Source organism: Prosopis cineraria, unplaced genomic scaffold (genome assembly GCF_029017545.1).
Source record: "Prosopis cineraria cultivar Desert tree isolate PC_DT_omini unplaced genomic scaffold, ASM2901754v1 PC8, whole genome shotgun sequence".
Classification (NCBI taxonomy): domain Eukaryota; kingdom Viridiplantae; phylum Streptophyta; class Magnoliopsida; order Fabales; family Fabaceae; genus Prosopis; species Prosopis cineraria.
The window spans coordinates 10,884,741-10,956,829 of NW_026555339.1; the positions used below are offsets into that span (position 1 = coordinate 10,884,741).

General features: G+C 32.5%; 4 protein-coding genes, 1 long non-coding RNA gene and 1 pseudogene across 9 annotated transcripts; 3 read left to right on the top strand and 3 right to left on the bottom strand.

Annotated features, from left to right (window-relative positions):
- The first annotated feature begins 3,886 nt into the window (after positions 1 to 3,886).
- On the top strand, positions 3,887 to 12,513 carry LOC129318158 (protein CLT1, chloroplastic-like). Its single transcript, XM_054962772.1, has 10 exons — positions 3,887 to 4,550; positions 5,311 to 5,456; positions 6,168 to 6,205; positions 6,989 to 7,104; positions 7,754 to 7,853; positions 7,945 to 7,980; positions 8,388 to 8,438; positions 8,544 to 8,667; positions 9,242 to 9,367; positions 11,981 to 12,513. The coding sequence occupies exons 1-10, from the start codon at positions 4,078 to 4,080 to the stop codon at positions 12,148 to 12,150; spliced, it is 1,380 nt and encodes a 459-aa protein (XP_054818747.1). The 5' UTR covers positions 3,887 to 4,077; the 3' UTR covers positions 12,151 to 12,513.
- Positions 12,514 to 16,252: 3,739 nt separating this feature from the next.
- Positions 16,253 to 20,707, top strand: LOC129318642 (rhodanese-like/PpiC domain-containing protein 12, chloroplastic). The gene is made up of 8 exons (XM_054963525.1): positions 16,253 to 16,572; positions 17,079 to 17,198; positions 17,398 to 17,489; positions 17,856 to 17,956; positions 18,077 to 18,187; positions 18,598 to 18,706; positions 19,465 to 19,515; positions 20,412 to 20,707. Exons 1-8 carry the CDS (start codon positions 16,332 to 16,334, stop codon positions 20,490 to 20,492), a joined length of 906 nt encoding a protein of 301 aa, XP_054819500.1. The 5' UTR covers positions 16,253 to 16,331; the 3' UTR covers positions 20,493 to 20,707.
- Positions 20,708 to 23,365: 2,658 nt separating this feature from the next.
- On the top strand, positions 23,366 to 27,360 carry LOC129318567 (calcium-dependent protein kinase 2-like). The gene is made up of 8 exons (XM_054963410.1): positions 23,366 to 24,112; positions 24,669 to 24,812; positions 25,033 to 25,185; positions 25,269 to 25,384; positions 25,475 to 25,642; positions 26,170 to 26,297; positions 26,442 to 26,541; positions 27,087 to 27,360. The coding sequence occupies exons 1-8, from the start codon at positions 23,380 to 23,382 to the stop codon at positions 27,177 to 27,179; spliced, it is 1,635 nt and encodes a 544-aa protein (XP_054819385.1). The 5' UTR covers positions 23,366 to 23,379; the 3' UTR covers positions 27,180 to 27,360.
- Positions 27,361 to 30,214: 2,854 nt separating this feature from the next.
- LOC129318815 (flavonoid 3',5'-hydroxylase 2-like) lies at positions 30,215 to 42,194 on the bottom strand (annotated as a pseudogene).
- Positions 42,195 to 43,137: 943 nt separating this feature from the next.
- Positions 43,138 to 46,584, bottom strand: LOC129318750 (flavonoid 3',5'-hydroxylase 2-like). Its single transcript, XM_054963685.1, has 3 exons — positions 46,296 to 46,584; positions 45,153 to 45,458; positions 43,138 to 44,281 (listed from the first exon to the last, which is right to left on the bottom strand). The coding sequence occupies exons 1-3, from the start codon at positions 46,581 to 46,583 to the stop codon at positions 43,646 to 43,648; spliced, it is 1,230 nt and encodes a 409-aa protein (XP_054819660.1). The 5' UTR covers position 46,584; the 3' UTR covers positions 43,138 to 43,645.
- Positions 46,585 to 65,812: 19,228 nt separating this feature from the next.
- Positions 65,813 to 68,265, bottom strand: LOC129319011 (uncharacterized). 5 transcript variants are annotated; one of them, XR_008595394.1, is made up of 6 exons: positions 67,779 to 68,265; positions 66,803 to 66,889; positions 66,460 to 66,554; positions 66,345 to 66,393; positions 66,184 to 66,258; positions 65,813 to 66,111 (listed from the first exon to the last, which is right to left on the bottom strand). It is a non-coding gene; the product is annotated as an uncharacterized LOC129319011 (long non-coding RNA). The 5 variants fall into 5 exon arrangements; XR_008595395.1 differs by having other exon boundaries at positions 66,184 to 66,393; positions 66,460 to 66,522; XR_008595392.1 differs by having other exon boundaries at positions 66,184 to 66,393.
- Between the last annotated feature and the right edge of the window lie 3,824 nt (positions 68,266 to 72,089).

Genomic DNA, 72,089 nt, shown 5'->3' on the forward strand with positions numbered 1-72,089 from the left:
ATTTAATTGGCTTTAAACTAATTAAAGGAAAATATTTATGAAGCTTTAACCATTCAGTTATCCACACTTTATCTATGATGAGTAACTACGATAGAAGAAGTGGTTTCTAAATTCAAGAAAACTGGTAATTATGAGACTTTGACACCAAGTTATAATCATTTATAAATAGAGGAGCTTTCTCTCAACAATCATTATTAGCATCAACAAACTATCAGTCTCAAATTTCGCGTTTGCTACTTTATTTTATTTTATTTTTTATCATGTAATTTTAATATTTGTTTTTCTATTGTACAGTTGGCATAGCCTTACAACTTTTTTCTTTAATTAATATACATCTACTTTTTTATATCTATATTAATTTTCTTCACTCCACATTCTCATATTCAGGTGAATTGTAGTAAGGGAGCCCGAATTTTTCATGTTTGATTAGAAATTAGATTTTTTTATTTTTTTGAAATCCCGTGTCTCTAGCACATGTTGCGACCTTGTTTTTATTTTTGCCAAACAACTACTAAAATTAGATCTAAATGACATCTATGATATATGCACACGGTCCATTAAATCCATTTAACACAAACTCCATTATCAAATATCAAACACAATATATTTAATCAAAATATCAAACCAATTGTCAAAAAAAAAAACCCAAACACTGTTAAATCATGAGGAAATTAAGTTGTCTTAGTGATAGAGTTACCTTTCTTACTTGAAAGAGATTGTTGGTACGTCTCTTTTCAATGAGAAATGGGTAGATTTAATGTAATTTTTTTTTCTGGCAAAAAAAATGTAATTTTATTTTTTAAAGAAGAGCATATTAATATTTAAAATTATAAAATTCTTTTTAAGTTTCAAATAATTTTAAGTTGAGTTGAGTTCATTGCATTTCACTGCTAAAACATAACTGCGAAGCATCTTTTTAAATAGACTCGAGATTGTTTAATTTTTGATCTAAAATGCTATTTCACCCCCTCCCCCTTTCTTTAAGCATCTTTAATGTTTATAACTGAAATGTTATTGCTATTTTATACCATATTTTCTCTAAATTCTCTGTTTTAAACAATTCACATTTTTTTAAAAAAAAAGAAACATACAAACATGTTACTAATTCACATTTCGCAAGAATAAAGCAATAATCCTCTCTAAAATAAAATAAAAAGAGGACTTGAATTTGATTTCAAGTAGAATCAACGCTGTCTAGTTTTGACTCCATTCAGTGAATTTTGGTTAATTTAATTAAGAGGACAACTTCAAGTTGGAATCATATCCCTCTTTTAAAACTCTTATGAATTTTTATAATTTTTTAAAAAACGATTTTTTGGAAATTTAGATAATTTTGAATTATTGTAATTTTTAAAAATAAATATTAAATTGTAAAATTTAATCAAATAGTAAATTCATAAAATTACAATATTAATTTCTTCGGCTACGCATTTGTAAAAGAAAATTAAAATCTGTTAGACCCTAAATCATTTAAAATTTTCGCAAATGTTTTTTTTTTTTGGGGTTAAAGCTGAGTTAGGTCGTGTTTTTTTTTTTTCCCTCAATGATATCTAACTCTTTTTCATTTTTGTTTTTTTTTATTTTGGAGTTAGAGGGGTAGCCACTAATGACATGAGCGTTTAGCCCCTCAACAAGGTCATTGACGCTAACTCTTCTTCATAAATTAAGATACTGAAAATCAAACAAGTCAACGCACTAGTTTAAATTATATTAATATAATGGTCAAAATTATTGTTTAATAGTGGTCAAATTAATTCTAAATAAAGTATTTGATTAAATTAATTAAAATACTGGTTTAACAGTTTACTCATTTAACCAGATATGTTGATCCTGATTTATGTATTACGTTCACAGAAAGCGATCCCTCACATATGATGCTCCACACACTGAGTTAAAAAAAAAAACAATGGCCAATAAATTAATAAAGCATTGCATCTACTCCCTTTGTTAAAAAAAATATAAGATATTTTTTAAAAAGTTAGATATTAAAAAATATAAAAAAATTTTAATCTTTCGAGGTGTAATCATTTTTTTAAAAGTGCCCATATTGATGAATGACTTTATATTTATTGTAAGGTATTTAATAGATATAAATATAAAAAAATAGGATTAATTTAAAAGTATGTAACTACTTTATTAAAGTAAATTTTAATTAAAAATATTTTATATTTTTAAACAAAAGGAGTAACATTTATTTATTTTTTCTTTTAGTTGGTAGTTGATTCTTCTCCTCTTTCCCAACTCTTTTGTCTAATCCTCTAATAGTTGATTTTCACAATAATAATGCAACAAGAAGGATATAGTTAATATTAAAAATAATATCATATAACCAACAAGTGTTGGGTTTGGGGTATATTAAAGAGGCTAATCCTATATAATGTGATGAATAAAAATTTAAATTTTTATTAAAAGAAATACTTATATTTAGTACCTGCACTAGTTTTGAACAATATTTTCTTTAATAGAAAGATACCTATTAACAATAAAAAAATAATAATATTATATAATACTGTACATCTTTTTGCAATATAATATATAGTACATGTGTATGTTTTTAGTATTGCTTATTTCATTTCAATTTATAAAACACTTATAAAAAATTTTATATATTAATAAATTTTATTAAATATTCTTTATAACTTTATTTTTAAAAAAATATAAATTTTTAAAAACATCTTTTTTTAATACTTCATTTATAAAAAAATTAAAAAGAGATAATATATAAAAAGGTTAATATTAACAAAGCTATTAAAGAGAAATAATATCGAAAAGGATAATCCTAAAAAAATATTATTAATAAAATTTTATTTTTAATAAAATATTTTATATTTTAAAATGCTGAAATTTTTTAAAAATATTTTATAAATTGAAATAAAGAAAGTAATATTTAATAGGTTAAAATGCATAAAACCCTCGTGAACTTTAAGACAGTTACATATAATTTATCTCACATTTAAAAAGTTTAATATTAACCTCCTCACCTTTAATTTTGGATTGCAAAATTCTCTATTATTAATTATGTTATTTTTTTATGAGAATTAAAACGTCATTCAACTAAAAAATATTGTTAAACAAAAATATTATATTATATAACTATTTATAATAAGTTTTTTATATTTTTTAAATAGTTGAGGCATCGGTAACAAAAAAAAATGTTATTATCATTGTATAAAATTTTAAATATTTACTTTTGTGTCATTTTTTTATATTTTTTGTTATCAATTATGTAGTTTTCTAGTATTAAAAGATAAATTAATCTAAAATAATAATATTTAAAATTTTAAATATTTTAACCATATACATTACATTAATCTAACATAAAAATATAAATAAAAAATTATCTTTTAAAACAATAAAATTATGCATATGAATAAAATTAATATAAATATAAATATTTAAAATTTTATATAATAACAATAATATTTTTTTTTATTATCGATATTTCAACTATTTAAAAAGTATAAAAAATTTAGTATAAGTAATTATATAATATAATATTTTTATTTAATAATATTTTAATCTTTATAAAAAAGTAATATAATTAATAATAAGAGGTTTTAAAAAATAAAATTAAAAAATAATTTTAAATTTTTAAATATAAAAAAAATTATATGTAATTGTTTTAAAATTTATAAAAATTTTATACATCTTAATCTATTTAATGCTTCAAAACATCAAACATGATATGGCAATAATTAATAACAACAACTTGAAGAAAAATTCAACGTGTCACCTCTAACAAAAGTCTAGATGCAAAGGGCAATTTTGATTTGTCGTTTCTTCATGTTTGTGCTGTGCCGAAATGTTATAATTTTAATAGTATTATAATTATAATATAATAATACAATATAATATAATTTATTACAGTCGTTAGAGCCCCTTCCAAAACGGAAGTGGCTATGTAGAGTCGCCTTGGCTCACATAACATTCATGTTCTGAACTTCGTCGGAGGCTCCAAGTAATCTCACGGTGAAGTCTTTCATGTGAGCTCAATCTCCGTCGTCGCTCCTCTCCTCCATAATCGCTATCGTGTATTCCGCCATTCCTGTGCGCACCGTCGCCGGCGAAATTGAAGTTATGGCGTCATTTGCCGGGCGGATGGCTGCCGTCGCCGGCGGTGCTGCCTCATCGAGCGGTCATGTGCAGCTTCTGCAGATGATGAGGGCCGCCGGGGGATGTGAGGTCCATTTCAGTTATGCAGTTCAGCGTTCAGGCATCGTGTTGCGATCTTCGAGGAGGCGTTCGAGAATTTGGATGGTGGAGGTGTCGGGGCCAGCTGGCGCGTGGGAGAGATCCGACGACGTCGGGGAGCGTGAGAAGGTGAGACCCTGCGGGTACGCGATTGGGGATGTCGCGGCGGAGGGCGGGAGTGACGGTGATGGGATTGTGGCGGTAGTGAGTGATCGGAGAAGGGCGAATCGGACTGCGGAAGTGGCGTTCGCCGCCCTAATGACGGTGGTGATGGGCGTCGGAAACAGGGTGCTGTATAAGCTCGCTTTGGTACCCCTCAAACACTATCCTTTCTTCCTCGCTCAGCTGGCTACGGTCGGGTACTTGCTGCCCTCCCCCACTATTTGATTATGAACAATTATTGTTGTGATTGTGATTATTTTTCGAAGTTTGTAATTCCATACGCTTAATTTGTGTGGAATTATATACTTCCAATATATATATATATAGATATGTATATTATTATAAGAGAATAACTTAAATTAACAAAAATATTTTTTGGCCGGAACAAACACCTATATTGAGTTATAATTTTTTGAATAACAAACGTATATAAAAATATAAATAAGGATTAATGCGTAATTGGTCATTTATTTACTCTGCATTATTCATTGAATTTTGGGATGAAAAAAAATAAAAATAAAAACGTCAGTTTTTATAATGATTTTTCCACAAGTGGGTCCAAGCGGTGGATTGTTTCCTGGTCCTATTTCCGATGGGTCCGACGCGAGCAGTATCTACTTTTAACTTTGTCTTCATTGTTTCACCTCTTGGTTCGCTAGATTGAACAGTAACTTAACATATACCGAAAGGGAAACACTGTACCCAATAATGTCATCGTAATGGGGGAGCCTTTGGATGGATTTAGAAAGTATACTTCATGATAATCTTACCACATTTTGTTGCTTTTTCTGCTATGCCTTCTTCAACTTGTATAAAAGTAAAACTATCCTCTTACTTCGGAGAATAAGCTGCTTGCATTCCCCCCCCCCCCCCCGGTTTCTGAGCGTCATGGCATAAAATGCAGACGCCTGCAAAGAGTTAATATAACCAAATCTAATCAGATATTCTTTGTTTCAGATACCTAGCTGTATACTTCTCTATTTTGCTTGTACGATACCGTGCAGGCATCGTTACTGATGAAATGCTATCTACGCCAAAAGCACCATTTATTGCTGTTGGTCTCCTGGAGGCTCTAGGTGCTGCCGCAGGAATGGCAGCAGGAAGTAATATTCTTATCCCAATCCAAATTTTGGAAAGTTTATTCTATTGTAATTATTTGTTTTTTTAGAAGTCTGCTTTGATTATGGTCTATCTGATGTATAATGCTAGTTTCTGTCATCACTCATGATCTCCACATGCAGATAATTTCTTTATAAGTTTTGTTTTCTGGGTGTGGTTAGTCAGTCTTGTCTGCATGAGTTGATCAAACTTGTTTGTCAACTTAGAATTATTCATGGCACATCCATATGTTTTGAGTAAATAAATTCAAACTGTAACTCCCTGTATTAGAAAAATACTAGTTCGTTAGTATAATTATCTTCCAATAGCTTAAGAATTGCATTAGCAGATAATGTACATCATAAAACATTGAAGCATACGACTCTGACCCATCTTTTTAATGTTTTTATGGCCTTTGATTGAGCTAATTTCAACTTTCCTGAATCAATTAAACTTAATTGTGAATATAGAAAATTGTGGTTCATTTAATGATTTGTCTTGAGTTCAATTTGCTTTTGCGTTTTCCTTTAACTCTAATTTAAGATGCATTTGTTGGCCGAAAAAAATTTGGTGTGTATCATAGATAGTCATTCCTTTCTTTTCTGATAGAGACTTAGATACTAATATCAATGGGCTGTACGGTTTTTGGCTTTCCTCAGAAAAAATTTAATGTCTGAATTTCATATAATTATGTGTTCTTCTCTCTGTTGTGTCAGCAATTCTCTCTGGAGCTTCAATTCCAATTTTATCTCAGGTAAGAAGCATTGGTTAGCGTTTACTATTGATCCAAATTACTGCTGCAATAGCATCATTATGGTAGAATAAGGAGAGCCATGTTTTTGTCAACTTATTAAACAAATAGGTTTCTGTATCTGACACTCTTGTTATTTATTTTCCAGATTTTGTATATGAGTGAAAACTACATAAAATTGTTGTTAATGACGATGCTGAATATTTGGCAGATGTTTATTTTATTATCTGCGTCATAATTAAAGTTATGATATAATTATCCAAAATAAAAACTAGATATCTTGCAATTGCAAGATACCATTTGAAAAGGGGAAAAATCAGAATTAGTTGCTCAAGATATTACTTGTCTTTATAGTAATAAAATATAATTCGTGCTTAAAATGTGTATTTGCTTATGCTTTTGTCAATATTTACACTTTTTGAAATGAGAAGAGGAAAGATCAACTGTTTAGGTACCTAATAGTTAAAGTCGCATTGTGCGGGGACATGTAACCTGCTTGATGACTGGTCAAGTTGTTCTATCATCTATGTTTCAAAGGATTGACCCTGTAAAAATTGCGACAGAAAGGATGTATAGTGATCCAATCCAGGATCTATCTCTGTTGGCCAAAAGTTGAAACTTTGACACATAAACTTAATTGTTTTCATGCAAAGAAAAAATGTTTAACACTTCCATTTTGACCAAAACCTGGGTCTTTGCATCTACTATTTCATCTTTACATGACAGGCTTAAATTTAATGTAGAAGTTAAAGCGTGTATAATTATTTTAACTAACTTCCCTTGCAGAGTTTTCTTGTGTGGCAAATTCTTCTGTCAATTATTTTTCTTGGAAGAAGATATAGAGTCAACCAACTACTTGGATGCTTTCTTGTAGCTGTTGGTGTAATTATTTCTGTAGCAAGGTCAGGGAATGTGAATATGTCGGATTATGTTGGCTCAGTTTTTGTGTATAAAGAGGGATAAAGCACTGTTGAATTATGTATTTGCAAGGAAAATGATAATGTCTACAATCATGTAAACAAACTAATTCTGAATAAGTGTCTTGAACATTTTTATTTGTGGTTTTAGTATTTTAGAGATTATTTTGATTTTTGGTCAGATTGCTTTGATGATATAAAGTTGTTTTCTTTTATATGTCATTTTAAAGAAACTTGATTCTGAAACTCCTGATAGCTCCCAAATTTTACTGTTGAATTTCATGCTGAACGACAAAGCATTCCTTTTTTTTTTTTTTGGTGACGCGTTATGCTTTTAAATCCTCTTAGTGACTCCAACTAGTAATTGACATTGTTCCTTGGTCTTCATCAAAATGAAGTCTGAAATGCTATGGTACAGAGTCTAAGACTGGTATAATTTTATTCCAAGGTGTAGTGAAAGACTCACGAAATTGTTTTAGATTACATCAACAATAACAGCTTATAAGTTTCTGTTTCGTCAACTGTTAAATCTGAACTATATTCCAGAGGTTGATGGCATGAAAAATGTGACTTTCTTAGTTTCTTGTAGATTATTTCTATGACTTGATCTTTTGCCTTTGTTTACTTATTTTAGTGGACCTGGTGCTGGAAATTCATTGAAGGAAGGTGGTTTATTCTGGAGTGCTTTGATGATACTTTCGTTTCTATTCCAAGCAGCAGATACTGTCCTGAAGGTTGATGTCTTCGTTGATGGCTGTTGGTTTTTGCATTTACTTTCAAACTTTGTTTCTCTATGGTAACAAAGGGCATCTTCATTATTTCTAGGAAGTCATCTTTCGAGACGCAACCCAGAAACTGAAGGTGTGTATAGCAGATAAGTATTTTGATCCTTATATTTTATGCAAATTATGATTTTCAAATGCCATAACATATGGCATTTGACTGCTTGAATCGGGCGATATCAATTCTGGTGCACTACTTACTGGATGTAAAATTTTAAAGTTAGTGATCAGAGATGATTGAATGCATATTGAAGCTTTGAAGAAGTTTCCATCTGCTCTTAAGTTCATTTCAGTTGTCCATTTAATCAGTAGATCTTTTATTCCGAGACTCCAGCTGGCTAGCCATGCTTTTCATGTTGATATGTTATTTCTATATATAAAATTGCTAACTATTTCATATTTTTCTATTTTCTAAAGAGATGGTGACTTACGTTTTCTGGTTAGAAGACGGTCATATATTAAATAATATTTTATATTGTCTAACAGGGAGGTTCCTTGGACCTGTTTGTTGTCAGTGCTTTTGGATCTGCATTCCAAGTACGTATCCTACAATATGCCGTACATTAATTTGGTATGCATCTTTGAAATTTCTCATATGTACGCTATTGGATCCCTAACTGTATGAACCTATATTTAATGCAGACATTGTTTATATGCCTTCTCCTGCCCTTCTTGTCAAAATTATGGGGTGTTCCCTTCAATCAACTACCAAACTACCTTAAAGATGGTGCAGCCTGCTTTCTGAATGTTGGTACATTATCGAAAGGTAAGCTCTTTTTCCCTTTTTATATCATCATTTTTCTTTGATGGTGGTCGTCATAATTGTCTTTGTGCATAGGAAATTTTGGTTGTCTCACTTGGTATCAACTGCATATAATTCACAATCTTTTGATCTTGCCATTATATGCCCTCCAGTGACAGGGGTGTGATTACTTCACATGTGAAGCTGTGCAAAAAATCAAAGTGTGAGAACTAAATTGTTTAGTTTCATAACCAAAACCCAACCAGGGAGTGTTAAAATCTTTCTGATGGAAACTATTGTTAGTCTAGTTAATATTTATGGCATCAGTTATTGAACATGTGAGTTTTTTTATGTTGGTTATAGGACATTCGGGATGACATTTAAGGTTTCATGGTTTAAAAACTTAGGTTCTTATTGTTAGTAATAGCTTATGAAATTCCAGTTTCAGTGGTAAAACTTCTAGAAAGAAATTTCATATTAGCTCCTAGACTAGATGCCCTGGAATTCTGTTTTTCTTTTCTCAAGTATGTGATTCTTATGATGGAAAAGTTGCGGATTTATGAATTTTGCACGCTGAACTCACACTATCTGGTTTCAGGATGTGACGGTGCTCCATTGCTTCCCTTGCTGTTCATTATTGCTAACATTGGTTTCAATATCTCATTGCTTCATCTTCTCAAGATTTCTTCAGCTTTGGTATCTTGTCTTGCTGCCACCCTTTGCGGTATGTGATTTATTTTGGTGAGGTATATCTTTTGAAGAATTTAGTGATGAGACCTGCTTAGATTGGTGGCCTTTTTTCTTTTTCCCCTTTGAGATCTATAATTGGTATTTGGTGGATACTTTGTTTTAATATTTTGGTGCATTGATGATTAATCTTATTGCAATGGGTGGCTATTAGTAAGGATATAGGCTGCTGATATTGCAGTTGGTAGGGAATTCACCTTGTCTTTTCCTAAAAACACATAATAGTTCTAGGAAGTAATGGCAATTTGCTTTTCTCTGGAGATTCTTGTTGGCAAGAAGTGCTATTTAGAGTTTTAAGGAGGTGGAGGAAGAGTCAGTGGGTTCTTGTGTGAAAGTCAAAAGCAACTCATTAAGGAATAGAAGAGCAGCATTAACTTGAAAATTTGCACAAGAAAAAATAGCAAGATTCTAGAAGAAAAATTAGCAAGATTCTATGCAATTATGGCCAGTCAGGTGGTTCATATGATCAATGAGACACACTACGTGGTGAAAATGATATCGTTAACCATAAACTAAATCATGATTTATACATGATATATTGTGGTAATTTTTTTATTCTAAAAAAGCATTTACCTCTTTTTTCCCCTGTTGGGGAATGTGCTTTAGCTAAAAGAGGAAGTGGTAATAAATATTTACTATGGTTGGATAATCAGCACCTTGAGTATTCATGTTAAAATTCCGTTCCTCATGGTACATGAATGAATTCTTTTACGTGTGAATTGTGTGAGAAAATGAAGATCCTATTCTATTATTGCAGTGGCAACATAAACAAACTACAAAAAGGGAAGCTTTTAATACTTTTTCTTTATCCAAGTGCTTGAAAGCATAAATAAGGTTGGTAAAATTTGATGGTGGGTGGGTTTCGGTTTTAAGATGATGTGATGATATGATGAAACTTAATCTGATTCAGTTCAATTTAAACTCAATGTTGATGAAATTGCTTAGAAATGACTCAAAATGTCCTACTCCAACGGGCCTAATAACTTGATGAAAGGGTCCAACCTAAATAAATCATCCACAATGATTAATCTACATTTCTTAGAGCTAATAATTTATTTTGCAAGCGACAATCTTCTGATTTTTGCTTGGATTGTCGTACTGAGTCTGTTTAGAGTATGGACATCAGGGTAGTCTATGTGAGCCAGTTTTCTTGTCCTGTCTGAGTTAGATAAAACTAGATAATTTGAATGATGGTGCTTTTCTGAATTCAGTAACTTGTGCCTGAAATAAAAATTGCTAATCTTTCTGCATCAGGACTCTTGTGTAAGATCCATGATTTAGTTTTATATACTTTCATTATATCTTTCGGTTAATTTTTTTAAAGAAAGTACTTGATCCAGTCATATGCAAGTAGTAACAAATTTTCTAGTATATGACCCTCTGAAATGTTGGAAAAATCAATATTGTGTGACAAACTGATTGAGAACATATGTCCTTAGTAGGTGAGCTATTTTCCATGCTCTTGAATTGATAGGCCACAAGCTTCTTCGTCAAAGCTTTCATTATAAATACCCATAGCAGTTGGTTCTGGTGGTCTGGCACTGATTTCTTAAGTAAGGTCTTGGCTTAAGTCTTTTTAATGGAGAAAATTAATGCAGTAGAGCTTTATGCCCATATGATCCAACCGCACTTGACATAGATTAGTCAAGATTTAATATAACTTCCAAAAACTTATAAGGCACAATGCCTAATGGTCATATGGCCAAGTTGTTAGGCTGATTGGTAACTAAACTATTCTTTGTTCTTTATCCGAGGTTATCTAAAGTACTTTGGGAAAGAAGGACGAATATATGAAAAGTGGATAGACTGTTTGTTAGGAATATATGCAGGACAAAAAAAAAACGACTTTTTAACAGGTGCCATGAATTTTTCTTGGTGTACTGTCTTAGTTATATTCTGTTTCCACTTTCTTTGGCTAGAATACATTAGTGATCTCTACCATCTAATTTGCCCTCCACATATGTGGCAATTTCACTAAATAATTTAAGCTTTCAAGTTAAAGTGATCATAAACATGGTATTAGATCCTCTGTGACTGAATAGTCAAAAGTTTGATCCTGTCACATATCTTGGAAAAAGGCATGTTAAAGATTAATATGAATTACTCTATCTAGTTTTTATTATAAGGCACCTCTGACTACTTTATTGGAATCAAGAAGAGATGGTTAAATTATTAACTTTATCTTAAAATAAAATAAACTTCCAAATTGTACCCTTGTTTAAATGCAGATTTTTTAAATTTGCATTATATTCTCTCTTATAGTTAATGGATTTAAATAGGGGTAATATTAAAAAGATGTAATTAATATTTCATCAAGTGCCTTATATTAAAGAGCAAAGAATCCTCCTAAAAGGCATTCTATAATAGGAATTGGAGGGAGTACAAGATATTGGTAAAATACTATACATGGATATCTTTACAATTCAAACTATCTCATCCAATCTTGATGCAAAACATAGGAATTGCACATCAATCAACTTCTCATTGAGTCTTAACTTGAATTGGCCATAGGCTTCACCATTTTTTTCCTTGTTCATATGCAAGATTCATGAGTCAGACCTAACTGATGCAATTTGATTATGTGTGGCAGTTCCAATATCTATCTACATCTTCACTCTGCCATTGCCATACCTTGGAGTTGCCTCCTCTCTTCCAACAGGCTTTGTTGTAGGTGCTGTCATTCTGGTTTTGGGCATGCTGGTTTATGCTTGGACTCCATCTAATGGTTCCTCTTCTCCCAACGTATCAGCTTCCACTTAGAGCCCAAGATGATCATGGTGCAGCAATCAAAATGATTCAGCTCTGCTTTTCTGAATGATCATTTGATTGAGGTGGAAAACAGAAAATATTCGTGCTTGTGATTTTTGATTCAGTAACTTTCTATCTGCATGCCTTATGCACAGAGAGAGAGAGAGAGAGAGAGAGAGAGAGAGAGAGAGAGAGAGAGAGAGAAGGCTCATTGCCTAATCCTACTTGACTCAAAATCAGAATGAGGTGGAACTTGGTTAGAGAAAGTCCTACCTCAATTTTGTGTAAATCGGCAAAAGGCATTAGGATTCTCTTAATTTGCTAAGTAAATTGATAGAGTTAATATACGATAAAAAAAGAGTTGGGTGAGATCTATTTCAATGGCTTTCATACTTTTATATGTACTTATCCCCTATTGGTTTCTCTTTATATGATGATCTATCGTCTTGATCCAAAAGAAGATAAGGAAATTGGGGTAGTTATCGCCTATTTCTTGCGTTCAGCATCAACACAATTATTATTATTATTATTATTATTATTATTATTACTATGTAGTTTACAGCAATAATTATTTCATCATAGTTGAATCACTGATAATTAAACGCACTAAAATAAAGCAGATTATATAGAATTAGTTTTTAGACAAAATTAATTTTTTTCCTAATTTCACATAAAATTTGCTGCAAAGAAAGCAGCTTTATAACTGTCTTTACTATGACAAGCACATTGGCCAATTTCTCGAGTTTGAATGCATGTTTTGCCTTTAACCTTTGGAAGAAAGCTTGAGTGTTAACTGAGTTCAATAAGTCTCGGTCCTCACAGTCAAGTGGAAAGGTTTATTTTTAGAGAACATGATATTTAAGGACCTTCTCTATTTTATATAAATATATTTATTGTTATTTTAACTTGTACAATAAGGCTTAGTGCCTGTTTGGGTACTGAGTTAGAATCAATTATATGAACAAAACCATGATTTTGCTTAAAAAAAAATCAAAACACCTTCATTTCCTGATAATCGATTATTAGAAGCCAAACTTTGTTTTCTTTTAATCTGCAGCTTATCAATTTCGATTATACTATTACTTTGATTTATTATTTGTCAGAAATATGAGCTGTCCAAAGATACCCCTGCGGCCTGCCCTTGCATGTACCAGCGTCTCGCTTTTGTTGTTTATATTCTTCAATTTTATACTCTTCTCTAGCTCATTTGTTAACAGTTAATCTTTGAACCTTTTTAGTCTATGAATTAAACTTTTGAGTCGCTTTTATTTTTCTACTGTTAAATTATTACTTAGAAAAAAAAAAACTCCCATGACATTGCAATTAAAATAAATTAGAATGACACGTTTGTTAATTAACTCCCATAACATTTCCCATAAATTAAGCATCATAAATTTAAGAATTATATCTTTCTCTTTTATTAAATTTATTTGAATTTGCATATATTAATTTATTTTTTTACATACATTAAATTATACAACTTTATTAACATCTTCATTTTCAAAAGTAATGTCCTTTGTAGTAATTTGTACATTTAAAATAGATTCTAATTAAATCTTTCAAACATATTCAACTATGTCAAAATCAATTTTTTTAAAAAAATTCAAATACGATCACGTTATAATATAATCAATTATAATCAAAATTAATCATATTAATTAATTTTTTTATAATCAATTATACTCAACTGATATTTAAATGAGCCCTTAATTGAGATTATGGCCTCACATTGAGATGGACTTGGGTTAATTTTCTTGAAAATCTGTTATCCTATAATGAAAATTAACCAATCATGTCATTTTAAAAAAAATAAAATAGTATATTTTTCCTGAAAAATCAAAATTAGGTGCACCAAGCTCTCGAGTTAATTCCCCCCCCCTAAAACCTTCTTATCCTATTTTAAAAATTAACCATTTATGTAAATTTTTTCGAAACAAAATGGTATATTCTTTTTGAAAAACCAAAGTCAAGTGTATCAAATTCTCGGGTTAATTACTTTTTTCCACTTGTTATCTTATTATGAAAATTAACTAAGCATGTAAAATTTTATGATAAAATATTAAATTTTTCCTGAAAAATCTAAGCGACCTTCAAATCCTAACCTCAACCTCCTATCCTGAAGGACAATTTAGTCTCTTTGTTTAAATGCATACTCCCTCGCATCATTAATATGGGGTGCTTTTAACTAATTTACTTGAACCAAGTAATGATAATTAAGTCATTAAATATGTTTTAAAATGAATTTTTTTAACTTTATCTTTATTAAAAATAAGAAGACAAAGATAAACAATATAGGGTGAGTCATAAAATTAAATTTACAACAATGATAAAATTAAAAAATGACAATAAATGATCCCATGTATCCTTTATTAAACATGAGATGGATTATTTTTTGGAAAAAATGATAGAAAAATTCATTTAAATTATGTAAATGATAGATTGATCGAATGAAATAGCATAATTTTCTTGGAATATCATGAGATTTTTCTATCAGAGAATTAAAGGAAATGACCAAATTGCTCTCAAATAAAATAAAAATCTCATGGCTTAATGTACAGTCATTCTTGTGCGTTCTTACCTCTGCTTCGTCTTCTTGTTCTTTTGCCCTTCTCTTCTTTGTGCCCTTCTTTTGATTCGTCTCTTTCTCCTTCTCCATCTCCTCCTTCTCCTTCTCATTCTCCTTCTCCTCCTTCTTGTTTGTTTTATTTCTTTTTGAGTTTCTGTATATGGGTTCCTCTACTAGCTGTGCTGTATATGGGTAAGTTTCTTCTTCTTGAAAATTTTCCTCTCATATGTGATAGTTGAAGTTGATATGTGTTAATGTGCATAAATGATTGATATCTTCATTTTCTCTTTATGATTGATATCTTCATTTTCTCTTTATGATTGATATCTTCATTTTCTTTGTTATATGTGGGTATGACTGTTTACTCATGAATAAATGATAAATGATATATTATTTTCAGTTGTGTTGTAAATGCATAAACTAAACTTGTAAATGATCAATACAGAGTTGTGAATATATATAAGAAGAATAGTTGTTGTTGGATAAAACATAACATATATATAATTATGATATTTAAAAAATAGATATGTTGATGAATGACTATTTTATTATTTCAGGTTGGCATGAGAGATGATTGACATGTTAGGATGACACTAGAAGATTCAATCCTTCATATATTTTTGTCAAAAGGATTGTAGAATATTTTAATGTAAGTTATAGATTATGTAATTGATAACAAAACCTTAAATAGTTGTTACTTTTTAAGGTTTTCTTATCATTTAAATTAATAAAAGTTGTTATTTATTAGATTAGAGTGATAATTCATTTTTACCGATTTAGTCAATTTACAAAGGGTGCTAATAAATTACAATTCCTTGTTGCATTATTGTGAATCAAGGGAAAAAGTTGTGAATGAAAACATGAGAATTTTAAACACTTGATGCATATTAGAATTTGCATATGTGAAGTTGCAAATAACTATTGAATTGTTATGAATTTAAAAACAAAAGTTGTTAATATACGAATAAAAGTTGTGGATAGAAAGTTATAAATTTTTGACGCCTGATGTATATTAGAACTTGCAGATGCGGAGTTTCAAAATACTATTGAGTTGTTGCGAATTTAAAAATAAAAATTGTTAATATATAAACAAAAGTTATGAATAGAAAATTATAAATTTTCAACACTGATGCATGTTAGGACCTATAGATTAAGACTTATGAACAATTATTAAATTATTGTGAATTTAAAAATAAAAATTATTAATATATGAATAAAAGTTGTAAATGAAAAATTATAAATTTTTTTAATTTGAATAAAAGGCAAAGTGTCATTTTCTATAATTTTCTAATGATAGAAATATCTATTGGGACTGTAAGAGAATTATACCATTTCATAAGATTAATATACATTTAGATAATTTAAAGATATTTTATTGTCATTTTTTTCATTTTCTTTTTAAAATCATGGTTTCTTATAAGATTTAATTAAAACCTTGGGACCTTTGCCTAGATATTAACGCTTCCTAATTTTGCCAAGGTTAGGGGGGCATGCTGTATATTTATATTGACACTGAATTTAATTGTTTGATTATCTGACTTAATTTGTGTTAAGATCCGCGAAATTCAATCAAACGACCTTTTGTGTGGTGCCCCCATTCGCCGCTTTGATTCAATTCAGTGAAGCCATGCTTAGAGTTAGAGCTTCGCATTTTCCAATGATAGCGTCTCCAGCTCTCAGTGCCCTGAGGCTATCTCTCATCCCCAATCTCTCCCTCTCTTCTCCTTCCAATCTTCGCGCCTTCTTCACTTGCTCCACATCTCGCAGGGTTTTCTCCCACGGATTTCTGACTTCTTCGCATCCTCTTGCTTCCTTCAATTTCAAGCAACTACTTCCTACAATGGGGTTGTCGCGCCGCCAAGTCAGAGGTATTAATCCTTCCAAAAACTCTCTAACTACTTCATGATTTCGTTTCCTACTAGTGGTAGATTTTGCACCTTGGTATCTTCTTGTTTTTGTTATTTCCCCCCTCCATGTCCTGCTTGTCGGAACTTTCCAATTTGACTCTGAGCGTATGATTTTGGAGGTCATGTTAGATTTCGCTGAGTAACGTGAAAATTGAAGCTGTTTGTCTTCTGCGAAGTTTTTATAGTCATTACGGTGATACAATTTTTTAACTGGTAGTTGGGAATCATATGCTGCGGGAGGGTAAACTGAGCGTGACTGTGAAGTGCTTAAGGTTTCTCTTTGATATTTTCATGGAGTGGTGTAGACTATGTTGGCCGTTGGCGGCAGTTGTAATATTGTAATTGGCTGCCAGTAAAATTGTATTCTATAGTCATATGTTCAAAACTATTTGGGATTGATGTTGGGATAACATTGACATGATATTCATACTTTCTAATGATGAATTTCCAAATCTACTCTCTGTCAGCCTTGTGTAGCAGCAGTAGCCGTAGTGCTGAAGGTTCTAGGGAGATTCTGGTGCAACATTTGCTAGTTAAAGAAGATGACCAGAAGCTACTATTGGATCTTCAGCAGAGAATCTCATCAGGTTAGAACAGCTAAATCTTTGGATTTTTCAGAAGGAGCACGTGAAAAGTTGACACATGGTTGTTTATAAGAAACAAAATTGTGAACTTTTTGGTCAATCTATGCACTTTATAGATTATAAATTTAGCAGTTATCGTTTGGAAGATAGTTTTCTGCTGTTTAACTTTCTAATTTTTGCTTCTATATCCATACATCTTCAGGTGAAGACTTGAGTGATCTTGCCGTGGAACACTCAATTTGCCCATCCAAAGAAGAAGGAGGAATGCTTGGGTGGGTGAGAAAGGGGGAAATGGTAAATTAAACCAATAGCAATTTATTTTATGTATTTAGTTTTTGGAAGTTTAAATGCAATGTCTTTGCATAACTATTTATTATGTTGGTGCTACTTTGTGTGGGGCTACGGGATGGTAATTACACCCTTTTGTGAATGTTCTTATTTGGCTTCTGGCTATAAAAGTTCATCAAACTTGGAGTTATATGGTCTGAAATGTTTGCTACTTAGATCATTTTACTAGAACTAAGTATGTACAAATTAAAAGAAACTGCATTGTTCATCCTGTACTGAAATAAAAAACTGAAAATTCTCCTTCATCATAGAAGTCAACTATCTCTTTTATCATTGAGATTGAGCATACATCTGATGGTGATATTGTGATAGGTTCCTGAATTTGAGGAAGCTGCATTTAATGCACCTTTAAACAAAGTTGTAAGGTGCAAAACAAAATTTGGATGGCACCTTCTTCAAGTTTTGTCCGAAAGGTATATTCAACATGAAGCCTAAATTTCTATATTGGATATACAACTGGTGAATAAGTTCAAGATGTTGTCTCAGTAAATGTCATATATTTATGCCTTGAATATTCGCTAATTGTCCTGTAGGGAAGAAACCATTCTTCAAGACATTCAACCTAATGAGCTTCATGCAAAAATTCAGGATCCCAACTTCATGGAGGAGGCACAGTTGATTGATGTTCGAGAGCCAGAGGAAGTGTATGCTCTCATTCAACTCTAACTGGTGTTGGGAATCATTAAAATATATGCTTGATGATTTCATTTATTTAATATTTGTAAACAATTAAGTTGAGTGAATGAGTGGCGAATGGTCATACTAAAGTGATAAGATGGAGGCAGTAACTTGCTTGAATAAAGAAACTGAGAAGTTGATGTGCTCTTTAAGTGAAAGTATTGAGAGCATTTCAGCATTAACACTATTATTTAAGCATACTGTGGAAAACGGGGTGGTAGGTCTGTGTGATATTCATGTAGAGGCTCTTCCACTGTGTTCTGTCTATTTTTCTCCTTCTTTAGTTTTCTCGATGTCCTCCTGTCAGGCTGTTCCATTTACATTAATAGCTTATGTCTGCTTTTCTACCACTTCTTGATACATTCCTTTTATACAGGGAGAAAGCATCTCTGCCAGGTTTTAAGGTTCTTCCCCTCCGACAATTTGGAAATTGGGGACCTGATATCACTACCACATTTGATCCTAACAAGGATACATATGTTTTGGTGAGTACAACTTATCTATCTTAACATGATGTTTTTCCCAAGAGGTAGCTGGAAAACCAGCCTTGCAGTACTTTTTCTTGTTCTTTAAATTGAATTTCCAATTTGAATTTGAATTAATATTGTTGTGTTCTTTAAATTAAATATTATTATCCTAATAGCCACCTGAGACTAGCTCAGGTGGTAAAGTTGGGGTGGGGTATGGGTAGAGGTTTCTTGTATCCAAAAAGGTAAACCAAAAAAAAAAAAAAAAATTATCCTAAAAGTTTTGAGGAAACAATATTGAGTTGACTTTGAGTTACCTGAACTTTAGGTTTCATTATTTATTTAGTACCTTTACCCTATATTCTGGAAATATTAATGTAACCCATGCCTGTTTACCTGCACCTGTACTAATGCTTGTGCCTATGTTACTTGGGCACTGAATTGTCTTTTACGTGTTGTCTAAAGTATTGGTTAGAATATGAATTTCTACAGGTTTTTCTCCACTTATTTATCGCAAGCCCAGGTTGACCATTTTCCATGTCGACTGCCAGTTGATGATTCCTCATCTTATTACTGTGTATATTCATTTATATCGTGTTCGATTGGCTTCAAACTGAATTTATAGACTTTTGTTGAATGCTTTGATATTTTGACTAAAAGGAATGCTTAGCAATAGCATCCTGCAATCCAATGTTTTGGCAGTTTCTAACAAGTCTGTGTTTCGTTGTGCAATTCTATTTGTCAAAGTATTCAGTAACTAAACTTTGGAAATGCAGTGTCATCATGGCATGCGGTCCTTGCAAGTTGCCAAGTGGCTGCAGTCACAGGTACAAATTACAATTTACAATGGCTTCTCTTGTAGCCCAGCTTTAAACAGTTTCTCCCTTATGTTTTGGTTTCTTAATTTCTTTCAAGGTCGTTCATTTACATCAGGATCTAACTACAGAGTCCTGAGTCACTCGTATAATTGTTGATTTTCTTCTATGATTTAGTGCAGGAAAAATTCTTCTGTTCTCAAGGCAGAGAATGTGATCTACAAATATTTAAAAAAAAAAAATGGTTCTTGCTTGATGAAAGGAAGTCCCTGAATGATTTTCAATATCTACTATTCAATGGAGATACACCAAAAATCTCCTAATCAAACTTCCTATCATATAGAGCTCATTTGGCACACAATGAAAAAGAAATGAAAGGGAAAAACATTTTTTTTTTGTTTAGAAAATTATTATGACGACGTTATTTTCAAATGTAATGAACAACATAAACAATCTTGAATAATAATAACGAGGATATGAGAAATATTTAAAAAAAAAAATTACTTCTACACGTCCTTTCCTTACCAAACAAGGCTACAGTGTTTTCTGTGAATTATCAATTTTCTTTTACTTTTCATTATTACTGTTGGTAATGTGAACTTTTAATGCATCAATCTTTGAGAGATTCTTGCACGGACTAGGTGCACCACATCATTCATGCTTTATCCAATAAAAATATGTCATGTGAGATGGTTGTAAATATAAATTGATTTTGCCAATGATGGCTATTATCATTAATGGCAGAATCAATTCATATTTGCAGCCATATGACATGATATATTTTTATTGGATAGGGTATGGATGACGTTGTACACCTAGTCTTTGCAAGAATTTCTCCAATCTTTGAAAGGCACTACTGGACTGAGACTCCGCTTCTCTTTCTGACTGTTTTGATGTTTGTGTTTTAGGGATTTAGAAGAGTATACAATATATCAGGGGGAATCCATGCATATGCTGTGAAGGTTGATCCATCAGTCCCTACTTACTAATTTATTTTTTTGGTCCCCTTCCCAGAATATTTTCATACAATAGATTACTGCCTGCATGATATTCCATGTTTGTATACTTGATGGCAAGATTTTGTTGGGAGAAAAGGTCATTAGTGTAGATTATTTTTGGGATTTCAAACAATAATTTGAGGCAAGTAGTGAAACTTTGGAATATGAGGCTGTAATTTTCATATATTCTACATTGTTTATTCTCATTTACTGGCCATGCTGAGTTCTGATGCATTTCAAGTCCAGACATTTTATAGTACATATAACGCGAAATCCATTTTTGTACTTTATTTTTGTTTTGCTATTTAATTTAATTCAGTCAATTCTCATCCTTTCTATTAATCAAACAGCCTCACGTAGATGTGGCTAATTATGGTAGGAGTGGGAATAGGACAAGTTAGGCTTTCATCAAACAAGCTTGAGCCTGTAATACAAGCCTCAAGTTTTACCCAAGCTTAAGGCTGTATGCATGCTTTTTCATAGACGTAACCTTGAGTTCGTAGTAGGCTTGGGAAGGCCTACTTTATATGTAGGCATTTAAAAAGATTTTTAAATTTAAGTCTCAAAGTCTTTAAGTAAATCTCAAACCTACCAAAACTTGTATTTTTATGTAAGCTTCAAAGTCTACATGTTTCGGATTTTGAATAGGCTTAAAGGCTTAAAGCCTATTTAAAGCCTATATATAATCAAAATGAATAAAACTTATAATAAATCTGAATAAAATATATTTTAAAGAGTTACATGTTGCAAAATTACAAAAATTAAAATTTAGGGTGGAAGAAAATGAAATTAATTATTCCTGGATAAAAAATTAATTACAGGATAAAATTTAAATATATAAAATAAAATATAATTTAAGTATGTAAAATGTATAAATATACCTAAACAGGCTAGGCTAGGTTTTAAAAATTCAAGTCTGGCTTGTTTAAGTGTTTATAAACAAGTTTTAGACGTGACCTGGTTGATGGAGGCTTAACTTCCTCTCAACTTTAATTTCGTCCACAATTCACTCAAGAAAATTGATTCTGTTCATTTTTTAATGTGTTAGACTACTACTCTGATTTTATGGCTTCATAAGAAGTAATAAATCAAATCGGATTAACAACATTACTGAGTGTGCGATCTTGTTGAGAAAAATTTTCTACCAACTCTTTCTATAATTATTTTCAACATGGTTATTTGAAAAGGAAAAGTCCTGTGACGCTAAAAGATTATTCTATTTTTGGTAACAAAGAGATTTAAGGTAGGGTCTATAGCAATAGGAAATTCTCAACATAAATTTTCTTATAAAAATGTAATTTTTAATCCTTTACATTTGCATGAATTATTAATGTGATCCTTTAAATTTAATTTTTATCATTTTAATTCTTAACGTTTTATATATTTATTTAAAAAGTCCTTAATGTTATGTGAGAAATTAACACGGTTAAATTTTTCTGACATGGCTAACGAAATGATGATGTGACAGCTATATAGATTAATATTGTAAGAAATAGGAATGCTGATGTGGATAAAACAATAAGAAAAGCAACATATTCAGCCTTTCAAAAATTACAAAACCAAACACTGCATCACCTATCTCCATCAAGGTCTACTGGGGCACGAAGAAAAAGAAGGAAGAAGAGCATTTGCGCACAAATATCTCATCGTCATCTCACTTTGACAATTTAGTGTTCACCATTGCACACCTTAATTTGCTGCTATTGTTAATCCCAAATAACGTATAACTTACAATTTAGAAAATAGGAAATAAAAAATCAATACACATTAGCAATAATCAGTAATTGAAAATTTATCTTATATGTATTAATTTATCCACGTGTATATTCCATATCAACAACTTGATTTACATATCAGCTTATTTTGACGGCTAATTTGTTCTATAAAATTTTGAGAACTAACTTGAAGATTGATGTAAACATTAAGGACTGAAACAATATAAATTAAACTTGAGATACCAAATTGATAACTCATACAAATGTAAATGACTGAAAGTTGTATTACCCCATTTTCTTATTTACAAGACTTCAACTAGAGATTTTATTTAAAGGATGTTTGAGAGATTCTTATCACTCAACCATCTTCTGTTAAGAAAAAAATATTTGTGCAAGAGATCAATTTTTGTACCCGAATAAGTGCATGCAACAACACAAGCTTGTAGAGTAAGATTGCACGCAATTTTATTTAAAACATAATTAAACACGAAATGTGAATATCTCTTTTAATAAGGATTTGAATTTTAATTTGTTATATTATAAGAAATTAGTTTTTTTTATTATTATTAGACTTACGACCCACCCCTAGTTGGTTGAGTAAGAATCTCTTTATTCTTACTAGAAGAAAATCAATACTTGTGTTACGAGTACGGACTTGATTAATCTGTTGTTATTTTCACGAATGATAGATAACCTTGTGATATCCAACCGTGTTTTATTTAATCATTTTCTCTTATCCGAAAAATCCTCTTCACCTTTGTCTGAATAAAGCCCTAAAAGACACGACAAAGACTCTTTCAATGACCATCCTCTAATATAAGCCTCCTAAAATCTCACCTCACTATTATTAGCCCATTGTCTTTCCTAATTCCACAAACACCCCAAGAAGTACACACTCATTTTTCAAAACTGTTTTTTTTAATCCAATTTTAATTTATTATATATAAAAATTATTTTATTTTCCTTACCCTTTTTTTTTGGGGTTTGGTTTTGTTTGTTTGTTTGTACAATTGTCCAATCACACACATACACTGTCTTCACCAACCCCTTGTAGCCTCAATAATATTTGCCAAACCTTATGACCATTTCTTTTTCCACCCTATATTACTTCTCTTCCTCTCTCTCGTCATCCTGCCTCTCTCTCATCTCTCCCTCCCCCCACCATGGGCAACTGTTGCTCTCAGAGCAACGACACCGATGCCCCGGCCGAAGCCACCGGCTCAGCGGCCGATGTTGCCAAGGGAGGATCCATGAACAACTCCCAAGGAGGCAGCAACAATAACAACAGCGGGGGAGGAGAAGGAGGAGGAGGTGGTGGCAGTAACTCCGCGAAATCATCCCCGGCACCGAATCCTCCTCCGTCCAAGGCCGGTAAGCCTGGGCCGATGGGCCCAGTCCTCCAGCGTCCGATGGAGGACGTGAAGGCCACGTACACGATCGGAAAAGAGCTAGGAAGAGGACAATTCGGAGTGACGCATCTTTGCACGCACAAGGCCACCGGACAACAGTACGCGTGCAAGACGATCGCGAAGAGGAAGCTCGCGAACAAAGAAGATATCGAGGACGTGAGGAGGGAGGTTCAGATAATGCATCATTTGGCGGGACAGCCGAACGTGGTGGAGCTTAAAGGAGCGTTTGAGGATAAGCATTCGGTGCATCTGGTGATGGAGTTGTGCGCCGGCGGTGAACTGTTCGATCGGATAATCGAGAAAGGTCATTATACAGAGCGAGCGGCAGCGTCGTTGATGAGGACGATAGTGCAGATCGTTCATACTTGTCATTCCATGGGAGTGATTCATAGAGATCTGAAGCCCGAGAATTTCTTGCTCTTGAACAAGAACGAAGATTCCCCTCTCAAGGCCACCGATTTCGGTTTATCCGTTTTCTTCAAAGAAGGTTTCTCTCTCTCTCTCTCTCTCTCTCTCTCTCTGGGCTTTTGTATCGTCTGTGTTCTTTTTTCTAGTTTCATGATCATGAGATATTTTGTTTTTAGGTTTTAATTACAAGAAAAGTGGGGGAAAACTATATCTTGATTCATGCATGAAAGAAAAATAATGCAAGGAATACGTAACGATTGTTTCTACGATGGAAAAGAGTGACCTAAATTTTCTGGATAGCTAGGTTTAATACAGCTTCATTCTTCAAAATTGTTCAAAACTAACTATGGGCTCAAACTTAAGGTTAGAGTGGAAGCTGATTTTTTTTTTGGGCTTTTGAATTTTTGTGCTTATTATCGATTTATTTTAATTTTTTTAGAATTTACAAATAAATAATGATTCTTAATTATATTAATCAAACAAGTTTTATTTTGTTAAACTTACTTTTTAATACAATAATTGACTTTTACCTTAACTTTAGTTTATGAAAACTTTATTCTTGCAAATTTTAATTATTTAAATTTACAAGAGCAAGAAGAACTATTGAATAACATTCTTTTAAATTGATTATACAGGGGAGACATTTAAAGATATTGTTGGGAGTGCATATTATATAGCTCCTGAAGTATTGAAGAGGAAATATGGGCCAGAAGTTGATATATGGAGTATTGGTGTCATGCTCTACATTCTTCTTTGTGGTGTTCCTCCATTTTGGGCAGGTTTATACTCTTGATTATTCTTTCTTAATTAGTTCTTAACTATATATATGCTCTTAATTACTTTAAAACTTAATTAACATAAAATATCATTTATCCTTTTATTATTAATTAAGTTTTTTTAATGTGAAAAGCGCAACATCATAAAGATTTTATATTTTATGTCAATCGATAACATTAATTCCCCCCCCCCCCCAAAAACGGGATGTGTTATATATGACAGAATCTGAGCATGGCATCTTCAATGCAATCTTAAGAGGACATGTAGATTTCTCAGCCGATCCATGGCCGTCCATATCACCATCAGCAAAAGATCTTGTCAAGAAAATGTTGAATTCTGATCCCAAGGCCAGGCTCACAGCCTACCAAGTTCTAAGTGAGTTTAAATATAATTAATATATATATATATATGATTAGCTTTCAATTAGGGTTTGATTGAACTGGTTTTAATTTGAACAGATCATCCATGGATTAAGGAGGATGGAGAAGCACCTGATACTCCTCTTGACAATGCTGTGCTCAACAGACTCAAACAGTTCAGAGCAATGAACCAATTCAAAAAAGCTGCTTTGAGGGTATACATATATTTTTTATATATATATATTTATATTACTATTCTTAATTATCTTGTTTTCCCTAATGAATTAATTAAATAATCTGAGCAGGTGATTGCTGGGTGCCTATCAGAGGAAGAAATAATGGGATTGAAGGAAATGTTCAAGAACATGGACACAGATGGAAGTGGAACCATTACAGTAGAAGAGCTCAAGCAAGGCCTTGCTAAACAAGGAACCAAGCTCTCTGAACAAGAAGTTAAACAACTGATGGAAGCTGTAAGTTAACTCTTTTTTCTTCTTATATTTTCTTCACAATTTCTTTTTTGTTTTAAAGCAAAATGAATTCTCTTTTAAATTTTAACCCTAGCTAGCCTCCTAAATTTTTTGAGGTAAATGAAAATTTTGTCAAATTTATCACCATTTTCATTGATTTGTTACTTTCATATCCTTATTTACAATCTTAAAACATGAATTTGGACAAAAGATTTGTTAGTTTGTAAAAGAAAATGATTTCTAAGTAATGGTGTGTGTGTGTGTTTAACAAGTTTAATTTTTCTTTATAAACTAGCCAACCTCATTTGCAAATTTTTGTTTTGAGATAGAAAATCTTTTAGTCTTCTAATGTCATTCTTTTTTTTTTTTAAAGAGCTTTGTGCATACTTTAAAAATAAAAGATGTATGTGTAATTTTAGAAAAATATAGCTAATATATGTATTAATTTTAAGAAAATGCAGCTTCTTTTCTCTCTCGTTTTTTTATTTTGAATAATATCCTTTTGATCTACAAAATATATACAATTGCAGGCTGATGCAGATGGCAATGGAACCATAGATTATGACGAGTTCATCACAGCAACAATGCAGATGAACCGAATGAACAAAGAAGAACATCTCTACACTGCCTTCCAATACTTTGATAAAGATAACAGCGGGTAAAATTCCCAATGCCATAGAGTCCAATAATAAATCACACTATTTATAACTTGTGAACAATAATTTCGTTATATATATATATATATAGATAGATAGATATATAGGTTGTATTACAAACTCTACTTATTGGTGTACAAAATCAGGTACATTACCATTGAAGAATTAGAACAAGCTCTCAAGGAATTTAACATGCATGACGGCAGGGATATCAAAGAAATCATCTCAGAAATTGACTCAGATCATGTAAGTCGTCCTTCATTTAATTAATAATCACTCAATTAATCACACAGTGACACGCACAAAATTTTGCAGCTTGACTGTTATTTTTGATCCAAAGCTATAACTTGCATTTTAGTATTTTGTAGTACTGATGTTGTTCTTTCAATCCTCTTTAACTTTAGTTATAACTTGAATGATTCTGTAAAAAAAAATAAAAATTAAACAAGTCAAGTCAATATTATATGTAGATGTTATCTGAAATCTTTTGACATATCCCTGTAAGATTGTGAAACTACTCTGTGGCTCATAAATTTTACGAAGGAAAGACATAATTTTTAATCCATGAACTTGTTTTTAATTATCATTTCATTCTTTATATTTTCTTGATTCGAAACAACCTAGTTCTTATAAATTTTTAACTTTGTACAACCCAATTCCTATAATTTTTGAACTTGTATAAACTATGAGGACTAAACAGTATCAAGTTAAAATTCAAGAAATAAATTGACAATTGAGATAAAGTTTAAGGATTACAAGTTTATAAATGAATTTACTGTACGTGTGCACAGGACGGAAGGATAAACTATGAAGAGTTTGTAGCAATGATGAGAAAAGGAAACCCAGAAGCCATAACCAAGAAAAGGCGTGATTCATATGTTTGATCTCTATCATCATCACTACATATACTTTTCTTATATATAAGGTTTTAGTTGGGGAGAGACTTCCATTGATGAGGAAAAGCAATATAAATGGCAAGAAAGGGTAATCTTCAATTCACCACCATCATCTGGCAAGTGTTTCATCATTGAAACAATTCTCTTAAAGTGAGAATTTCGTGCAGTTTCTTGACATTGTTATTATTTTCCACTGTTACATACGTTGGACTTGAAGAGGACATACGGTCTGATCACATGATTGAGACAAAAGATAACTGCAAAATTTGGATCCTCTAAGAAAGCATGAAAACTAGACTAGTTATCGATTCAAGGGTTAATGGTCAAAACCGTAGTTGAATCATATAATCAAACCAATCAAGAACAAATCATTTTATTGAACTAGTCAAGACTCAAGATAATTGTTTAACCGATTATCGGTTCAGCTAGTAGCCAAGTTGACTTAGTTCTTACTATTATGATTGAGAGAGATATAATAACTCACAGAAGTATCTCTCTCTACTTCATCCCATGAAATACTTTAGGGGATCCAACTTTGTATAGTCAATCACGTGGCACGATCAGTATCGTCTAAGCAATCCAACAGTCAAATATTAATACTTTAATTATAACTTTACTTATATATTTCTTGCTTTAATTAGGGATTCTGATTGAAACTGGCACGCGTGAAAGAAGGATCTTTGATAATCATTCATATATTATGTATCTCTCTTGGTGTTTAGAGTAAGAGAGATATGTGGGAAGAAGCTTGTGAAGATGATGAGAAGAAAAAGCAAGTATCTCTTTCTACATGCATGGCTCGAAGGATTGAGAAATTTTTCTACAATGATGTTTGTTTGTTTGTTTGCATTTTTCTTTTCTGTGAATTATTGTAATAAGTCCCATGTTGTTATTTGTTGTTTCTCCCGTAGGAGTGAAAGTGTTAGCGAAATTCTTGAGCAAATCCGATCTACAGTTCAAATAGGTAAATCAATTCCATTGTTGTAAATGAGTATTAAAAATGTCAGAAAAATGAGTCAAATTACCCAAAAAAAAAACATGTATGAGAAACATGTACTTATACTTTATATTATTATTGGTTTTAATTTAATTATTTATCTCTAGCATGAATGAGTTGAACATAACAAAAATTTTCATTTGTTTATATATAATTTAAATTCCCGGCCCTTTTCATTTGTTGACCATGTAACATTTGAGCAATATTCAAATAAATACAATTGATGAACATAAACTGGATCTATCCAGATGAAATCAAACCTATTGGAATGTAAAACATAATTAACAAGATTTATTTACTTTTTAAATCGACTGATTCAATTCAATTCAATTTTAGTTTTAATTAAATTTAACCAAAGAGGACATATTTAACAATTTGATTAAAAATATTACTTCGTTTATTTACTGTCAAATATGCAGCGCCAAGAAAAGTATACAAGAACTTATTTTATAAACCTAGTAGTACCACTAGACTATAAAATTTCATGTGCATTGTATTAGGAATATTCAATTTTCATTTTTAAAAATAAAATATGTGGTTTGGGAGAGCGCTGAACTCTTTAAACTTGAAAATATCACTTCAATGAATAATAATTAAACTGTGGTAATACGATAGCAAGAATAACTTTGCTTTTAGATTACATGTGTGTGTGTGTATAGCTATTTTAAAAATGTCATTGCTAATTAATAGGAATTGAATAGTGATAAAAGATTGATTTTAGATTTTATATAACTAGCTTTTACCTCATGCATTGCACTGCTTATTACCTTGAGGATTGGCTTAAGAATAAAAATAAGTGACTCATCGATCTGACGACTCCTTAAACTAAATCCCAGGATATATATATATATATATATATATAAAAGGATAATGTATTGTGATATTTTAAGGGAGAAAGGAGTAGTTAATGGAAGGATCATAACAAATACAATAAACATTAAGAGCCTGACCACCGAAGCATTTTCATTACTTTCCACAGAAGAGAGCATCAACAAAGTTCAATACACAAACAAAAACGATTAGTAGTATGTAAGTCTCTTCAAGAGTGAGCTTGCGTTGCCGTTCCACTCTATTTAGGTAAACACCATATCCCTCTATTCGGCTTAGGCGTATCGATCCGTCTCTCCATTTCGTCTTTTTGCCTCCGGTCATCTGCAGGACTTACTACCGAACTGATTATTTATCAAATTTAACTTAGAATCTCTTTTTATTATTTAGAATAAAGATTATATATATGTCCAATCTCTAGTGGTTGGTTCCACCACCAACTTTCTTTATGTGAGTGATTTTGACCCTACAAAAACTTCTTTAGCCACTCTTTTAATGTAATTGGCCATCTTATACCACATCACAGAGGTTTCCTCCTAGAAATTCCAATTCCCTTCCTCTCAGATTCCTTCACTTAGAGTAGTGAGTCTAGTGAGAGCCGAAGACTAAGAAGAAGGTTAACTGGATGCGCCGACAGCTTCGGGTTCCTCCTCGGAACTACTTTCCTCATCCTCGTGAATGTAGGAAAAACTTATTACAGGGATCCCACAGTAGAGAAACCCCAAAGAGATGAGAAAAGGGATGGCTTCACTGAGACAATCCAAAAGAAAAAGGGGCAACTTTCGTGTAGTTTGTGATTGGATGTAAGTGTTAAGATTTTCTCTCAGATAAATCTTTCTCTTAATAGATCTCTTCTCGTTCCTCAATCTTCGGAGAATGCGGCGTTGTTTTTGTAAGTTCTCTGTTCCGAACATTTCCTGAAAGTAGACGAGAAGTTTTAAATCTCAATACAGTCATGACCTCTATCGTTGAGTAAACTGTAAAAATATACTAAAAATTAGTATAGTATATATATATATATATATATTTCATTTTTAAATTTCAATTAAGGGAGAATGCCACTTTAATTGTTGTGTAGTGCCACTGCAATTATCTGAGGTTTTTCTCTTCCTGTAGCAACTTCACTCGAAACTCGTTCTTAGCTCACTTACTGAACGAGCCTTAGCTCGAAGAGCAGAGCAAGCGTGGTAAAGTGGATTTGGGGTGTCTAATGTCCTCCTTGATATCCAAAATCTCAGCCGTTCATTTGGATCAATGGTCAAAGAAATTTCTTCTAATTTCTTTAAATGAAGGACTGAGATTTTGGACATTAAAGTAGACAGAGGAGAGGACAACTAACACTCCAAATCCATCCAGAACTCTGCGCTAATATCTAATGGTGGATTTGATCCCACCTCTAGACGCAGCATAAAATAATATCCTTTATTATAATTCTACAATAATTTATATGTGTATGCTTAATACCACTTCTCCACTGCTTTCTTCTAAAGACGCTGTCTTGAATGGATTTGAGAAGTCTAATGCCCTCTCTAATATCTAAAATCTTAGCCGTTCATTAGGGCCAATGATGAAAGAAATTTCATCTAATTCCTTCAAATGATGAAGACATCGGATGAGATTTTGGGCATTATAAGAGGCCGAAGAGAAGACAGCAGACACCTTGAATCCATCCAGAACTCCATGTCAGCGTCTAACTTGAGGCAATGCTATAAAGTATAAACCCTAGGGGACAACCTAGGGCTAACCATAGCTGTGAGAGGAACTTTCTTCTGCAAGGCAAGTCCAAAGGTCTCTTCCATATTCAGCTCCGAAACTCCTTCTGGAAGCTTCCAATCAAACGAATGCACCAAAGTCCCCAATATGAATTGAACCATCAAAATCCCTAATCTCGTCCCTGCACATATCCTCCTTCCAGCTCCAAAAGGAATCAACTCAAAGTCATTCCCACCAGGATCCATTTTCTTGTTCTTCTCATCACTCACAAATCTCTCTGGCTTGAACTCCAATGCCTTCTCCCACCCGTCAGGATCTCGTCCTATGGCCCATATGTTGACACTCAGCCTCGTGTCCTTCGGGATGAAGTAGCCGGCGATTTCACACGGCTCGGCCGCCACCCTGGGGAGGTTGAGAGGGGTGGAAGGATGTAGCCGGAAGGTCTCGTTGCAGATTGCTCGAAGATAAGGGAGGTTTGAGACGTCAGATTCTTGGAGACGACGTTCATGGCCGATGATTTGGTCCATTTCTTGTTGTGCTTTGTTCATGATGCTAGGGTTTTTTAGCATCTCTGCAAGTGCCCATTCTATGACGCTTGAGGATGTGTCTGTGCCTGCTGCGAATAGGTTCTGCAATAACATGAAAGTATGAGAAATTTGAATGCATATAAATTTGTGATCCTTCAATGTTATTTCTTTGTAGTTTTGTACTAATTAATTTCGTCTTAATTTTTTTAAACAACTAATACAGTTGAATATAAGAGAACTTTGAAAAATTTGTTTTAATCCAAATTATAAGGAAAAAACAGAGCTTTTGCCTTGGCGCATTAGTGTATAAGTGCAAGACTTAGGTACTTAATCTTATATACTTAATGTATTTTTATTCAATCAAATAAAAAACAAATAGGTTTTAATTAATGTATTAATAATATTTGTAAATAATTTATTATAGAATAAATAACATACACATGTCTTTATTTAATTAAAAACAAATATTTTAAGTATGTAGGTCAAATATATAAGTTTCTCCCATTATATTAGTTGTTAGGACATTGTGTTATTCAGTTATGCCTTTTATTGGTATGGAGAGAAAACTTTCAATTCTTAAATTTTTGACTTGAAATATTATTTCAGTCCTTATAATTTCTTAATTCGAAACAACTAAGCTCTTATTTTTTTTTTACTTGGTACAACTTAATTAGTCCCTACAATTTTATACTTTGATAAACTATTAGGAATTAAGTTATATTAAGTCAAAGTTGGAGGATATTAAATCAATAACCAAGACATTACGAAATCAAAGCATAGGGACCTACTGGTTATTATATTTTTTCATGATATTTTTAATCTAAAGATTCCAAGTGATCCTGTCCGCTAAAGCAGTAAAACATTAAAACTTACCTACTCAAACACTGTATAGGGCATGCAAAAAAAAAAAAAAAAGAATTCCTTACCCACCATGCACATGCAGAGAAAGACCAATAGAGTTAACGAGACGTACCAGAAGAGCCGTAACGTTGGTGAGTGTAAAGTTATGGTCTGCATCAGAGTGATCGCCTCCACCATAAGCCATGATAGCGTCTAAGAAATCAGGTTTACTCTTGCGCCTATCATTGGACGCCACGTGTTCATTGATCATCCTTGTCAGCAAGGCGTCGAACCTCTTGTGCAGGTGTTTCATGCCTCGCTAAATGCCCTGAAGGTCGAGCCAGCCCAGAAAGCGGATCAAGTCGCCGACGTTAAAATAGCCGCCGGTGGTCATCAGCTCCACCACCATGTCCTTGAATTCGTTGGATTCCCTCCCCTTCGTATCGAACAGACGACGGCTCAGGATCACTTGCCCTAACATGTTCCCTATGGCGTATGTTAGCATCTCCGGCACCACCACCAGTTCCCCCACAAGACTCGACCGGTGCATTGCCGGAACCGTTTGGTCCAATTCTTCCGCTCGCACCTGTTAAACGGCGCGCGCGCGCACACAATAACGCCAACTCATTTTCGGCTTTGAAGTTTCTCGTATTAAATTTTCATTCTTTCATGATATACGGAAGATGAATGGATGACTCACATGAATGGATCTGATTAAATTTTCCCTTTTCGCATCTTTCTCATTTCTGTACTGATTTTTTTATTTCAACGAGAGAAATTTTAAAATTTATTTGATTTCGTTTCTATTTTTATCTTTTAAAAATTAATTTTCAAAAGAAAACAAATAATCTATTTAATTATTACTTTGGATGATAGTGGTCTATCACTAGTCAAAATATAGAATTTATGGGATACTTTTTATATCGGTTGGAAGGCAAACGGTGTAAAAAATAAAGGTGGTAGCATTATTGTAATTATATTGAATTATGTGACGCTTTTTACACCAGGTGTCCAGGAACCTCGCACCGGGTGGGGGAACCCGGTTGTAAAAACTAGTTTTTACACCGTGTACCCCATCCCAGTGTAAAAAACTATACTTTTTACACCTGGTGTTGGTTGTCTAGTATTTTTACACCGGGTTCTTGGACCACCGGTGTAAAAAGTATAGTTTTACACCGGGTGGGGCACCCGAAGTAAAAAGTATAGTTTTTACACGAGTGCCTGGACACCCGGTTGTAAAAAGTGTTTTAAATTCATTTCTTCCTTCCCTCATTCATTAGTTCCCTCTCCTCCTTCTCACGCCCTCCCTCTCGTCTCCCCTCGTCCGCCCAACTCCCTCCCCCTCCTCGTTTTCTCCTCACGGCCCCCCTCCCTCCCCCCCCCCCATCCGCCCCCCCAGCAGCCCTCCCCCCTCGTCCGTCGAGCCGACCCCCCCCCCCTCCCCATCCTCCCCTCGCCGCCCTTCCTCCTCCCCCCCGGTCCGCCCAGCCCCCTCTCCCTCATCCCGAACTCCCCCCTCCCCTCGCCGCCCCCTCCCCCTCCCCCTAGGTCCACCCAACCCCCTTCCCTCTCCCCACTCGGTCCAAGCCGCCCCCCTCCCCCCTTCCCACTCTCCCCCTCCGTCTCGCCGCCCCTCCCGCCCCCCCCCCCCCCCCTCCCTCCCCCTCGACCGCCCCTCCCCCCTCCCCCACTCCTCCTTCCTCGGCTGTCCCCTCCTCCCTCGTCCCTCCGCCCACTCCCCCTCCCCCTCTCCCTTCTCCGCCCCTCCCCCTCCCCCTCTCCCTTCTCCCGCCCCCTGCCCCTCTCCCTCCCTCTTGCCCCCCTCCACCACTCCTTCTCTCCTCCCTCTCAGTGTTGAGCCGTTGCTGCAGCTTCCACCACCTAGGTATGTGTTTGAATATAAATTTTAAATTTTATAATGTTTAAATTTATTTTTATGAATTGATTGTTGCTGTTGGAGTTGTGTTAGTGGCTTCATAAGCCTCAGGTTGTTGCATGTGATTCATTTATTTAGTTTAAAATTATTAATTTTCTCGTGTAATATTTTCTAAAACTTTGGGGAAGTCCAATTTTTGGGGAGACTCAGTCAAAATTTTTTGAATTTATTCTTTCCTCTAATTTCTTTAAATTTAATTTTTAATGATATTGATTGTTGCTGGGAGTGCTGTTAGTGGCTTCTTCATAAGCCTTAAGTTGTTGTATGTGATCATTTATTTGGTTTAAAATTGTCAATTTTCTCTTGTAAATTTTTTTTAAAAGTCTTGGGAGATTCAATTTTTAGGGGAGATTCTGCCGAATTTTTTTTCAATCTTAATTTAATTAGGAACTTAGTTTCTTAAAATAGTTTGAAGATAATAACATTAGTTATATTCTTTAGGAGGTGAAATATGAATCGTAGTTGGATAAATGCTAGACGAACGAGTGACGAGTATGATAATGGAGTGAAAGAATTTTTGGAATTTGCTAAGAAAAATGCTGTTAACAATAGTGAAAGGTTCTATTGTCCTTGTGTTAATTGTTTGAATGAGAGGAGACTAGGTGTTGCCGAAATAAGAGAGCACTTAGTTTGTGATGGGATTTGCAAAAATTATATAATATGGATTTTGGCATGGTGAACGATTGGAAAATTATAGTAACACATCTCAATGTGTGGGAGTTGATAATCTTGATGATAAAGTAGAAATGAATGAAGATCGATTAGAGGACATGATCCGTGATGTTGGGGAAGAGGCTTTTGAACGAGCACATGTGTATGATAACTTGTGCACTGACACAGAGAAGCCTCTATACCCGGGGTGCACTGATTTTAGTTTATTATCTGGGGTGTTAAAACTAGTTACCTTAAAGGCAAGAGCTGGGTAGAGTGACTAAAGTTTCACATGGTTGTTAGAGTTACTTCAAATAATGTTTCTGAAAGGCAATGTACTACCAAATCGTTATTATGATGCCAAGAAGATCTTGTGTCCAATGGGTATGAAGTATAAAAAAATACACACATGTCCTAATGATTGTGTGTTGTACAGAAAAGAGCTTGAAGGGGAGGAGAAGTGTCCAAAATATGAGGCACCCACGGTACAAAGAGAAGGGGGCTCCTACAAAGTCTTATGGTATCTTCCAATTATACCAAGGTTCAAGCGTTTGTTTGCAAATACTAATGATGCAAAGAACTTGATGTGGCATGTAAATGAGAGGATATCTGATAGAAAATTTCGACATCCAGCCGATTCTCCTCAATGAAAGAAAATTGATCAATTGTTTCCCGAATTTGGCAATGAGCCAAGGAACTTGAGGCTGGACTTTCTACCGATGGAATGAATCCTTATGGTAGTCTTAGTAGTATACATAGTTCATGGCCTGTTCTTTTGGTGATTTACAATCTATCACCTAGGTTGTGCATGAAACGGAAGTACATGATGCTATCCATGTTGATTTCGGGACCAAAACAACTAGGAAATGATATTGATATTTACCTAAGACTTCTGATTGAAGATTTGAAAGTGTTGTAGGAGGTAGGTGTGGAAGTGTTTGATGCAAATCAGAAGGAGAATTTTAAGTTACGTGCTATGATCTTTTGTACTATAAATGATTTTCCTGCATATGAAAATTTGTCTGGTTATAGCGTGAAAGGTCATAAAGCTTGTCCAATTTGTGAAGAAAGCACAAACTACCATCAACTTCAACATAAAAGGAAGACAGTCTACCTTGGCCATCGGAGGTTTCTTAGACGAGATCACCCATATCGTAGATTGAAGAAAGCTTTTCATGGTCACCAAGAACACAATGATGCTCCGGATGCTTTGACTGGGGATCAAGTATATGAACGTGTGAAAAACATTAATATGTCTTCGGTAAGACTAAAAAGAATACTGGTGCAAAAAGCATATGGAAAAAAAGGTCTATCTTTTTTGACCTCCCATATTGGCGCAATCTTGAAGTAAGGCATTGTATTGATGTTATGCATGTGGAGAAAAACTTGTGTGATAGTATTATTGGAACGCTTCTGAACATACCAGGTAAGACTAAGGATGGTGTGAATGCAAGATTGGATTTGAAAGAAATGAGAATACGGGAAGACTTACACCTAAGACCAGAAGGTAAACAAACTTATTGTCCCCCAGCCTCTCATACATTGTGCAAATTTGAGAAAACAAGTTTTTGTGAGTGTTTACATGGAATCAAAGTTCCTTCCGGGTATTCTTTAAATATTATGAAGCTTGTATCTGTAAAAGAGTTGAAATTGGTAGGCTTAAAATCTCATGATTGCCATGTCTTGATGCAACAGCTATTACCTTTGGCTATTCGAGGCATATTGAAAGAAGATTTAAGACTTACAATAACAAGACTTTGTTTCTTTTTCAATGCTATATGCAGTAAAGTTATTGATCCCCGTAAACTGGAAGAGTTAGAACAAGAAGCTTGTACTATCTTGTGTCAACTTGAGATGCACTTTCTTTTTACATTTTTTGACATTATGGTTCACTTAATAGTGCATCTAGTAAGGGAGGTAAAATTGTGTGGCCCTGTTTATTTACGATGGATGTACCCAGTTGAGAGATACATGAAAATACTGAAAGGGTATATCAGAAATCCATTTCGACCCGAAGCATCGATAGTTGAGAAATATGTTGCTGAAGAAGCTATGGAGTTTTGTTCTGATTACTTGTCAAGTACAGAATCAATTGGACTTCCTAAATCTCGTCATGAGAAAAGGCAATATGGTCAAGGCACACGTGGAGTATCAATGAAGAGCATGAATCATGATAAATTACAAGAAGCACATTTATATATCTTGAATAATATTAATGAAGTTAAAGATTACATATCTTCTCATAAAGAACTTTTAAAGGCAAAAAATTATCGAATGAGAATGACAGAACAAAAGTTGTTGAAAGAGCATAATAGGACTTTTGTGAATTGGTTCAAGCAAAAAATTTTGAATGAAAGTGGTGTTTCTGAAACAGTTAAATGGTTGGCTAGAGGTCCTAACTTTGATGTTATATGTTGGAGTGTCTATGATATTAATGGGTATTCTTTTTATACAAAATTCTTGGATAAGAAGAGTACGGTGCAAAATAGTGGAGTTATGATAATGGCTGAAGCCGTACACTTTCTAGTTCAAAAGATATGAAACCTAAACTAGTATCCAGGACTTACTTTGGGGTTATTGAAGAGATTTGGGAGGTTGATTATACAAAATTTAGAGTTCCTGTTTTCAAATACAAGTGGGTTGACATCAATAGTATTCGTGATGATAAGTTTGGATTTACAATGGTTGATCTTAAAAAACTAACTTTTGGAGATGAGCCATTTATTATGGCAGACCAAGCTAAACAAGTTTTCTATGTCACGGATCCAACAAATAAAAATTGGTCAATAGCACTTAAAGGAAAAAGGATGATTGATAGTAATGACGATCATGAATTAATTTTGATATTTCTGAAACTCCTAACTTCTCAAGTGGGCTACCAATTTTGGATGTGGTAGATGAAGTAGATGATGAACATGCCATAAAAAGTGATCACCATGAAGGGATATGGGAGAATATCCCTATATGAGTTTAGTTTTGAAATTAAAGTATATTAATTTAGTTCAATTAAATTTATATTGTGGGATTATTTTCTTAATTATCTTATCTTTGATTATTTTTTTAATTAATTTCATTTATTTGAATTAATAGGAATATGGAGAATCAAGGTGATGACACTCAGAGCTAATCAATTAGTGATGTTGCTCCTAATGGGGAGGTAAGTCAAGGAACCCCTAGTGAGGAGCCGAGTCAGAGCTAACCTGTGAGGAGGGGGAGACGTGGCACACGATTAAGAGATCTGACATTAAGTAGGAGCGCTGGGCATAGGTTACCAATTCAATTTGACCAGAGATAGAATCCGATAGGGCCACATAAAGCCAAGTTTGTTAGTTTTCTTGGCCTCCTATCGTGTACCAAGCCTCCTATTGTGTTTGAGGACTGGCCTGATGTGCCAGAACGTGTGAAGGAACAGATTTGGGAAAGTATTCAGGTAAATAATTAAAAATTAAATTTTTTTATAGTTATATATTATTGGGCAATTATTGATTATTATCTTATGTCTTCATTGTAGCTCACATACGATGTTCCATCTAATTAAGATTGTCGACACAAGTTGATTTCTTACTGTGGAACACGTTGGAGAAATTTTAAGACTGATCTTGCTAGAAGATATATTTTTATCGAGGTGCCAGTGGGTCAGGCTCGTCCCAATCCTCTTGATACATACCAATTCCTTGATGAAGATACTTGGGAAGAATTTGTTAGGATTTGGACTTTTGAAAAGGCTATGGTTTGTTAACTTTTAATTTATTTAAGTTTATATAGATTTACTTCAATTATAAATCTAAAATTCAATTTATTAACAGGAAAAACGAGCTAAAGGGCGAGAAGTTGCTCGGCAGAATCAATGCCCCCACACCCTATCTCGTGGAGGTTATGCTAGAGCTGATGATATACTAATGGCAGAGAAACAAAAGAAGAGAGAAGAAGAAGCCAAGTCTGATCCTTCCATACTCCTTTCTCCACCATCACCTATCTCTCGAGAGGAGAAATAGAGATATGGACATCAGTACAAGAAAAGAGGCTATACAAGTGAAACAGCACGGGAGATTGCCGAGAGGATTGTAAGTAAAATTATTATTCCTTGTCCTTTTAAATTTCTATACAATTGTATATATTATTAATTACTATTGTTATTTTTATATTATAGGATACTCTTAAGGAGCAACAAGCCCAAGGAAGCTTCATTCCAGAGGGCAGAAATGATATCTTAACAATTACTACAGGCAAGTCAGAGCATCCGGGTCGTGTGAGGGGCGTTGGATATGGTGTGGGCATTAAGGACTACTTTAGAGCATCTGCATGTCCCAATTTAGAAGGTGTAGTGACTAGAGAAGAGCTTGATACATTGATATCCACTATGAGGCAGCAGACTAAGGATGAGTTTGAAGCTTCATTTACAGCTCGGCTTCTACAAATGAAAGAGAAAATGAAGGAGGAGATGATGAGCATGATGAGCTCACAACAGGAGACAACTGCTAAACCAGTTCATATATCTCCTGCATTTCATAGTACAAAAGGGAGTAATATTCTTGAGCGTGTGTTAAAGGGTCCTTCTGGTGACAACATTGGTGAACCATGTGAGATATTTCTAGAAGATCCTGATAAACACTTGGTTACTCTTGGTAGCATCTATAGCTTGGGGTCAAATATCTACTATAAGCAAATTCAAGATGATCAAGTAAGAGTGGCGGTTGTAGATCCAAAAGTGCCAGATGCTTTGGTTCCATTCCCTACTGATGAGGTGAAGACTGTGGTTGAAGCTGTTGGCAATTTTATCCTATGGCCCAAGAGACTTGTGAATCTGGTTCAAGTTGTGGTATGAAATTTCATGAATTTTTATTATGTAGCAACTTCCTAATATATATTTTTATTAATTATTTCTTGTCTTTTTATTATGTCGAAGCTTTCCTCGCCGAATCTCCCAAAGCTTCCAAAACCCTCGTTGACTCCGCATCAGCGAATGATTTTAATGGCATATGATTTATCATTCGAGTTCAAGAGTTTAGAAATGGATCTAGACGTTGTGGGCAAGAAAGACATGATAGTGACAATTGAACGGGAAGATTTGGTTCGACTTCTATCAAATAATCAGCTTACACACCACACATTAAACTATTTATGATGTAAGTATTTTTCTTTAATATAATTGCATTGTTGTAAGTAAACTTAATCATCAAGTTTAGTAAACTCATATAATTGCATTGTTGTAGGTATCTTCATCATTTGTGCATTACATCGGGCAAAGGTGATAGTTTGGATTCCTTTGCCCTCATCACATGACAGAGAAAGGTAATACTGCAGAGTTAAGGGCCGCGTACCTCCAACAGAGAATATGTGAAGTCAAAAAGGATGTTTTTATGGCTCCATATATGCACTCGTAAGGATCAATTTATAATTAATAGTTTTTTAATATGAATTTACTTTAACTTGTATCATATTTAGCAGGTACCATTGGCAATTATTTGTTCTTTCAATGAAGAGCAACACTGTCGTCTTTTTATGCTTCCTCCATTACAAACTTAAGAAAGAAATGAAGAAGACGATAGAATTGTAAGAATACTTTTACTAAACTATTTAATTTAATTTTTTTAAATATTTTTTAACTTGATAATCTTGATCATAGGGCAATGAGAACATATCAAAATGTAGTCTTACAAAAGCATGGACATGAGCTCAAGGATCCCACATAGATTGAGCCAAAGGTGATGCTATACTTTATTAATATGTTCAACTATTAAGATTTCTTATTAATTTTTTTATGATTTGTTTTTATATAGAGTCATAGATAACCGGTGAGGACGAACTTGTGCGGTCTATATGTCATGAGGCACATGCTCAATATTATCACATTAGGCATGACCGAATTTACAAAAGAGGTAAATATATATATTTTTAAAAATTTTATTTTATGATGTTATTTGAGATTGATTAATATGCCTACTTTATGAATTAAATTTTAGATGTTCGACAATTCGGATGCATTTTCTGAAGCTGAAATTGAAGACATCTGCATACATTGGGCAACCTATTTTGTGAAGAACTTGTGAGATTTTTGTTACTTTTAGACATGTTTTAATTTTGATAGTTGACACTATTTAGATAATTATTAGTTTTCTTAATAGTTAAATAGTTTTGTATAGTTGATAAATACTTGATAAACAATTGTAAATGAATTGAGCTGTCTGATTTGGCAATTTTTATGCACAGGAATGGCAATTTTGACAATTTAGACAATTATTAGTTTTTTTAATAGTTAAATAGCTTTGTATAGTTGATAAATACTTGATAAACAATTGTAAATTAATTGGGCTGTCTGATTTGGCAATTTCTATGCACAGGAATGGGTAAAATCGATAAAATAAATATAGTAAAAAAAATAAAATACTTTTTACACTGGTTATTACCACAACCGTTGTAGAATATAATTTTTTTTACACCGGTTATGGTAATAACCGGTGTAAAAAGTGTACCTTTTACACCGGTTTCGATCCCAACCGGTGTAAAAAGTTAAAGTAAATTTTTTTTAATTTTTTTGTATATAATTTTCAACATCAGCTCTATAACCGATGTAAAAAATTTAATTTTTACATCGGGTTTATAATCGATGTAAAAAGAGATACTTTCTACATCCTCTAGAACAACATCGTCTCTTTAACCACTGTAAAAAGTAATTTTTAACCACTGTAAAAAGTTATTTTTGTACTAGTGATGTATAGTAATTGTTGGGCATATGGTTGGCATTGTTGCTAGCCAAGTTATCCGATGATAACCCATGCATGGTGAAGACAATCAATGGGATTTTTTGCGACAATAATTTTTCAATAACTAAATGTAATGTGTTTTAAAAATAAAAAATAATAATTTCATGATATTTTCATTTTCTTTAATTTTTTGCAAAATAAAAAATAAAAATAATAGTGAAACTTATTTATAAAATGAAAAACACTTATCTAACCTTTTTTTAAAAAAATTAACCATGTTATTAGATTCTAAAAATCATGCCATATAAAAAAATATACATCCGAACAAGGCTAAAATAATAATAATAATAACCTGTGCCCAGTTCTCAATAGCCTTTCCACCAAGCAAGTGAAGATTACAGAGCTTTCTCATGAGCCTCCACTTAGGTCCATACTTAGCAAACACCATATCCTGAGAATTATAAGCCACATGGGTGGCGCGGGCGTTGGACGGCCGGTTCGCAAAGTTATGGCCGGCATCTTTGAGAAAGGCTCGCGCCGCAGCGGGATTTGAAGCCACGACCATTTTTATAGTTCCCATCTTAAGGAACATGATGGGTCCATATTTGTTAGCCATTTTTGTGAGGGTAACATGAGGCATATCCCCCATTAATGGAAGTCAACCCACAAGAGGCCATCCTCTTGGCCCTGGCGGCAGCTTTCTCTGAAACTGAAGATTTCTGAGCGATGAAATGTTGAAGACGAAGAAGAAGAAAAAGATCATAACAGAAGAAGAAATAATAATAATGTGTTCATGAAGTAGGAGGAACAGCTCTTGGAAAGCCATTAATAATTATTGAAGCAATAATAAGAGAAGGGATGAGTCTTGTATTTATATATATATATATATATATATATATCCCACAACACATACAATAATAAATTATTTTTTACGTGGTGTACTGTTAGGTGCGAACCAAGAATTATAATTTAATTTCTGATGCTTTTTGAAATATTCAATATTACTTTACTTCTTATATGCTCTTCCTTCGTTTTTAATTACGTGACGTGCAAAAATTTGGAGGTGCAATGTTACTAGTAATTAATATTTTTTAAGAAAATAATGAGAATTAATTAAGGGAAAAGTAAAAAATATAGGTGAGTTGAGTTTTGAGAGCTCACCAGTATCTGCGCATGGCTTTGAGCTCAAAGAATATTTATAGAGATATTTACAGATCACTCATTAATAAGATCTTCACATCAGCAACAACATCTAAACTCATGATTTTATAAATTATAGATTAAATTCTTATTAATTGCATTAATATTTGTTGACAGACCATTACCTTTTAAGTCACGAAATGAATGATTATTTCTTGGGTAAAAGTATATATACATGTTGTTAACTCGTTTTCTATAATTATTTCTTTTATAATTACACAATAAGAAAAATTGGTTATAAAAAATGATTATTTCTTGGGTAAAAATGTAAAATAGATTTAATCTTTTAAATCTCAATACAGTCATGACCTCTATCGTTGAGTAAACTGTAAAAATATACTAAAAATTAGTATAGTTATATATATATATATATATATATTTCATTTTTAAATTTCAATTAAGGGAGAATGCCACTTTAATTGTTGTGTAGTGCCACTGCAATTATCTGAGGTTTTTCTCTTCCTGTAGCAACTTCACTCGAAACTCGTTCTTAGCTCACTTACTGAACGAGCCTTAGCTCGAAGAGCAGAGCAAGCGTGGTAAAGTGGATTTGGGGTGTCTAATGTCCTCCTTGATATCCAAAATCTCAGCCGTTCATTTGGATCAATGGTCAAAGAAATTTCTTCTAATTTCTTTAAATGAAGGACTGAGATTTTGGACATTAAAGTAGACAGAGGAGAGGACAACTAACACTCCAAATCCATCCAGAACTCTGCGCTAATATCTAATGGTGGATTTGATCCCACCTCTAGACGCAGCATAAAATAATATCCTTTATTATAATTCTACAATAATTTATATGTGTATGCTTAATACCACTTCTCCACTGCTTTCTTCTAAAGACGCTGTCTTGAATGGATTTGAGAAGTCTAATGCCCTCTCTAATATCTAAAATCTTAGCCGTTCATTAGGGCCAATGATGAAAGAAATTTCATCTAATTCCTTCAAATGATGAAGACATCGGATGAGATTTTGGGCATTATAAGAGGCCGAAGAGAAGACAGCAGACACCTTGAATCCATCCAGAACTCCATGTCAGCGTCTAACTTGAGGCAATGCTATAAAGTATAAACCCTAGGGGACAACCTAGGGCTAACCATAGCTGTGAGAGGAACTTTCTTCTGCAAGGCAAGTCCAAAGGTCTCTTCCATATTCAGCTCCGAAACTCCTTCTGGAAGCTTCCAATCAAACGAATGCACCAAAGTCCCCAATATGAATTGAACCATCAAAATCCCTAATCTCGTCCCTGCACATATCCTCCTTCCAGCTCCAAAAGGAATCAACTCAAAGTCATTCCCACCAGGATCCATTTTCTTGTTCTTCTCATCACTCACAAATCTCTCTGGCTTGAACTCCAATGCCTTCTCCCACCCGTCAGGATCTCGTCCTATGGCCCATATGTTGACACTCAGCCTCGTGTCCTTCGGGATGAAGTAGCCGGCGATTTCACACGGCTCGGCCGCCACCCTGGGGAGGTTGAGAGGGGTGGAAGGATGTAGCCGGAAGGTCTCGTTGCAGATTGCTCGAAGGTAAGGGAGGTTTGAGACGTCAGATTCTTGGAGACGACGTTCATGGCCGATGATTTGGTCCATTTCTTGTTGTGCTTTGTTCATGATGCTAGGGTTTTTTAGCATCTCTGCAAGTGCCCATTCTATGACGCTTGAGGATGTGTCTGTGCCTGCTGCGAATAGGTTCTGCAATAACATGAAAGTATGAGAAATTTGAATGCATATAAATTTGTGATCCTTCAATGTTATTTCTTTGTAGTTTTGTACTAATTAATTTCGTCTTATTTTTTTTAAACAACTAATACAGTTGAATATAAGAGAACTTTGAAAAATTTGTTTTAATCCAAATTATAAGGAAAAAACAGAGCTTTTGCCTTGATGCATTAGTGTATAAGTGCAAGACTTAGGTACTTAATCTTATATACTTAATGTATTTTAATTCAATCAAATAAAAAACAAATAGTTTTAATTAATGTATTAATAATATTTGTAAATAATTTATTATAGAATAAATAACATACACATGTCTTTATTTAATTAAAAACAAATATTTTAAGTATGTAGGTCAAATATATAAGTTTCTCCCATTATATTAGTTGTTAGGACATTGTGTTATTCAGTTATGCCTTTTATTGGTATGGAGATAAAACTTTCAATTCTTAAATTTTTGACTTAAAAAATTATTTCAGTCCTTATAATTTCTTAATTCGAAACAACTAAGCTCTTATTATTTTTTTTACTTGGTACAACTTAATTAGTCTCTACAATTTCATACTTTGATAAACTATCACGAATTAAGTTATATTGAGTCAAAGTTGAAGGATTAAATCAATAACCAAGACATTACGAAATCAAAGCATAGGGACCTACTGGTTATTATATTTTTTCATGATATTTTTAATCTAAAGATTCCAAGTGATCCTGTCCGCTAAAGCAGTAAAACATTAAAACTTACCTACTCAAACACTGTATAGGGCATGCACAAAAAAAAAAAAAAAAGAATTCCTTACCCACCATGCACATGCGGAGAAAGACAAATAGAGTTAACGAGACGTACCAGAAGAAGAGCCGTAACGTTGGTGAGTGTAAAGTTATGGTCTGCATCAGAGTGATCGCCTCCACCATAAGCCATAATAGCGTATAAGAAATCAGGTTTACTCTTGCGCCTATCATTGGACGCCACGTGTTCATTGATCATCCTTGTCAGCAAGGCGTCGAACCTCTTGTGCAGGCGTTTCATGCCTCGCTCAATGCCCTGAAGGTCGAGCCAGCCCAGAAAGGGGATGAAGTCGCCGACGTTAAAATAGCCGCCGGTGGTCATCAGCTCCACCACCATGTCCTTGAATTCGTTGGATTCCCTCCCCTTCGTATCGAACAGACGACGGCTCAGGATCACTTGCCCTAACATGTTCCCTACGGCGTATGTTAGCATCTCCGGCACCACCACCGGTTCCCCCACAAGACTCGACCGGTGCATTGCCGGAACCGTTTGGTCCAGTTCTTCGGCTCGCACCTGTTAAATGGCGAGCGCGCACACACAATAACGCCAACTCATTTTTGGCTTTGAAGTTTCTCGTATTAAATTTTCATTCTTTCATGATATATGGAAGATGAATGGATGACTCACATGAATGGATCTGATTAAATTTTCTCTTTTCGTATCTTTCTCATTTCTGTACTGATTTTTTTTATTTCAACGAGAGAAATTTTAAAAGTTATTTGATTTCGTTTCTATTTTTATCTTTTAAAAATTAATTTTCAAAAGAAAACAAATAATCTATTTAATTATATTACTTTGGATGATAGTGGTCTATGTATAGTAATTGTTGGGCATATGGTTGGCATTGTTGCTAGCCAAGTTGTCCGATGATAACCCATGCATGGTGAAGACAAACAATGGGATTTTTTGCGACAATAATTTTTCAATAACTAAATGTAATGTGTTTTAAAAATAAAAATAATAATTTCATGATATTTTCATTTTCTTTAATTTTTTGAAAAATAAAAAATAAAAAATAAAAATAATAGTGAAACTTATTTATAAAATCAAAAACACTTATCTAAACTTTTTAAAAAAAATTAATTAAACATGTTATTAGATTCTAAAAATCATGCCATATAAAAAATATACATCCGAACAAGGCTAAATAATAATAATAATAATAATAATAATAATAATAACAACAACAATAATAACAACCTGTGCCCAGTTCTCAATAGCCTTTCCACCAAGCAAGTGAAGATTACAGAGCTTTCTCATGAGCCTCCACTTAGGTCCATACTTAGCAAACACCATATCCTGAGAATTATAAGCCACATGGGTGGCGCCGGCGTTGGACGGCCGGTTCGCAAAGTTATGGCCGGCATCTTTGAGAAAGGCTCGCGCAGCAGCGGGATTTGAAGCCACGACCATTTTTCTAGTTCCCATCTTAAGGTACATGATGGGTCCATATTTGTTAGCCATTTTTGTGAGGGTAACATGAGGCATATCCCCCATTAATGGAAGTGAACCCACAAGAGGCCATCCTCTTGGCCCTGGCGGCAGTTTTCTTTGAAACTGAAGATTTCTGAGCGATGAAATGTTGAAGATGAAGAAGAAGAAGAAGATCATAACAACAGAAGAAATAATAATAATGTGTTCATGAAGTAGGAGGAACAGCTCTTGGAAAGCCATTAATAATTATTGAAGCAATAATAAGAGAAGGGATGAATCTTGTATTTATATATATATATATATATATATCCACAACACATACAATAATAAATTATTTTTTACGTGATGTACTTTTTGGTGCGAACCAAGAATAATAATTTAATTTCTGATGCTTTTTGAAATATTCAATATTACTTTAATTCTTATATGCTCTTCCTTCTTTTTTAATTACGTGACGTGAAAAACTTTGGAGGTGCAATGTTGCTATAAACAAGACCATATATAACTAATATTTTTAAGAAAATAACGAGAATTAATTAAGGAAAAAGTAAAAAGTTTAAGTGAGTTGGGTTTTGGGAGCTTGCTAGTATCTGGGCATGGCTTTGAGCTCAAAGAACATTTACAGAGATATTTACATTGCTCACTAATAAAATCTTCACATCGGCAACAGCATCTAAACTCATGATTTTATAAATTATACATCAAATTCTTATTAATTGAATTAATATTTGTTGACTGACCACTATCTGTTAAGTCACGAAATGAATGATTATTTCTTGGATCCAAAGTATATATGTGTTATTAACTCGGTCTTCAATCTGGCCGGTTTAGTTTATTCTTTAAATTGATTAGGAAAGAATCGGTAAAACATATCCATTGAGATAAAATTGAACTGGATATCTTCTCCTAAATGATGCTTAGAATGGATAATAATTTAAAATTTTAATAGTTTATTCATTTTTCTAACATTTAATTCTTATAAAATATGTGAAAAAACATGTAAAATATTTAAGTATATAAATAGTTATTATATTCATGAATAAAATTACACTATAATCCTTTTTTAAATCCTCAATTAAATGAAAAATTGTTAAACTTCCTCAATTCAATGATTAGTTTTTATCTTAAAATTTTTTAATTCAAGTCAATGAAAATATTTAAAATTAAAATAAAATATATAGTATATAGAGTTTCTTAGAAAATTATATATGTACTCCCTTCGTTTAAAAATATGAGGTATTTTTAATCAAATCTCACCCCCGATAAAGTAGTTACTTATTTTTAAACTAACTTTATTTTTTCATATTTACCCCTATAAACACTTTAAAATAAATACAAAGTAATTTATTCAATAAGGTTAAAAGTATTTTATATTTTTTAGCATTCAACCCTCAAAAAATATCTTGTATTTTTAATGAAGGAAATATATGTAATATCATTTAATTTCAATAAATTAAAGAAATATCTACATAATATTTTGGTGAATGAGCAGGCATATAACGTTGTTAGAATTGTTAGCAAATATTTTAACAGTTTATCGTTGAGTGACAAAATATATGGCCGAAGACAAATGCTTGGTCAGAGAGGGAAATTAAATTATATTAAAGTTAATAGTACCCTCTATCAAATTAATCAAATAATTATCAGAGTGTGTACTTGAAATGAATCAACAATGCGTGACGTGTGGCAGCGTTTTTCTCTGTGTGAGTGTGTTTTTTTTTTTAAAGAAGGTTAACTCACATAAGAAGTAGGAGTCCGCTTCTCTCCATTGAGAGAAGCTTCCTCTGCCTCTTTATTGAGTTAGAGGTAAATTTGAACCGTTTAAATTTATTCTTTATTTTTTAATTTATATTTTTAAAATAAAAATATATAAAAATATAAAAATTTTAATAAATATACTTCTTAATTTAATATGAATGCTTTAAATTTACCATAAAAATTTTTAAATTAAATTTTTAGATATATTCTAAGTAGTGCAAATATATTTTGAATAAAACAGTAAATTTATTAAATAATTTTAATATTAAATTTAGTTCATCTATATTAAATTTAGACTGTAGATTGATAAGTATATTTATTAAATTTTTTTTATAATTTTTATATGTTTTTTATTTTAAAATATATAAATAAAAAATAAAAAAAATTAAATTTAGATCGTCTAAAGTATAGGTTAAGCCTCTGCCACAATGGAAAGGCAGAGGAGGCTTCTCTCAAAGGAGAGAAGCTGACTCCAAGAAAGTAACGTGCGTGCAATAAAATGAATTTAAATACTGTAAAGTTCAAGTTCATGAATTTCTGTAAACAATTTTAAAAATATTTTTCTCATTATTAATTCTTATAAAGTATAAATATTTTTATTTTTAGAATACAAATTTTATGAAATTTATATAATCTCAGAGGATTTGACTTGCAATTAGCTTGTTCACTTGCAATTAATTTATTTTATTTATAAAAAAAATTATGCTAAGTACTACCTCCGTCTCAAATTGTTAGATACTTTTGAAAGGGATTTAATGTTCTAAAATATAAGACATCTTAATAGAAATAATATTTTGTTATTAATGTTTTTGCAATATTACATTTCCTATTTATATTCTCTTTTTTAATATTTTTTTATAAATTGAATATTAATGAAAGATATTTTTAAAAATTATATTTTTTATTTTAAAAATAAAATTTTAAAGTATATTTAATAAATTTTATTGATATGTGTAATTTTATTCAAAAATATTTTATAATTTAATATCAAAGCAGCATATAACTTCCACTAATTTAAAACAAAATGATGATATTGGATTCTATTGGATGATCTAAAGAAGACAATGAACACATTTTCCTTTTTAAATCAGAACAAATGAAAATTCATGACCAAGTCCCACGTTGAAGGAGATAAGATACATTGAATTGATTGAAGCGAGATGAATTTGAAAGAATAAACATTTTTTATTGGAAAAATGGAATATTGTTTTAGACACAATGGATTAAACCAGAGCCAGACAAGATAACGTACTGGTTTCCATCTTTCTTAATTTCTTCTTTTTCTTCTTTTTTGGCCAAACTTGTTGCCAACATGGCAAATATAAATTGATGAGGACAAGGACTGCATTCAATCTTTTGACAAAAGCATGTGATGTATATCAATGTATTAAATTAATTAATGAATCTCATTATATTGCATATGCTTACAATTAGTTCAATTTGGTCTTATTGTAAATAAGATGAGAAATAAATAAAACTAATTTGTTCCATTGATCTGTTAAGAATTTCGTTGACTTTGAATCAAATTTTGGCCGATTAATTAAAGTTTTTTTGTTTTTGTTTTGTGAGCGGCTGATTTTTCTATCTTTTTTCTTTTAAATAATTTGGTTGAACTTTACAGCTATAATCGGCCAAAAAATAGAACTTTACAGCCAGAAAATAATTCTCAAATTTCAATCAATGTTTTCATAAATTGTACATTAAAACCAGTCAAAACACTGGTTCATGATTCAATTCTTTGAGCACAGTTAAACATAGATTAGTCCTAATTAAATAATAAATTTTAATAAGATATTAAAGTTTTTTTATGAAATTAAGTAAAAAAAAGTAAATATAAAGAATAATTTTTTAAAAAAATAAGAAACTTTTTATAGAAGAAAAGAAAATAACGTGAATTAAAATTTTCATATTTGAAGAAAAGACTACATTATATAATTTAATAATAATGAAAAATATAGTTATGAAGAACGAAGGAATTGCCCGTACTTCCGAGCTCCAACGAAACTCTAGTTCCCAAGAGGGAGTAGCTTTTTTTCCGATATTAAAATATATTTTAAAATAAAAATAATAAATATAGGCTTTATCATGAAAAAATGATAACAAAATCTCTTCAAATTATATAAATAATAATTTAATCTCTCAAAATGGTCATAATATCAATAAAGTCCTTAGAGACTTTTTATTATTAAGAAATTAATATAAATAATCAAATTACCTTTAGTTCAATTATCAATTACTATTTATAAGTTTTGTTTCGATATTCACTATTTTTTTTTAAAATTACAAGAATTCAACAGCAATTCACAAGTTTACATTTAAAATTTTGATATTTTTCAAGTGTTGCAAATATTAATTATCATTCATAAATTTTATTCTAAAATTCACAATTTAAAAAAAAAATCATAAGAATGCAATAGCATTCAAGTTCGCATTTGAAATCCTGAACTAAGGGCAATTTGAACACTTACATTAATTCCTTAATGATAAAAAAATTCTCTAAAAAATTTTATTGGTATTATAATATTTCGAAAGATTAAATTATCATTTATATAATTCGAAGGGATTTTATTATTATTTTTTCCTTTATCATTTATAAAATAATGATGTAATGCCAAAATAGCAACTTTGACATTCTTTATCTTTGATCTACTCTGTTCTGGGTTATATCTGTCACTCACTTTTGATCCTAGGGAACTTCGTTCGTGAGATCTTAACTTAATATATGTTGGCCAAATTGTTTCTTGAATGATCTCTCAGCTGGAAGCTTAAACTCGATAATAATAAGAGACATCCACTCCCTACTCATCGCCAACTTCAATGTCGTTTATGTAGAAAATTTAAAATAATCCCAATAAAAACGGATGCAAATCTTCTGTCTTTTTACTTCTTTTTCTAGTTTTCTGCATTTCTTTGCATTTTCATTTTTTTAATTTAATTGTATTTGAACTATTTATCTTTTTTTTTAATAATAAGGCGTGTCTATGTTAACATGTTCACAAGGTTGTCAAATCTCAAGTGTAACTTGCAAAAATAATAAAATATACATTTATGAATAGGAGACTAGTTCCCATCTAACCGGTTGGATGGACCAATCTAGTGTAACTCTAATAATTTTGATTTCAAAAACTTTTTAGTTAAGAAATAATTCAAAATTATATTATTGACTCAATGCATTTTAATTTGTTACTCAAACATTATTTTATCATCTGTTAACATCGAACATTTTTTATTAGAAAACGTGGAATATTATTTCAGATACAATGGATTAGACCAGCCAGACAACTGGTTTCTTTTACTTTCTTCTTTTTCCAAATTTGCGCCAACACGGTGAATATAAATTGATGTGGACAAGGACAGCCTTCAATCTCTTGACAAACGCAGGTGATGTATGCCATTGCTATTAAATTATGGGAAATTACGTATAGGTGTCATGTAGAATACTTATTTATAAATAAATTTTATAAAATTTAGAAATTATAGCCAAGTCCCTTAAAATTTAAGTGTAATTTAAATTTGAGCTACAAAGACAATATTATCCCTATTAAAAATATGAAGTTACAGTTATAAAATATCAAAATGTGAGTTGCAAATTATTGATGTGATAGTTGTAAACAATTAGTAATGAATTTATTGGCAACACATGATCGATTTAACTATTAGATATGTGAAGTTATTATTATAAAATGTTAAAGTGATAGTTATAAATTACTTATGAGGTAGTTGTATGCAATTAGTATCAAAAAGTCCCTTAAAATATTCTCGTACCCTTGGATGAGTTAGAGATAGGTTTAGGACCTGTAGGATTCATTTTAAGGTAAAAAGGGTGAAAAAATGGCACAGTTCAATATGCCTTCTCTACCCTAGCTCTTTCTTTTATTGCCAAAAGAATTCCCACTCATGTGCTTTAGTAGCTCAAATTCTCTCTTTCTCCTTGACTTTCTCCAATTGCTAAGCATAGAACACTATTGCCTCATCAGCCCGTCTTCAGTATCTTAGTTGTGGCACCTTGAGAAGTCCTCTAGGGTCTCCTTGATTCACTCCGATTGCTACTCAAAGCTCTTCTAAAGGCCTTTTAGGCTCTGGTAAGAAATCCTTCTTATGCCCAATGGTTTGGTGTGTAAGTTGGCTATGGGCTCATCTATATTCAAGCTGTTAGGCGTTTCATGAATTGCGAATCCTACCTTACTATCATCCTTAAGATGTAAGTCATGAATTTTACATGTTACACTTAAAGCACTGGGTGTTTCTTGACATTATCCTTGATATGGGGTCCATTGCCAAAAAATGTGATGGCTTGATTTTTGGGGAAGGGGTAGAGATGTCACGACCCTTAAGGTATATGTTAGGCATGTCAGAGGAGCGAGTCCTCAAAAGTGTGTGTTACGATTAGACAATTAAGTGGGTTCCCAAGGTCTTTTACCTTAATTTCCTTAAAGATACAAGTGTGTGCAATAATAGTGAAATAATGCATCGTGCTACGCTTAAAGCTCAATAGTATTACTAGTAAAATAAGTACAATCGAGTGCTCTGTAGAATGAAGAAGTAAAATTATGAAACTAGCTTAAGGAGCTGAGTTTGCATAAGAAAGGTAAGTTACACATAGCAAGGTTGGGTGATGCAAGGTCAAGATTAATGTTTTGTGATGCATAAGTGTTGTGCAAGTTTAGTAGAGTGTCAAGAATCCCTCAATTATGCATTTGTTGCCTATTTATACAAAAATAGCAATGGCGCGCTCCTTTTGAATTCAAGTTTGGCACCATCAAGAGTAGGTAACTATTCATGTCGAGAATCTTAGAGGTGGGTAGAGATGGTTCAACTTTGTCAAACCTCTCTTAAATGCATCGTTTCACTCATGCATATGAGGTTGGATCACAATTAGGTCACATATGCTTTCTCATTGATTAGGGCCTTAGTGAATTTTCCTATTTTGGCTTAGTACACCATTTTTGTTCAAACACATTATTTAAAATTTTCCAAAAAAAAAAAGATTAAGGCCTAAATGGGTTGGCCGTTGGCCTTAAAGGGAGAGTCTTTTTATTTTTAAGCCCATTAAGACTAGTCCTTTTAAACCCTAATACCTTTTATAACTCTAAAATTGCAAGCCCGGCCTTACAATTATTGAATTGGCCTGTAGCTTTAAAGGTTAGGAAGTTTGTTCATATACAACAAAGTTTTAGAGAGTGAAATATAATTTAGGCTTAGTTAAAAATTTGTGTTGCATGCCCTTACTAGAAAAATTACTTAAAGAAATAAAATAAAAACTTCCAACCAACGAAACACGTGAAAAGAAATCCAAGTTTGTTTTTGAAAGGAAAAAAATAATTTCCTCACATCTTAAACTATGACATCAACCACAGTCAAAAAATTCAACATGAAAACAAATGAAGAATTTGAAGAGTAATAGTGATAAGCTAACCTTCCATTTTGTAAGAGTAATAGTCTCTCTCCCTTCACCACGTTGCATTGTGGTTGCAATTTGAAAACCTTCCATTTTCCTGTCACTTTCAATCAAAACCAAAACCAATATATCATTCATGAGTAGCTAACCCAAAACATCCAAAGAAATTGAATAGATTTATAGTCTCTCTCCCTTCATCATGTTGCAATGCAATTGCAATTCGAAAACCTTCCATTTTCCTGTCACTTCCAATCCAAGCCAAAACCAATATTATCATTCATGAGTGGCTAACCCAAAATAACATATAAAGAAATTTAATAGATATGCATCATCCCATACCATGATAGTGCCATTTCCCGAAAATATATGATAGTTTTATGCTAAGTTAAGGGTATACCAAATACTCCCAGCAACCAATATAAAGAATGTACTTGTATTTGCCTATTCACCAATAAATAATTGTTATTAACTAGAATTCTCCCTTGTGCATCTTTCATCATACGTGAGGGGAGTTATTCTAGTCTAAAAGATATTAACCTATAATATATTAAAACAAAAATTAATTAAATTGTTATATAGGGTGTTTAATTAAATCAATTTACAACAATAGATTAAATGAGTTAAAAGTCATAGATTGATATGTTCTTAATACAATATTAATTTTTGGATATTTATATTTTTTTAATGTTCTATGCATGTTATAGTTTAAAAGAATGTATTTTAAGATCAATGATATTTTGTTTCTCAATATTCGATTTTTATAAAAATTTTGAGTTGATTAAACATTAAACATAATAATAATTTGGTGCTCTAAAAGTAAGATACATGATCTATATTTAAGCACATTAGAACATAAATCAAGAAAGCGAAGCTCTAATGCTAAAACAAGCTGCTTGAAATGGAAGGCATGTCAAGGATCAAGGGTTTTTCAACAGCTAAACTTAATTGTAAGCAAAAGAAGCAAAAAAAACTAAAATCTACCATTCCATAATACTAAAATTATTCAAATTTCCCAATTAAAAAAATATTTTTCCATAAAATGGATCAATATATTAAAAAGAAATAATTAAAGTACAATAGTCCAAAAATAAAAAGGATGGAAAGTAGAAGTTATTTTAACATAATTAAAATCATGAAATAATTGGCAAGGTAGGTTAAGTAATGCGCTTTAATGGTTTTTTGTTTTTTTTTTTTAAGGAGGGGAGAAGAAATAAATCCATTAAGTAATGCTTTAAATTGGATAAGGAGTGAAGGACAACATCTAGATTTAGGGAAGGGGAGAGACCAAACCTATAAAATAAATTTACTCAACATCGGTTTGGAAAGAAAAGAGAAAGAAGAAACACATCCATTAAATAATGCTTTAAATTGGATAAGGAGTGGAAGATGATATCTAGATTTAGGGAAGGCAAGAGAGGAAATCAAACCTAAAACTGAATTTACCTAACACTGGTTTGGAAAGAAAAGAGAGTAGAGAGGAAACAAATCAATCAAGTAATATAGAAACGTACAAAGATAAAAAAAAAATCACAAAGATATAATAAAAGTCATAAAATTTGTTTTTAGCCAAAATTTAACTGGAGATGAACATTCATAAAGTGAATTCAATTTCATTTAGCATACAAGTTAATTAAAAAAAACAAAGAAAGAAGCAGAAGTTCTAAAACAGACTTAAATGCTCACCTTATAGATTTATACCATTGCATGTCCATAAAGCTTAAACTTTCATATGGTGCTTTTGGAAAGAAATTAAAAAAAAAAAAGATGAGACCAAAAGAATCAAATAAAACCTCGAAATGAAGGGGAAACAAATAAATATACAATGACATTAAGCTAGTATGTAAACAAAGAAAGGGAACAATGCTCATGATATAGAGGGCAAGAATAATTCATTGGTGTTATCCTTGGTTATCATTTGTGCCAAGGGAAAATGACACCAAGGATGACTATATAAAGGGGCTCAAATGAAGATCACTTTCTAGAGTGGCAACTAAATGAGGAATAGCACATAGAATGAAGAGTTTGTTAGATAAAACTTTTCAAATATTGCAAAACCAATAAATCAAGTCATTCTCTCAATTGATAGACCAAGCCAATAAGGCAAGATTTATATTAAGAATCACAATTTCACCAGAAAAGAATCTATTTCCATGTTTAGTTTAATCCATATATGTGTGTCTATATATACATGTATATCAAACATTTGAGTTATCTTTGATACCTAAAGGAAATTAGGCACAAAGTTAATTTGCAATGTATATCTAAATATGTAATATGAATCACTATATTGTATGGAAAAACATACATGCATTCTAATTGTGAATACTGCAGAAATAGTACATACCTTTACAGAAGTTTTCCATAACCAACTGCAGAAGTATGATCAAAGGCTTGATTTCAATATGAAATTTATATTCCACTAATACCAACAATCCGTAGACCCCATTCAAGATGCAATTGATGGGACTAATTATTACAAGAAAACATCTTGTTTGACTCCAAAGTTAAAGGAAGTATACATACCTTGTGCCATTTTAAAGTTATAGGCCTTTTCATTTTTATTCCAATTCTCATCATCAGGTTGCTAAGGGCATTTCAACATGCTTAAGCTCTCCTCCTTCCAATACATAGCAATAAAAGGAACCTGGACAAGGTTAAAGATTTCATATTGGAAACAATAACGATAGAACCTAATAAAATGTGATTTCATGATTAAGAAGCTATCGATATTTAATTTCTACTCATGATGCAATTCCAAAAATCTGATGATATGATGAAAGTCAATCGGTAAATTGTCATAATTCTTCTTGTCAACCAAAGGACTTATGGTGCTAATCAACTCAATGGGCACAAAAGTTTGTCGTATGAAAATGAATTCTACATACACATTCTTTACAATAAGTTTAAGATAACTATTTATTCATGGGGATGTTGGCGGCGTGTAAAATTTAAAGGACCTTGCAAGCAAGTCAATAGTTACACCTCAGCATAAAAAAAGCAAGCAGATAAAGTCAGCATAACATTTTTGATCAGCATGAAATTCATCAACTAAGAAGTAACATCTTGCTAAACTTATGATACTTTGAGAAACCAAATTATCATTTATATATTTTAAAAGAATTGTATTATCATTTTTTCTAAATTATATGCATAGATTTTGAAAATCGTTATGGTAAACCATATTGGTTTTTGAGAAAGGCCAATAATCTAAACAAAATTTAAACAAATGTCAAAATCTCAATGATAAACATGAATATTAAAAAAATACTACCCATTACTAACTAAAATAATGAATTAGCTAATCTAAAATATTTCTATATAATATGTCAAGAAGGTCAAATTATGATTTTAACAAATCACAAAACAACTTTCAATTCCATGTTCAAGAATCTAAAATAGTGACAATTTTCCCACATTTGTATAGATCAAAATTTTTCATATATGTATTCCAAGTTCAAGGATCCAAAACAATCAATTTAGCTACATTTGAACAAGTCACAATTTTTCTCACATTTATATTCCAAATTCAAAAATCCAAAAGCGTTACAACTTTCCACATTTGTAAAAATCACAATTTCCCCACATTTTAATCTACGTTTAAGAATCCAAATAAGTTAAAACATTCCCACATTTGCACATGAACTATCAAAATAAGCAAAACATGATGCAATGATACTTTTCCTGCAAGGACATTCAAAACAAGTATCTAATGATGGAATACAATTGTACTAAATCACAAGATAGCTTTCTATTCCAAGTTTAAGAATTCAAAATAGTCACAATTTTCCCACAATTGTATTCAAAGTTCAAGAATCTAAAAGGCCACCATTTTTCCTAATTTGTATTCCAAGTTCTCGAATCACAAAAAATCAAAACATTCATGCATTTGTAATGTAAGTTAAAGGATTCAAAACGGTTAGAACATTCTCAATGTAAAAGCTATCAAAATTTAAGTTATAGAATTCAAATTAATCAAAACATTATCACATTTGTAATCAAATTTGAAGGATCCAATACGACTAGAATATTCCTAAATTTGTGATCCAACTTGAAGTATCCAAAATGATTAGAATAATACCACATTTGTATACCACATTTCTTATCCAAGATAAAGGATTTAAACTGGTCAAAACATTCTCACATTTGTCATTAAATTTAAATCATCCAAAATTGTCAAAATATTATCACATTTAATATCCAAATTAAAGGATCTAAAACGATTCAAACATTCTCACATTTGTATAAGAGTTGTTAAAATAAGCAACACATCATGCAATGAGACTCAAGTGAGCATACAAGAGAAATTTGCCAAACATATATATGTACAGGAGCTACAAGAAGCAAAGACATAAAAAGTCTAAGCTGAAGAGCAAACGTAAACCCCCATAATTGTATTCATGCACATTTAGATTAGACATCAAATGATAAAAATATTAGTAAGATTGGTAAGAATGCATTAGAGATGCAAGTACAAATAAAATGGCAAGGACATATTTCTTAAAAAAAATATTGTCAATTTTAATATACGCCACATATGCCACTTCAAAAATCCCAAGACATGAAGATAAGGGAAAATAAGGCAACCTAACAAGTCAAGTTCAAGCCCATTAATCAATCTCACTTTTCGCACAATGATATTCAAAACAAGTATCAAACAATGCAAGAGCTATTTAGAAAGCCAAATATCAATTATAAAAAAAAAAATCACTAGAAAGCTTTCTATTCCAAATATAAGAATATAAAACGGTCACAATTTTCCAATATTGGTATAGGTCACAATTTTTCCACATTTACATTCTGAGTTCAAAGATCCAAAAAGGTCAATTTTCCAACATTTGCATAAATCACCGTTTTCCAATATTTGCATTCCAATTTCAAGTATCCAAAATAGTCACAATTTTTCAATGATAATATTTCAAGTAAAGGATCCAAAATGGTCAAAACAATCACACATTTGTAATCAAAATTAAAGGATACAACATGGTCACAAAATTCTCACATTTGTAATCCATGCTAAAGAATCCAAAACAATGAGAACATTACTAAATTTGTATCAAAGCCGTCAAAATCTAAATCAGAGAATCAAAACGGTTAGAATGCTTCCACGTTTGTAATTGAAGTTAAAAGATTCAAAACAATCACACATTCACCCATTTGTAATCCAAACTAAAGGATGCCAAACAATTAGAACATTCCCAATATAAGAGTTGTCAAAATCTAAGTTGAAAGATCTAAAATGGTCAAGACACTCTCACATTTGTAATTGAATTTAAATAACTCAAAATGGTTTGAATATTCCCAAATTTGTAAAATGATCAGAACATTCTCACATTTGTATACATTTCATATCCAAAATAAAGGGTCCAAAATAGTTAGAATATTCCCGCACTTTTAATCAAATTTAAAGGATCCAAAACATTCCAAATATTCCACATTAAAGGTCCAAGTTAACGGATTCAAAACAATCATAATATTCTCACACTTGTACGGGGGCTACAAGCAACAAAAGATCCACATTAACATTCCAAATTAAATTATCCAAAATGGTCAATTTTTCATATTTGCCTAATTTTAAACATTTTCAAACCAATTTCAAGAATCCAAAATAATTACAATTTTTCAACACTTGTGCTCGTGCTCCCTCTTCTTAAAGTTCGCCCCACAAGTTTTCCTAGTTGGATGAAAAGTGAGACCATCTTGAGCTCAATTTACTAAGGATAGGGTACACTGATAGTACAACCATTCCAAAGCTTTCATAATGATCAAATTCCCAAGGATTTGACGAAACATACAGCCTCGAGGTTCAATCCCACAACCTCTCCTACAACACAAAGAAGTAGGCAACATTCGTAGCAACTTATGTATATCACAATTTCTCAATAATGATATTTCAAGTAAAGGTTCCAAAATGGCCAAAACATTCTCACATTTGTAATCGAAATTGAAGGATCAAAAATGATAATCCACATTAAAGAGTCTAAAATGGTCAGAATATTCTCACATTTGCAATTAAAATTAAAGGATTCAAAATGGTTCAAAAATTCTCACATTTGTAATCCATGCTAAAGAATCCAAAAACAATTAGAACATTCCCACATTTGTACAGGAGCCTTTAAAATCTAAGTTAAAGAATCAATACGGTTAAGAGTTTTCCCTCCTTTGTAATTGAAGTTAAAGGATCCAAAACAGTTACACATTTTCACATTTGTAATCCAAACCAAAGGATCCAAAATGATAAGAACTTTCCCCATATAAGAGCTATCAAAATTGAAGTTAAAAGGATCCAAAATGGTCTATACTTCCTCACATTTGTAATCAAATTTAAAGGATTCAAAACGGTCCAAAAATTCTTAAATTTATGATCCAAGTTAATAGATCAAAAACAATCAAACATTCCCATATTTGTATACAACATTTCATATCCAAGATAAAGGGTCCAAAATAGTTAAAACTGTTCTTGCATTTATAATCAAATTTAAAGGATCCAACACAATCTAAATATTCTCACATTTGTAATCCAAGCCAAAGGATCTAAAACGATCAAACCATTCCCAATATAAGAGACATCAAAATTGAAGTTAAAATGATCCAAGACAATCTGTACTTCCTCACATTTGTAATCAAAATTAAAGGATCCAAAACAGTTTGGAAATTCTCAAATTTGTTATCCATGTTAATAGATCCAAAGCAATCAGAGCATTGCCACATTTGCATACAACATTTCATATCTAAGATAAAGGGTCCAAAATGGTCAAAATATTCCCACATTTATAATCAAATTTAAGGGATTGAAAATGGTCCAAATATTCCCACATTTGTAATTCAAGCCAAAGGATCCAAAACAATCAGAACATTTCTAATATAAGAGTAGTCAAAATTTTAGTTGATGGATCCAAAACAGTTAGTACATTCTCACATTTATACTGGGGCTACAAGCAACAAATGATCAACATTTACATTTCAAATTAAATTACCCAAAATGGTCAATTTTCCTACATTTGCATAACTCAATTTTTCAACATTTATAAACTAATTTCAAGGATTCAAAACAATTACCATTTTCCAACACCTATATATGTCACAATTTCTCAACGTCGATATTTCAAGTAAAGGATCCAAAATAGCCAAAACATTTTCATATTTGTAATTGAAATTAGATTATCAAAAATGACAATCCACACTAAAGAGTCCAAAACGATCAGAACACTTTCACATTTATAATTGAAATTAAAGGATTCAAAACGATCTAAAAATTCTCACATTTGTAATACATGCTAAGAAATCCAAAACAATTAGAATATTCTCACATTTGTATAGGAGTTGTCAAAATCTAAGTTAAAGAATCAAAACAGTTAGAGGTTTCCCTCCTTTGTCATCAAAGTTAAAGATCCAAAACAATTATATATTCCCACATTTGTAATCCAAACTAAAGGATCCAAAATGATCAAAACATTCCCAATATAAAAGCCATCAAAATTGAAGTTAAAAAGGATCCAAAACGGTCCATACTTCCTCACATTTGTAATCAAATTTAAAGGATTCAAAATGATCCAAAAATTCTCATACTTGTGATCCAAGATCCAAAACAATCAAAGCATTTCCACATTTGTATACAGCATTTCATATCCAAGATAAAGAGTCTAAAATGGTCAGACTATTCCCGCATGTATAATCGAATTTAAAGGATCCAAATGGTCCAAATATTCTCACATTTGTAATCCAAACCAAAGGATCCAAAACAATAAGAACATCCCTAATATAAGAAGCATCAAAACCTTTGTTAATGGATTCAAAGCGATCAAAACATTCTCACATTTATAATCAAATTTAGAGGATTCAAAACGGTCCAAAAAATTCCAAATTTATGACCCATGTCAATGGATCCAAACTAATCAAGGCATTCCCAAATTTGTATACACATTTATATCCAAGATAAAAGGTCCAAAACGGTTAAAATATTTTCACATTTATAATCAAATTTAAAATATCCAAAACAATCCAAATACTCCCATATTTGTAATCCAAGCCAAAGGATCCAAAACAATCAAAACATTCCCAATATAAGAGCTCTCAAAATCTTTGTTAATGGATCCAAAATGGTCAATATATTCTCACATTTATAATCGAATTTAAAGGATCCAAAAGGGTCCGAATATTTCCAAATTTGTGATCCAAGTTAATGGATTCAAAACGATCGATCAAAACATTCCCATATTGTATGCAACATTTCATATTCCAAATAAAAGGTCCAAAATGATCAAAATATTCTCACTTTTGTAATCGCATTTAAAGGATCCAAAACGATCCAACCCACATTAGAGGTCCAAGTTAAGGGATCCAAAACAATCAAAACATTCTCACTCATACCGAGGCTACAAGCAATAAATGATCCACATTTAAATTCTAAACTAAATTATCCAAAATGGTCAATTTTTCACATTTGTATAGCTCAAATTTTTCAACATTTGCAAACCAATTTCAAGGATCTAAAAGAATTACAATTTTCCAACACTTGTATATGTCACAATTTCTCAACATTAATATTTCAAGTAAAGGATCCAAAATGGTCAAAACATATTCATATTTGTAATCAAAATTAAAGGATCAAAAACAATAATCCACACTAAAGAGTCAAAAACCATCAAAACATTCCCACATTGTAATCAAAATTAAAGGATTTAAAACAGTCCAAAAATTTTTACATTTGTAATCCATGCTAAAAAATCCAAAACAATTAGAGCTTTCCCACATTTGTATAGGAACTATCAAAATCTAAGTCAAAGAATCAATATGGTTAGAGTTTTCCCCCATTTGTAATCGAAGTTAAAAGATTCAAAACAGTTACACATTCCCACATTTGAAATTCAAGCCAAAGGATGTGAAACGATAAGAACATTCCCCATATATAAGAGCAATCAAAATCGAAGTTAAAAGGATCCAAACTAATCCGAACTTCCTCACATTTGTAATTGAATTTAAAAGATTCAAAACGGTCCAAAAATTCCCAAATTTGTGATCCAAGTTAAAGGATCCACAACAATCAGAGCATTCCCACATTGGTATACAACATTTCATATCCAAGATAAAAGGTCCAAAACTGTCAAAATATTCCCACATCTATATTCGAATTTAAAGGATCCAACACGATCTAAATATTCCCACATTTGTAATCCAAGCCAAATGATCCAAAACGATCAAACATTCCTAATATAAGAGCCATCGAAGTCAAAGTTAAAAGAATCCAAAACGATCCATACTTCCTCACATTTGTAATCAAATTTAAAGGATTCAAAACGGTCTAAAAACTTCCAAATTTGTGACCCATGTTAATGGATCCAAACCAATCAGGGCATTCCCACAATTGTATACCACATTTCATATCCAAGATAAAGAGTCCAAAACGGTCAGAATATTCCCACATTTATAATCGAATTTAAAGGATCCAAAACAGTTCAAATATTCCCACACTTGTAATCCAAGCCAAAGGATCCAAAACAATTAGAACATTCCCAATATAAGAACCATCAAAATCTTTTTTAATGGATCCAAAACGGTCAAAACATTTTCACATTTGCAATCAAAATTTAAAGGGTCCAAAAGGGTCGAATATTTCCAAATTTGTGATCCAAGTTAATGGCTCCAAAATGGTCATAACATTCCCACGTTTGTATACAGCATTTCATATCCAAGATAAAGGGTCCAAAATGGTCAAAATATTCCCACATTTGTAATCGAATTTAAAGGATCCAAAACCATCCAAATATTCCCATATTTGAGGACCAAGTTAAAGATCGAAAACAATTGTAACATTCCCACACTTGTATAGGGGCTACAAGCAGCAAAGACACCAAAAGTCTAAGCTGAAGAGCAAAAGTAGACCCCTATAATTGTATTTATGCATTCAACTTTAGGCATCAAATGATACAAACATCAATGAGCCTAGTAAGAGTGCATTGAAAATGCAAGTTCAAATAAAATAAGGACACCACATATGCTACTTCAAAAAATCTCAAGACATGAAGATAAGGCAGCTCACCTGGTCGAGTTCAAGACCATTAATCAATCTCACTTTTTCCACAAGGACATTTGAAACAAGTTCAAACATGGCAAGAGCCATTTAGAAAGCCAATATACTTGTTAAATCATCCCAAGGAAGCTCTCTATTCCAAGTACAAGAATCCAAAAAGGCCACAATTTTCCCACATTTACATTCCAAATTAAATGATCCAAAATGATCAATTTTCCCACATTTGCATAACTCAAAATTTTTCAACATTTGCAAACCAATTTCAAGGATCCAAAACAATTACAATTTTCCAACATTTGCATAAGTTACAATTTCTCAACAACAACATTTCAAGTAAAGGATGCAAAATGATCAAAACATTCTCACTTTTGTAACCAAAATTACAGAATCAAAAAGGGTCCAAAAATTCGCATATTTGTAATCCACATTAAAGAATCCAAAACGATCGAAGCATTCTCACATTTGCAATTGAAATTAAAGGATTCAAAACGGTTCAAAAATTCCCACATTTGTAATCCATACTAAAAAATCCAAAACATTCAGAACATTCCCACATTTGTATAAGAGTAGTCAAAATCTAAGTTAAGAAATCAAAACAGTTAGAGCGTTCCTGCATTTGTAATCTAAGTTAAGGGATCCAAAACAATCACACATTCCTACATTTGTAATTCAAGCCAAAGGATCCAAAATAATAAGAAACATTCCTAATATAAGAGCCGTCAAAATTGAAGTTAAAAGGATCTGAAACGGTTCGACCATTCTCACATTTGTAATCAAATTTAAAGGAACGATTCGAACATTCCCAAATTTGTAATCCAAGTTAATGGATCCAAAACAATCAAAACATCCCCACATTTGTATACAACATTTCATTTTCAATATAAAGGGTCTAAAAAAGTCAGAATATTCCCACATTAGTAATTGAATTTAAAGGATCCAAAACGGTCCAAATACTCCCACATTTGTAATCCAAAGCCAAAAGATCCAAAAACAGTCAAAACATTGCCAATATAAGAGCTACCAAAATCTAAGTTAAAAAATCCAAATCGATCAGAACATTCTTACATTTGTAATCGAATTGAAAGGATCCAAAACAGTCCGAATATTCCCAAATTTATGATCCAAGTTAATAGATTCAAAACGGTCAAAATATTTCCACATTTGTAATCGAAGTTAAATGATCCAAGACGGTCCAAATATTCCCACATTTGAGATATAAATTAAAAGATCCAAAATAATCAGAACATTCCCACACTTGTACAGGGGCTACAAGCAGCAAAGACACCAAAAGTCTAAGCTGAAGAGCAAAAGTAGATCCCTATAGTTATATATGCATTCAGCTTTAGGCATCAAATGATACAAGCATCAGTGAGCCTAGTAGGAGTGCATTGAAGATGCAGGTTCAAATAAAATAGCAAGGACATATGTTTTAAAAAAAGAAGTCATTTCTTATACATATGCTGCTTCAAAAAATCTCAAGACATGAATGCAAGGAAAATAAGCCAGCTCAGCAAGTCAAGTTCAAGACAATTAATCAATCATATTTTTCCCACAAGGACATGAAGGGTCATAAATGGAATCTAATCAATCAAGCATTGTGAAGTATTAATAAACTAGTCCTAGGTTCTCCTCTGTTTCGTAGAGAGGAGAGCAAAAAACACAATGCAGTGGAACAATCAAATCATCTTTGGACTACCAAAATTATATAGACCGACAGAAGTAACAAGGACGAATAGCATACCAGGATTTGTGGAGTCCTTGAAAATGGACCCATCTTTGCCGTCTCTAGACTACCAAAATGTTCTGAATATCTCATGATGGTTCTATTCCTTATGAAAGCACAAGAGATAATAAAATCAAAAGATCAAAAGAGAAGCGAATGCCAATGAATACTTGTGGTTCAGGGGAGGTTCCTTCTCTCAATTTGGTGGGGGGAGAGACCACTATAATTGTGAACCATTGGATTAAATTTGATGATATAGATTTGATAGTTTTTAAAACTACAATTAAAAACAATTTAAATGTTAGTCAAAAACACCAACTGTAGCAACATCAAAGGAAGCAAAAGCACCATGGTACACCAAAAAGAAAATTCTCTACAAGTGGCAGAAAGGATAACTTTATTTGCCAATCGATTTAAATTGAACATAAATAGCAAAGCCTCCATTCTTCCTTTCTACCCATTTCTATTTCGCTTGCTGGAGTGTACACTCCTTCCCACTTTCAGGACGACAGATACAGATGAAGTAACTTAGAAAAATCAAATTGTACATTAACCCAGGGGGGGGGAATCTAAAGTTCGTCTGTAAGAGTCAAAGAAAATTTTTACAGCCCACAAGGACAGCCAACTTATTGAGAAATGAGGCACAATATTGTTGAGCTTCAACCCAGTCATCTCCCTGTCAAACAAGGAAAACACATAACATCAACAGCCAACAAGATAGAGCAACCTCACCAGTCTACAACAGTACCTCTTCTCTCAAACCATGCATTCGCTCTTTTCCACCATCCCCACAAACCAATCGGCCATGTCACAAGCAGTGAAACTACGTCAATTAAGCCACATGCTTAAAGGTGGAAAATGGATAAACTTGCCTTTTACAGTAATTACAAGCTAACTCATATTTTTCACCTTTTATTAACAGAAGTGAAAAAAAGGTCCCTGGCCCTTATTTTTCTCTCTGCAATATCAGAAGAGGGGAAAGTTAAAATAAAAAAGAGGGAAAATGAACATACCCAGAACTTACCCAAATCTTCTCCCATTTTTTAAAATGTTTTGCCATATGCTAAAATTCACAACAGCTTCGTTTCTGCAGAGAGCACCCAGTGCTCATCACAGCCACTAATTATGGAATTTGAATGCCTAACATCAGATGTTTTACACTAATATATTATCAATGTACATTTTGATTAGGAATAAGTATAAGACCAATACTACCTCACATAGTAGTTATTTAAAATGAGATAGTGAATTAGTATTTCACACAAGTTCCATGAAACATCTGATGACTAAAAAAGTGAAAAAAACACCCTGGGAAGTCAGAAGTTTCATGAAACGTTAACAATACCACAAGTACTGTCAGCACGTACCAGTTCCTCATCACTATCTTCCCCAATTGGTTGCTGAAATAAAGATGCTTTTGCGTATGAAGGAACAAAATCCAGCCCAATTACAACCTGGAAGTATAAAATTCTTGAAACCATCAACAGTTGCATAATAGATTTGATAAAAGATCGATCCTCTATAATTCCATATAGTAATTACAAGATAAAGTAATTAATAAATAGGAAACTGAATTTTAAAATTCTTTAACAAATTAACAGGCACGGAAAATGCAATTATCACTGAATCTTAATACGTTCAATGTATATCAAGTATAAAATAAAGCACATAATCATACAACAAAATTAAGGACTTCGGTTATACACTTACACTCAGGTAAATGCCACCATCAAATCACCCCCGCCCCCCAGAAGATTCTGATTCCGAGTAAGGTATAGGTAGTACCAACGGTCACCATCCCCAAAACCGTATTTAACTTGTAAGAAATTCCCCAGACCATACTTATTGTTATTACTACTAGTACTTCTAAACAATGGTGTGTGTGTAAAATCTAACCATAAAGAAATAAAAAATTTGATATTACATTTTCTCCCCTAAATATGACATTTTCTCTGTGAATCGTGTATAATGCAAGAGATAAGCTCTGCAAATCATAACCTGCAAGCAACTTAATAGAGATACTATTATATATATTGATACTGATGTCCATTTTATGCCCGTGATCTGGTTAGTAAAAAGTCCATAAACCCATTATCATAACAAATTTATGAATCATTATAAATGTAGATGAAGGGTCATAATTGGAATTTAATCAATCAACCAAGCATTGTGAAGTGTTAGTAAACTACCAAAGCTATATTATATTTCAACAATAGTACGCGGCGCTTCACTGAAACTAGGAATCTTTCAATGGCTGTTAAGAAAGCTAGAAGCACAGCAGGATTCACAACGTTCGAATAAGCTACTCGACCGAATAAAGCTAAAAGGAGAAAGAGAGATTACTCTAGTTGTTGAGTACCAGGAGGAAGCTACCAGATCGACTTTCGTAGCGGATCATAATGCATCGATTCTAGTGATTTCACTTGAAGACGGAGTCAACCATGGCGGTGACCTCGTCCTCTCGAATGGGTCTCAAGGCTTCAAGGCGCTTAGGAGAAAAAAGATCGAGCGTGAAGACCTTCCTCACCTTCACGTAGTGACGCCCATAATCGCCGATATTTGCTGTCTCTGCTAAACTTGGCGGATCGGCTACTGTGCCGGTCGGCCAATTGCTCGCCGTGCTCCTTCAGCACCTCTGGCCAGCTCCGAGCAGAAGAAGATGACGTTCAGAGTATAGCGAACCAGACCGATATGATGGGACCACAGGACTAAACCCACTCAACGAAGCAGCATAAACCGCACCGCGAAGGTCGGCGCTTTGATATAACCGTTGGATTAGGGTTTGCTACTTTGCTTAAAATTGGCGCAACTGCGAGCTGCGCCTATTTTTATGAGCGTAATTAATTAAAAATACTTTTATATTAATTAATGATATGATAGTTGAATCAGGTTTCGCTACTTCGCTTAAGATTGGCGCAACCGCGCGCCGTGCTTATTTTTATGGCATAATTAATTAATAATATTTTTATAATAACTAAGAATTTTATATTGGTTCAGCTTTGAAATAAGTGAAATGACGGCATGGGCTTTTTGCGTGGTGTAATTGAAAAACTATCTCATAATTAAAAGAGAGAGGAGAAGAAGAAAAACTGTATTTTATAATATGTAATATTCTTATCTTTTAATAAAATTATCATAATTATTTTTTATTTAAAAAATTTATAAAGCCAATAAAATCTCACATAAGTTATTAGGAATTTTTTTTAATATGATATGACAACTTTTATTAATAAGATAACTAATAAATAACAGTAAGTTATAGGAGAGTTTGTATTAAAAAATTAAAAAATTATGAAAAATTAATTTTAAAATTTTAAAAATAAAAAGTTTTATGTTTGTAACTGTTTCAAAGTGTAGAGGAATTTTGTATATTTTACTTAAATGTACATCACCTTGTTGTTAGGATTAATTTTTTAGTAAGATTATCTTTTTCTGGTGAATTGGAATGAGATTAATTGTCTCCAAATAAAAATTATTGATTTAATGACCGCTTATATGTTGGTACAAAAAAAAAATGACCGCCTGCAAAAAATTTTTTGAAAAAAATAACCATCCTGCTTAACATAAATCATGTTTTAACATATTAGATATTTTGGCTAAAAAATACAGATATTATTACTGAAAAACTCAAAAGTTAACATTAAATATTAAATAAATACAACATCAAGAATACATTGAAATTTAAAATTTAAAGCATTAATTTTGCAGGGGAACCATTTTCCTTGGACAACAATTAAAGGCGAATAATTTTAAAATAAACCACCTACATGCAGAAAAGCGTAGCAAAGAAGACATTTCTATTTAAAAAACAACGCAGCGTAGAAGATATCAAATGCAAAGAATATAGATCTTTTGGTTTTTAAAATTAGAAAAGCAATCATTAACGGCTTAAGATTATGAACAAGATCAAACCCACAATTTTCTATTCACAAAGAAGCTTATATGCTACTAAGCTACAAAGCCATTTAGATCTTTTCTATTTTACCTTTGAGGTGATTTTTATAATTTTAAAAAGAGTTGAATACCATCCCCCCTCCCTCCAAAACCTTTTTAGGAGCGCTTGGGCATCAACTTGACATCACTGAACCTGTCACACATTAAAAAACCACCTCAACATGTGAGAGGAGACACTACTGTCGAGTATTCTCAGCCTCCATGAATCATGATAGGTGTCGAATTAGGAAGATCAAGTAAAGCAAGAAACTATTACCTAAAATAGAACTACATGACGTGCCTTGAAAAACCTCTCCGAGATACAAGTGTCGAAGATGACCCATTAAAATTTGCTCAGGTAATGAAAAGTGAGAATTTTAAATTCTAAATTATGATATAACTTCTAAATTATGATATAACAGTAATGTTCGGAAGCCTATAGAGATGCATAGTGAAGCCAAAGTCATGTGCTTAAAAAGGGTCTTTAAAAGACCCAAAGGAACTCTCTAAGAATTACAAGGCAAGGTTGGTTGCCAAAAGATTCGCTCAAAGAGATCACTTCAGGGAGACATTATGGTATATATCACATCATCCAAAGGTCAAAGGAACCTCCTATAAAACACACTTGTCTGCTCTTGACAATTTTTATAGCCACACTGAATATAAGCACTGCTGTCAACACCTCGGTATCTTGAGCTTTCGAAGCACAACATAAATACCAAGAAATTTGGGATGATCGGGTCTGAAACTACAATTTGCCCCATAAAGGAAGACAATATAATTCTCCTGATATGAATCTAGGCTCCACTGCACTACCAACAAATACGCAGTATAATGAAGAATGAAGAATCTCTATTTCACGTGTCTAAGTCATTCTACAATTCTATGGCAAAAGGAAACAGGTTGCAAGAGTCAGCTAACAGTACAAATAAGAAGTAAAACTCCCCATGTTTATCACTCAACCTCCAATAATATTTGACAAAATCAACTTTCAAAATAATTCCCAAATATACACCAAATATTTATGTTGTAATCATGGCCCTCATTCTCAAAACCTTTGGCATTGTAGAGTCAGCATCAATCTTCAATGGCCATAATTTTCTAAAGCTCATACACAGCATACTATGATGAACGCTACATGCATGATCCCCAAATTCATCCGACACTATTACCAGTCTACCGACCAAAACAAGAACACTGGACATCACAGAAAGATAAATACTTGAGGGTGGAACGGTAAGAGACAGGAAACAAGAACACTGAATGTCACAAAATAAGATTAACACTTTCTTTTGAGAAAAGAGGGGAAGGGGTATAGCTATTAGCCTCTTTACAAGAAACATGACAGAATCACAAAGCTCCATGTGAAACCGACACTTCTCATTGTCTTTAAGATATGTTCTTAAACATTGCTTCTCTCATTTGACCAGGAATGGGCCATGATTAAGTAGTAAGTACTTATAACAACTACCGACGATTTGAGTACCAGTTTTGCAACAACACATTTATCTGAAAAGCCTATTGTGTATTCTATCCTGCATACACCACTCTGAGCAAAGCCTCATTTACTGACAGAGTTGAATAACCATTACCGAAGAAGAATTACACTAATCTCAGAGAAATTTTATATATATATAAACTAGATTCGCTAAAAAACTTTATGAAGCTGCACATGCAACCATCAACTGTTTAAAAAAATGCACAAGATAAAGTAAGATTGAGAATGTGTAAAACAATAAACAGAGTCCCAATAGCAGCTTCTCCTACCCCAAGATTAGAATACAACAATAACTGACTCTTAGAAAATTTAGTGGCGGAAAAACTTATTTTAGTTGTAGTCCATAAAAAATATTGAACAGTAAATTTGACATCTAGTGCTTTCTTCCCTTTCCCTCTAAAAACAGTGGTAGTAAACATGATACAACATTCACATTTCAGTTTACAAAGAAAGATAATAATAACTGAAAGACTAAACTAAGATACACTCTTCCTGTTTCAAAGGTCTTTATGTTTGTAGTTGCATCTACAGAGTAAACAAACAGGGAATAGGAAGATGCCAATATCCCTATAGAAATTCACACCCTTATCCTCTTTTACAATTTCTAACAAAATTGAGAGAAATTAGAAGCCCCTCTCAACCAAAATTTCAATTCAAGATCTTACTGGGATGGCACCATTGTACAGGGATAACATTCTTCTATTGTTTTATATTTCCCCTTATTTAGTTTCGTGGGTGTTATTAAAGTGATCCTTTCCTCCAACAAGCAAAAATTTCAGTTCATTCTGGCTACCTTTCTGCCCTAGTGATGGAAAACACACAAACCAAATCATGGCCATTTACATGTTCAATTTTGGTGGGGCAAATTTAACCAAATCAACTACTTCTCCAAACAAGTGAACAACTTAAAAAATTCTTTCGCAGCAAAATCTACTAAAGAGATCATGCATAAGAAGAAAGGCATCTTATTGTTGGAGATATTGTAGACATCTGGTAAATGACTCAAACATTTAGAAGCATCTAGCAGCCATACTGAAAAAGATGATAAGAAGAATTTCTAGGAAAACCCGTGTATCAATGCAGTTGTAATCATGCAAATGATCCAGAGTGCGGAATTTGTATTTTCAATTGCAAGAAAATGAGTAGCATGCAGATTAAAACACATAACCTACGCCCTTAGAGGGCAGACTGTTAAGTCTTATCTCAGTCCAATCCAACTGACA

Bases quoted from the DNA above. Each gene is read 5' to 3' on its own strand.
- LOC129318158 (XM_054962772.1), top strand. From the start codon at position 4,078: ATGGCGTCATTTGCCGGGCGGATGGCTGCCGTCGCCGGCGGTGCTGCC. The intron at 7,854-7,944 runs GTTGATGTCTTC...CATTATTTCTAG, and splicing joins CAGCAGATACTGTCCTGAAG to GAAGTCATCTTTCGAGACGC. The intron at 7,981-8,387 runs GTGTGTATAGCA...ATTGTCTAACAG, and splicing joins ACGCAACCCAGAAACTGAAG to GGAGGTTCCTTGGACCTGTT.
- LOC129318642 (XM_054963525.1), top strand. From the start codon at position 16,332: ATGCTTAGAGTTAGAGCTTCGCATTTTCCAATGATAGCGTCTCCAGCT. The intron at 17,199-17,397 runs GTTAGAACAGCT...ATACATCTTCAG, and splicing joins TCAGCAGAGAATCTCATCAG to GTGAAGACTTGAGTGATCTT. The intron at 18,188-18,597 runs GTATGCTCTCAT...CCTTTTATACAG, and splicing joins GTTCGAGAGCCAGAGGAAGT to GGAGAAAGCATCTCTGCCAG.
- LOC129318567 (XM_054963410.1), top strand. From the start codon at position 23,380: ATGGGCAACTGTTGCTCTCAGAGCAACGACACCGATGCCCCGGCCGAA. The intron at 24,113-24,668 runs GTTTCTCTCTCT...TTGATTATACAG, and splicing joins ATCCGTTTTCTTCAAAGAAG to GGGAGACATTTAAAGATATT. The intron at 26,298-26,441 runs GTAAAATTCCCA...GTACAAAATCAG, and splicing joins TTTGATAAAGATAACAGCGG to GTACATTACCATTGAAGAAT.
- LOC129318750 (XM_054963685.1), bottom strand. From the start codon at position 46,583: ATGCCTCATGTTACCCTCACAAAAATGGCTAACAAATATGGACCCATC. The intron at 45,459-46,295 runs GTTGTTATTATT...TTCGATACGAAG, and splicing joins CTATTGAGAACTGGGCACAG to GGGAGGGAATCCAACGAATT. The intron at 44,282-45,152 runs GTACGTCTCGTT...ATGTTATTGCAG, and splicing joins ACGTTACGGCTCTTCTTCTG to AACCTATTCGCAGCAGGCAC.